The 72089-nt window shown below is 41.4% G+C and overlaps 1 long non-coding RNA gene across 1 annotated transcript; it reads right to left on the bottom strand.

Moving 5' to 3' along the window:
• Positions 1-14321: 14321 nt before the first annotated feature.
• LOC122459123 lies at positions 14322-30401 on the bottom strand. Its single transcript, XR_006279590.1, has 3 exons — positions 30391-30401; positions 20053-20059; positions 14322-14431 (listed from the first exon to the last, which is right to left on the bottom strand). It is a non-coding gene; the product is annotated as an uncharacterized LOC122459123 (long non-coding RNA).
• Positions 30402-72089: the final 41688 nt, after the last annotated feature.

Here is a 72089-nt window from a genome sequence, read left to right as displayed (position 1 = left end):
GATTGACCTCAGCTAACCTTTGACATAAGGCTCTTTCCTCCCCCTCTCCCTCCCGCCCCCCCCCTCCATTTTTCCTCTAGCTCCTCTTTATTCCAGCAGGGAATATTGAATACAAAATTTGCAACATCACAGTCATTCCCATGGCAACTGATTGTGAAATAATTAACAGAAGATTTTTGATCGCTATCCTCAGACTTCAGCTGGAAAAGAAACTAGGTTGTGACCTGAGGGAGAAGTATATGATTCAGAAATACATAACAGCAACAAGGGAATGCAGAACCATGATGTTGTATTAAATTGCGTTGGGGATAAACTGGACCAAAGCCATGCTATTTATACATAGCATTAGATCTGGAGCCCAGCTTCCCCAAGGTTACTAGTGTTTGAATTCAATGTTCCCATTCAGCCGATTATTAAGTGCCCAGCACTTTGACATTCAAACCCAGATGGGGAATGGATCTAAACTCCCCTAACTTTGGGTATGTGTTACATTCAAAGTTCTGGTTCTACCCAACACAGAGACAGGTCCAAGCCATGATGTTCTGATCCAGCCCTAGATCTGAATGCCCCCAAAGTTCAGAGAAGTTGGATCCAGTTAATTTGGCTCACCTCATCTGAGTAAATGTTCTTTCAGCTGAAGTTCCCTCCAGCTGAAAGTTCTTCTTTTGATGGAATGTGGGACTGTTTATTCTTATGCTTTCATTCTACTGAATGTTTTCATTTGCACCAATGATCACATCCGTTTACTGCCCAGAGTTTATCTCTCTGTGAGAGATAAAGCCGCATCACTGCTAGAATATGCCACTGCTGATGGGAATCTGCTTTTAACTAAACTTCTTTAAAACATTTTAAGAACAAAATATATTACTTGTCCCACTTGAAAATTTCTCCCCTTAATTGTGCAAAAGTTACCCAAATACATTTGTTTCAAAAATACGTCATAACCAAGCTGCGGGTGACAATGTCCATTGTTAATTTAAGGAAGTTACATGAGACAGAGGCAGCAAAGATGTACTCAGATAAGCTGAAAATTATTCAGATAGTGAACATGTGAACCAGTTAGTTTTATAATTATATCTCAAGTTCATGTTAAGAGTACAATCTGTGGGAAAACCCCCAAAGCAATCTTTGATCATAAAAAATTTGGTATACCATATCCTTGGAATAAGCATAATTCCTCTGATTTAGATCTTCTTGGACCTTGTGTATAGTAGCTAATCTTCTTTGGTTTGCTATATAAACACAATTGTGCATACCAGGTTAAGTGTATCTAGAAGGCATTCCTACATCCTGTTGCTATGGACATTTTGACTAACTCATTACTGCTGCCTGATTTGTGTACATGAACTCATTCAGTGCTTTATTACATTAGTTTTATTAGGAGAGAAGATGGGTTCCTTTATGAACAGGGTATCATGGAAGCAGAATAGGTTCTCATAGCTCTTTGTTCAAATAGAGGTGATAAACATTTGAGAATTGCTGCCTGCAGTACACAGTGCATAGTGCAGATGTGTAAAACTAGCAGTTTCAGTCCACAGGGATTCATGAAAATCATTCCTTAAGGCTTTATCCTTGTGCATCCATATGCATGGATTTCAGGTGTGAATGAATCCAAATTCAGTGAAAGTGAAACACAGCTAAAATCTCCAAATTTGGGGAATCCCACAAAATTGCGGTATCCCATATAGCACCCATTCAAAAGTATAAATTAGCCCAGATTTGCTTGCAAAGTTCACAAACCTTTCGAATGAGCTTGGCCCAAAGTTTCACCCAACACTGATACTGCTACAGTAGCTTAGCACAGCTAAAGGACCAGATTTTCAAGAGAGCTTAGCTCCCGTTTTGGGCACTTTAAGGAAGTGGCTACATTTCCAAAAGTGCTTGGTACCCGGTAGCTCCCACTGAGAGGGGCCATTGAGAGCAATATAAAATTGCTGAGAGCTGTTCATTTATGAAAATACAGTCACTTGTTTACATGCCAGAATGAGAGCTGCTTGTTTCTTGAGGTTTTTTGAAAATCTGGGCTATGGCGTATAAAATATGGCCTCCAAAAATTCCTCTAGAGCAGCGGACAATATAAAAAAGTTATATGACTACTGATGTGCAACACAGGCAATAGAAGTATGACTTTTCTAATATATTGAATGTGAAGAGAAAATGTTTCAGACAAAAACATTCTAATCTCATCAAGTTATTAAAATTAAGTGCAACCCCCTCTGCCCTTGTTACTGCATTGTTAATATTGAGATTTCACACAAGAAACTTAACATATTCTCCTCAGTGCACCTCTTTGATCACACACCAGGAACACAGTATTATAGGCCCAGAAGTCCACAGTCCCAATGCAGCAGTTGCCTTTGGTGGGTTTGAAGCTACAATCATCCATGATAAAATCTCAGAAGTAGGAGCCTTCTCCAAAGATGGTGGCATGTTTCTCAACCTTTTCATATTGGTGACCCCTTCTTCGAAGTCAAAACTTTTCATGACTTCCTTACATTTCTTGTAAATGTAACAGTAAAACATGTATCAATGATAACAATGTTAAGCCTATACAATTTATGTCTATGTATGTTTCGAGATGCTGACAGAGAATACTTGACCTTCAAGGGTATGGGTGTGCAGAAGCAAGAATTTCTTTGCTTCAGATTGCAATACAGTTTTCAACACATTGCAGTGCCCCTGATTACCTTTTCATGAACTCCCTGGGAGGATCACATCCTTCCAGTTGAGAAACATTGGTCTTGTCGTTAAGACACTGGACTGAAACTCAGAGATCTGGATTTCATTCCCGGCTCTGCCATAGACTTCTTGTGTGACCTTGGGTGACAATCCCTATGGGTGAAATCTTGGCTCCATGGAAGTCAATGGAAGTTTTGTCAGGATGTCATCACCTATGGGCCTCAGCTTCTCCTCTTCATAAAAGGGATTATAAATTGCTTCCCTAAATCACAGGCCTGTTGGGAGGATAAATCTATAAATAAATGGGAGCCACTCATATCCTACAGTGACGAGGTCAGATAAATAGCATTACCATATTCACCTCTACAAATTTTACTGAACCAAAGAAAAATCTGCTTTACTTGGGGTTTTTTGGATAGTTTGGGGTTTTTTGTTGTTGTTTGTTTTGTTTTGTTTACTATTCATCAATAACTTAATGTCCTGACATTTTTGGTCAGCCATCTTCCAGTCAAGAAAGAAACAGATATCAAGAAAGGCACTACCAGGTTAAAAATCATAGGTATATATGGACTTCTCTTTCTGGCTAAATCCTCTTACAAAGACAGCGAGTAACAAGCGGGATGGATAGCAGCTGGAACAGCAGTGTTGCATGCAATGTGTGGCTGTACATATTTGGTACATTTGTATTTCATTTTCTATTTGTTTAATGCTCAGCAGGAAGTAGAAATTCTCTGAGGGAGGGGGGTGGAATCATCGATGGCTGAAGACAAAGAGAGAGAACAACATTAAAAATCATCTTTTTTATGAGCCTGCCTCCCACTGACTTCAACTAGAGCTAAACTGGCCTTAATAGAGACTAGAGAACCTTAAAAGGCTCAGAGTTCAGGTTCAGTTCAGATAAACATCCAAAAGTTCATAGGCTTATCCGAACTATCTGACCTCTAGAGTCCCAAATTGGGCTGGAAATCTCCAGAACAGACTTTCTTGAAGGATTTCCTGCACTTCCACTTTTAGACAGAAATCAGAAGTGGGGGGAAAAAACAAGATGTATTAAAATATTTCAGAATCATAACTCAGGTTAATTTCAAATTATGCTCAAAACTAGGCCAATGCCTGACTGCTTTTTCTATCCAAACTATTTGGGTCATCTCTTCTTTATAACAGCTTCTGAGCTGGAATCAGAGCACATATATTTCATTGCCTGGGGTTCCCCACCCTCTCTCCCCGACTCTTTTCACTGTTGGATTCTTACCCTTTTTCACAAGCAGCATTTTGTGGTTAGAACCAAGAACATGTGGTACAATAAAGCTCTCTGCCTCCACACACACACACTACATACCTAGCTGGAATATTCAGGTCTTGGTAACATTGCAGTACAAGGAGGGAAAAGTGAGTATGGTGTAACAATTGACAACATGCTGACATTCATAACAGATACATTTCTCTTCAGTATGGTAGATGTTGGTTTGGCTCTTTGACACTGATACAGGAACTACATCAGCAGCAATGTTATCAGCAACAACATGACCCTCTACTAAGATATAATTGGCTTTCCCAAACCATATGATCACGAGAGTTTCATCTGCAACATTAACTGTGATCATTCTTTTTCTCTATTTTCAGTGATAAATAAAGGCACAGGTTGGCGTATGGTATGCTATTGGGCAGGCATCTTTCTTCATCCACAGAAGTATTTAGTCAGAAAGTCACGCGACCAGTTTCATCCTTGCTGTGGCTCCATGGAAGTTATACCTAGGGTGACCAGATGTCCCAATTTTATAGGGACAGTCCCGATTTTTGGGTCTTCTTCTTATATACCCCTATTACCCCTCACCCCTTGTCCCGATTTTCCACATTTGCTGTCTGGTCACCCTAGCTATACCTGAAGCCAGCTACCAGGCAACTTTCCAAAAACGAAAACCTCTCTTTCAGTTGTTTGGTACTGTGTATATACAATAGTAATACCATATTTGTGAGACTTAAGTGACTATTTTCAGTGTCTGATCAGGGATATATAGACTCCTTCTCTTCCCCTGCTATCAACTGGAAAAAACCACTTAGATGTTGATTGTGCCACTGCAACTTTCTAATTAAATCGGAGGCAGAAAGGACCAATTACTCTATGGCAAGACCTCACATACTGTCCACACCTTTCCTGAAAACTGGCTACACCCTTCTTGGTGTTCAAGCTCCTAAAGGCACTAGCACCTGTCAAATGGTGTTAATCATAAGTGAATAAAGCTTTCTGATCTCTTTGATGGTTCTCAGCTATAGTAACTACTGAAGAAAGAGCGTTATAAAAAGCTCTGTTTCCATGCTCCATCCTTGCTTTTCCCCTTCCCTCGCCAGTACAGTCTGGTCTCAGACTTGCCTCCCATCGCAAGTTGGCTCAAACCCTTGAAGCAGTTTGAATTTCCCAGTGACCCTATAAAATGCATTTTACAGCAGTTTTTATTGTTGCCCTTCCCCCTTCACTGGAAGCCCAAAGTGTATGATTTCAGACTCATAATGAAGTCTTACAGTCAAGTGGCAGCTGGTAAAAAGTCTCCGGTAAACAGTTTGCTGGGGTCTTGCAGAGAAGCTCACCCTGTGAGATCTACTCAGCCACTGATGGGAAGAGAGGTCTTACGCACGAAACCAGCAGGGGTTCCAATGGAAGCTCTATGCCTAAATCCTCTGTGCATTGGTAACCAGGGGCATACATTTGCATGTGCATATATCGCTCTCTGTATACAGTATATCTTCTTACCATATGGTGTATCAATCCCTTTGGAGGCTACGGCCAGGTTTTCTTTTTAATGAAACTAAGTACTATGGGCCACATTCAGGCACACCGGCAGTTTACCCAAAACAGATATATCCTTGACACTGCATTTATGTGAGCCTAAATCAAGACTGCCCATGGCTCCACACACAGTCCTCTATATAGACCCTTCCTGCCAGAACACAGACCCTATACATCCAGCGAGCTGAAAATTCCCTTCTGCAGCAGCCCCTGCCCCATGCGAACTCCATAAATCCTGGTGAAGCCAGAACCTGAGACATGGGTCCCTTCGTCCCGGTAAGCCTACCTCCAGTGTTCTTTAAATGCCTAATAGGACTTTATAGATACGAGGTCCACAAGGCTCCAAAGAAGCAATAACTCTTTAATTTATTTATATAAAACTTGGAGCAGCAGCCTACCTGTAATGTTATTTGTCAAGCCCTGGTAAAAGACTAACACTGATTTTATACCCTGGGCTTGGATTCTGTCAAATATCTAATAAAAAAAAGTAAGAAAAATAAAAAGTAGCCAATCCAAGAACTGCCAGTGCCTGTACTCAGGGATTCAATCATTCTCCTGCCCCCCTTCTCAGTCTGCCCTTCATCCCACTCCTCCTCTTCCTATGCCCCTTTCTCTCATTAACTTGGAAGATGTTATTGTTTAATATGGCACATTCCCAAGCTGCTAGACCAGGACACTAAAATTATTCACTGACTTCACTGTACTCTCTACCAATCAGTCATTTTTTAAACTTTCAGCCTCCCCCTGCACCATTCTCCAGCGAAATTCTCTCTTAGGTTTCTCCCCCTCCCCACCCTTCCCTGGCTGCCCCCGACATCCCCAGCCCCCCCTTTACTAGTCAGGATCTGGAAAAAAGAAATCAAGGCCAAGCTCAACAAACCCACTGCTGCGCAATAGCGGCCCTTTTCCACGCACAGATGGTCAGTCAGAAGAATGAGAGCTTTATAAGACAGACATCATGCTGATCCTTGGAATCCTGTTCTCCCGGACCTCGTCAGGAGTTTTTCATCACCAAAGTGGATAATAAGTCTGTCAGGCACCTCATACAGATCAAACAGGTATTAATAAAAACAGATTAAAAAGGAAAATACCATAGTGACTGAATTCACAAGAAACTGAGACTCTTAATGCAAGAGTTAAAAAATGTGTGTTACAGTTACACATCACCAATATTTATGTAAACAGAGATTTATGGCAGGTTGCTAATAATGGGAATGCACTGGTGTGTATGTACAGGATTTGCACTTTAAGGGCAACATGTTCACTAGCCAAAGTCTATGTACAGTTGTGTATTTACATGTATTAACAAATTGTGTTTCCATATGACCACTGAGGTGTTTAACTGTACATGGTCACACGCATTTGCACAATTTGCAGTGCAATGGCAGTATTCACATTTGCAAGTATATGATCGATAGATACAAAATAACACCATATAACTTTAATTTTTTTTTAATTCAAAACAGAGTTTTGATGACAGATTTTTCCCCAAAAGAGCAAAAAGCTGAAGCCCTCGTCTCCTGTATGGTAGCTATACAAAGCAGAGTTTGTAAGTGTCAATAAAAGCATGCAAAGATCATATAGGAAGACATGTATAACACTAGTTTTTGCCAGCCCAAGAATATAATCAAGCATTTATGGCATGGAATAATATTTTTGGACACTATAATTTTTCAACAGCCCTGACAAAAGAAGTGATGCAAAAGAGAACTGCCAAATGCAGTTTGAACTAGCAGTGCTCTTTGGCACATTCAACTCTCTGCTTCTGCCACAAATGGAAATCTTTTGTGATTTAATTATTTTAAAACCTAAATAGAAGGAAATAATAGGCATATTTTCACCTCCCACAGATAAGGAAGATTTTAAAAGGCAGCATTTTTTCTATTGTTAATGCTTCTGCTCATTAAAACATGTCCTAGGACAGTGTAATTGAGGACTTTTGAGATTTACTTAAAGAAAATTTAAAATGAATCAGGTGAGGTACAAAGTTGATCAGTGGATTAAAACATAGAAGTGAGTTTATCTCAGAAGAACTAGCTTTAAATAAGGTTCAGATCACAAGTGGAAATTAGTTTGTTCTTCTTCGAGTGTTGCTCATGTCCATTCCATTGTAGGTGTGTGTGCTCACCACATGCATTGGTGCCGGAAGTTTTTCCCTCAGTGGCATCTGTAGGAGACCAGCACTAGCCCCCTCTTCAATTCCTTCTTACCACCAGTGTGGGTGCTGGAACATCTCCTTGCCTCTACAAACCTACTCCTCTCAACTGTGCCTAGTTGTGAATTTTTGGTATATAGTTAAAAAATTGTTAAGTTTATAGTTCCCGTAGTGTAGATTTACTGTTAGTTTGTTAGCCTTAGTACTAACTTGGGGTTAGTTTGTTAGTCCCGGTTCCCGGACTTCAAACCTTATGACTGTTGCAAGAAACCCATGCCAGTCAGTACTCCCCATAGAAGCTGCTTGAAGTGCTTAGGGGAAACCCACATTAGCTACAGGTGTCACGTTTGAAACCGCAGACCGAAAAGGAGCTGGACATTCGTGCTCCTTATGGAATCGGCCCTGGCACCAGCCTCAGAGCCGACCAAATAGGACTCTGCTCCTAGCACCAAAGCCTCAGTGTGAAGTGCGCCACCAGCTGCAGACCGGCACTGATCCCCATCCCTAGTACCTGCTAAAAAGCAAAGAAAGGCCAGGAGGGGATGTTCTCGTACGTCCCGTAAAGGGAAGGAGAGAGCCAGAGGAGAGCAAAGACCTATGAAGCACAGCTCTTCCCCTCTGGATGGTGGCCAGGCTCTGACTCCAGCTGAGTGGTCAAACCCACTCCAAGACCCAGCTTCCACCCTGGGGAGCAGCAGAGGCACTGGGCACCTGGCAGTGCTATCCATGCCGGGGGTCTTTCAGGCTCCGAGAGACATTCTGTCCCTGCCAGTGCCGCCCGTGCTGGCTACGGAAGTGCCCTGTTTGTGGCGTAAACCAGCCTTGGGACCCTTAAACGGTCCCCATCAGTGCGGCATTGCTCCTCGCCATAGGGGGTGTCCCGTCAACGCTCACCTGAGCAGCGTCACCAGTCCCTGGACGCGGGTCGGATTGCCTGCCGGAGTCGCCGGCATCGGTCCACGGACTCCAGGCAGTGTTCCTTGGGCCTGAGGTGGCAATCGCCAGTGGGTTGGCGCATACCTGCAGAGGCACGGCCCCAGTCCTCGGAGCCCCAGTGCTGGGAGCACCCGAGCCGCTCCCCCAGTGCATGGCGCCACTCTAGAGGTTGAGAAGCCAGTCCCCAGAGCCCCATCACTGGTCGCCATACTGCCGGTTCAATTCACTACGAGCGTTGACGGTCTCTGACACGTCGGTCTTCTCGCTCCCATTCCCACTCCCAATCTATGGAGTGGCACTGCTCTCTACGCGTAAGGCGTCAATCGCTGGGGTACCATTGCAGATCTTCCGAACGCCGCCACCAGTCACCAGGATTGTGGCTCCGTCAGCCATTACCCTCCTACAGAGCCTCAGCAGAGGTTCAGGTCTAGAGCTGACAGGATTGGGGTAAACAGGCAGCCTCGGCACTGTCCTGGTCCCCCAGACATGTACCCCTCTCCTCGGGTTCTGACAGCGAGGAAGAGATTGTGCCCATGGACCAGGGCCACCCATTGGGGCACTGGCATTTCCTGCTGAGCCACCAGTGGCAGCATGGCCACAGGGCCAGTTGCCTGCCCCCTGGCAACTCTGAAACCCCTGGGGATTTCCTCAACCATCACTGGGGAATAAGTTAGCCTCGGGGACATCCAACAAACAGTCAGCGACAGTCTCCTGCCCGTCCCTGGACTCGCACATGGAGTCAGAGCGGGCTCACCAGGTTCAGCCAGTCTCGATTGAGGCTCCCACTGCATAAGTGGCAGAGCTGGCAGATACCGCTCATACCTGCCTCCTCCTCATCTCCAGCTGATGAGGTGATAGTGGGACCCTCTCATCCGGTTCCCCGGGACGATGCCAAAGCTCACCAGAAGCTCTTAAAGAGGTTGCCTCCAACTTGGGGCTGGAAGCCGAGGAGTTGGCAGAGCTCTCAAACTCCTTGTTTGACATACTCAGGGCAGCATCCCCAGCCAGGGTGGCATTGCCAGTGCACAAGGGGGTGGCAAAAATCACTAAGTCCCTGTGGCAGACACCTTCCTCACTGCCCCTCATCTCCAAGCGGGCAGAGCGGAAATACTACATCTCTGCCAAGGGGTACGAGTAGCTTTATACTCACCCCGCCCCAAGCTCACTGGTTGTGTTGGCAGCCACTGAGCACAACAGACAGGGCCAACTGGGATTGATGCCCAAGAACAAGGAGGCAAAGAGGGTCGATCTCTTTGGTAGAAAGATTTATTCTACATCCAGCCTCCAGCTGAGAATGGCCAACCAACAGGCCTTGCTTGGCCGCTATGATTTTAATATCTGGCAGTCCATGGCCAAGTTCTCGGATGCACTGCCTGAGAAACCCAGGAAGGAATTGCTGGTGATCCTGGATGAGGGCAGAGCAGTAGCCAGGGCAGTCCATCAAACCATGGCCTCAGCAATTTCAATGAGGCAGGCGTCCTGGTTGCAGTCATCGGGCCTTTTGATGGTGGTTCAACAGTCCATTCAGGACGCTCGATGGTCTGGCACAGTTTTCAGAACAGACAGGCAGCAAATTGCATGGCCTGAAAGATTCCAGGGCTATCTTGCGCACCCTGGGCCTGTACATGCCGGGGCCAGCAAGGGAGTGGTTTAAGCCACAACAGACCTATAGGTTCAGGGGTCAACCTCAGTCAGAGCCCTTCCATAGAAAGGGCAAGGGCTATAAGCGCTGGCAAGGCTATCAGCCGATATCCTCTGCTCACTCAAGCTCCACCTGTAACCAACCAGGTGGTAAGCAGGCATTTTGAGGGTGCACTCAAGGCCAACCTGCCAGCCTGTGTCCTGGATCCTGCTCCCCCATTATTTTCCAACTGCCTGTCCCCCTTCCTCCCTGCCTGGAGCTCTATAACATCGGACCGGTAGGTCTTTAGCTCAGTAGCAGGGGAGTATATCTTCCAGTTTATTTCAAACCCCATCCCCCCTCCCTGTCCCTCTTCAGGGACCCTTCTGACAAGCATCTGCTCATTCAGGAGGTGCAAGGCCTTCTTTGGGTGGGAGCCGTGGAAGAAGTCCCGCTGCATTTAAGGGGCAAAGGGTTTTACTCTCGCTATTTTTTGATCCCAAAGGCCAAAGAGGGTCTATGTCCCATCCTCAACCTGTGGAACCTCATCAAGTATCTCAAGAAGTTGAAGTTTCACATGGTTTCCCTGGCCTAAGTCATTCCTTCCCTGGATCTAGGTGATTGGTACGCTGCCCTTAATCTGAAAGACACTTACTTTCACATATCGATATTCCATGCTCACAAATGGTTTCTATGTTTCATAGTTGGGACTACCTACTACCAATTTGCAGTGCTCCCGTTTGGCCTGGCAACAGCGCCAAGAGTGTTTACAAAATGAATGTTGGTGGCTGGGGCCTACATTAGGTGTCGGAGTATCCAGATATTCCTGTACCTCAATGACTGGCTCATTAAGGGTCGCTCCAGGGCCCAAGTCCAATGAAGCATCGAGGTGCTGCAAGCCACCTGTTGAACTCTGGGCCTGCTGATAAACAAACAAAAGTAAACATTAGTCACGGTCCAATGGATAGAGTTTATCAGGGCGGTGCTCGACTCTACCCGAGCCCGAGCGTTCCTGCCAGAGCCCAGGTTCAGGGCAATGTCACACCTAATTGCCAGCGTCACCACACATCCACTCACCACAGCCTGGGTCTGTCTTAGACTATTAGGTCACAAGGCAGCATGCATGTATGTCATCTGCCATGCAAGGCTCAGACTGCACTCCCTTCAAATGTGGCTAGCGGCAGTCTACTCCCCGGCCAGACATCACCTGGACAAGGTCATCACGGTCCCTCCAAAGGTACTTACCTCTCTGCAGTGGTGGACCAATTGAGGTTGGTGCTGGAATGAGTGCCGTTTGAGAGTCCATGACCCACGATCACCTTGATATCAGATGTGTCCAACCTGGGTTGCGGACTCAAGGAACATGGTCTCGGAAGGATCTCACATTACATATAAACGTCAGGGAGCTCAGGGCCATCCAACTTGGTGTCTGCCTGCGGTGTCTTCCCCAGTCATCCGGTTGGGTGGTGCAGGTGCTGACAGACAACACATCCTCAATGTTCTATGTCAACAGACAGGAGGGGACATACTCATCAGCTCTCTGCCAGGAGGCCCTCCACCTGTGGCACTTTTAAATCAGCATGCAATCCACCTGGAAGCCTCACATCTCTCCGGCATCCAGAACACGCTGGTGGATCACCTCTGTGGGTCCTTTTTCTTCAACGCGACTGGTTACTCCACCCTGAGGTCGTCAAGGCACTCTTCCGGAAGTGGGGGGCTCCCCACGTGGACCTATTCGCCAGCAGACAGAACAGAAAGAGTTGTCAGTTCTGCTCTCTCCAAGGCCTTGGCAGAGGCTCCCTTTCCGATGCCTTTCTCCTGTCATGGTCAGGAGACCTTATGTATGCCTTCCTGCCAATTCCACTCATCAGCAAAGTCCTCTCAAAAATCAAGAGAGACAAGGCACGAGTCATTATGATCACCCCAGTGTGGCCTTGCCAGCACTGATTCAGCACACTAATGGACCTGGCTGTGGCTGCACCGTGGCCACTGCCCAACAGCCCAGACCTACTCTCACAGGATCACGGTCAGCTCCTGCACCCAAACCTTACCACTCTCCACTTCACGGCTTAGATGCTGCATAGCTGAAGCCGGAGGAACAGGCCTGCTCTAGTCAGGTACAGCAGGTTCTCTTGGAAAGCAGAAACCCCTCCACCAGAGTGACTTACCCGGCAAAGTTGAAGCACTTCTCTTGCTGGACATCGGAGTGTAACATCTCTCTGACCCAATCATCTCTGCAGTCCATCCTGGATTACCTGCTTCACTTAAAGCACTAGGGTCTTGCCTTCTCTTCTATCAAAGTGCAAGGCAGCCATATCAGTCTTCCACCCTTGCATCCAGGATAAATCAGTATTCTCACATTAAATGTCAATCTGGTTCCTTAAGGGCCTTGAGCAACTCTTCCTGCCAATCAAGGACCTGGTCCCCCAGTGGGACCCTTTGAGCTCATGGCTGTTTGCTCCCTTTCCCATTTGTCATGGAAGGTTGCTTTCCTTGTAGTGATTACCTCAGCAAGGCGTGTATTCTGAGATTAAAGCCCTCACTTTGGAGTCTCCACATACAGTATTCTACAGGACAAGGTCCAGCTGCAGCCCCATCTGGCTTTCCTGTCTAAGGTTGTGTCGCATTTCCATGTCAACCAGGATATCTTCCTCCCGATGTTCTGTCTGAAACCTCACTCAACCAATGAGGAGAGGTGGCTGCACACTCTGGATGTCTGGCGCACCCTGGTGTTCTACCTGGAGCGCACCAAGCCCTTCCACAGGTCGAGCTAGCTCTTTATCATGACAGCTGACAGGATGAAGGGCCTCCTGGTGTCCTCTCAGAGGATTTCAAATTGGGTCACCACCTGCATAGGTACTTGTTACAAGCTGGTGCAGTCTGTGCCTCCACTGATAGTGAAGGCCCACTCAACTAGGGCTCAGGTGTCTTTGGCTGCCTTCCTGGTGCACATCCCTATCCAGGACATCTGCATGGCCGTGACATGGTCTTTGGTACACACATTCATGACGCATTACACCATCACCCAGCAATACAGAGATGACACTGGATTTGGCAGAGCTGTGCTGCAATCGACACATCCATGAACTCCTACCCGCCACTGGTGGTACTGCTTGGGAGTCACCTACAATGGAATGGACGTGAGCAAGCACTCGAAGAAGAAAAAACAGTTACCTTTTCGTAACTGTTGTTCTTTGAGATGTGTTGCTCATGTCCATTCCATGACCCACCCTCCTTCCCCACTGTTGGAGTTTCCGGCAAGAAGGAACTGAGGAAGGGGGGAGACGTGGCGCCCCTTTATATTGGTGCATACACACACCACTCCAGAGGGCACCAAAGCCAGTCCCCTATGGATACCACTGAAGGAAAAACTTCTGGCACCAGTGCATGTGATGAGCACACAATGTCAGTTACAAAAAGGTAACTGACTTTTGGCTTCCACTTTACGACCAGTTGATATCTGACCATAATCCAAGTAAAATAGAGATGGCAAGAGTGGGAAGAGAAAAACACTGACATCCCCCATTTTAAGGGCATCTGCCTTTCAACTGTCAAGATCGTTCTATTACTCTCTTCATTGCTCCTGGACACAAAGATAACAACAGTGGCAAGAAACAGCTATCCAGATTTTCAGATGAAGACAAACCCATTTATCTGCACTATTGTGACCGGTTCAGCTGCGTCGCTGTAGCGCTTTAGTGAAGATGCTCCTACACCAACAGGAGACCCTATCCCGGCGGTGTAGTTAATCCACCTCCCCCGAGAGGCAGCAGCTATGTCAACATGAGAAGCTCGCCTGCCAACACAGTGCTGTCTACACAGGGAGTTAGGTCGGTATAATTACAGTAGATCCTCAGAGTTACAGACACCTCGGGAATGGAGGTTGTTCATAACTCTGAAATGTTCGTAACGCAGAACAAAATGTTATGGTTCTTTCAAAAATTTACAACTGAACATTGACTTAATACAGCTTTGAAACTTTACTATGCAAAAGAAAAATGCTGTTAATTTAAATGAAACAAGCACAGCAACAGTTTCCTTACCTTTCTGAATCTTTTTTTAAGCCTTCCCTTTATTTTTTTTAGTAATTTATGTTTAACACAGCATTGTACTGTATTCGGGGGGGAGGGCTTGTTGTTTTGTTGTTGTCTCTGCTTCTGCCTAATTGCTTACTTCCGGTTCCAAACGAGGTGTGTGATGGACCGGTCAGTTTGTAACTCTGGTGTTCGTAACTCTGAGGTTCTACTGCACATCACTCAGGGATGTGGTTTTTTTCAGACCCCTGAGCAACATAGTTATACTCATAGGTCTGTAGTGTAGACCTGGCCTGAGAAATGAAAAACACCAAGAGGATGTCACACTGGGGCTCAGTACACTGGCTTCTGAATCAAATCTGGGTACAATTTCAGGTCTCAGCTGAAGAACTGCCAATGAGGATCATGTTACAATTCATGAAAGAGATGCAAGGGCAGAGCTGTCAAAGTCTTCAGAGAATTTGGCTTCCCTATGCCTCCCTCAAGCTGGTGCTGTCAACTCTTCAACAGCATTAACTGGGCCCTTCTGGCATCTCTCTCATTCATAATAAATTTAATTTTAAGGGCATTTTTCCATTAATTCAACCATATTGACTTGGACTCTCCATGCTTCTCCTTTGTCCCAGTCTGTGCCGTAAAATTAACAATGACTGTGCAAAAGTAACAAGGAGAGACAGCTCTGTGAAGCACAGATCCAAATACACAGAATTTGGAGACAAAGAAAAATTATTTATTGAAAAAACAGATTGATATTTTTCAGTGCTTTGCTGCTTAAACTAAGAAACAGAAGCCATAGGCCCAGATCCTGTTATTCTGCTCTTAACTTCCACTGAAATCAATGGAAATTAGGAGTCTAAATACTTTTAAGGATCTGGGCCCTACTTACTTTAAAAAAAAAACAAAAAATCCCTTTAAATATGTAATATTAGATATAGTCCAAACTTAATACTCACATTCAAGTATTCTTTTATCAAAATCTTCTATATAACCTTTACACATCAATGATTGCTGTTAGTTGCAAACTCTCATGGTTCAGGGCATAAGCCAATCTCTAACTAATGGGGGTTCAGAAGAAATTTACCCTATGGTCAGGTTATCCCATAACTGCCTACTGCAGGGTCCTTGAATCTTCCCCTGAAGCATCGGGTATTGACCACTGTTAGAGAAAGGCTATCAGATTAAATGGACCTCAGGCCTGATCCTATATGGCAGGGGTCCCCAATGCAGTGCCCATGGGCGCCATAGCGCCCACTGGGGCATTTTTGTGCACCCGCAGGAAACCCCCCCGCCAAGAAGCGTTGCCGTTTCTCGGCGGCATTTCAGCGGTGACGCTTCTTGCCGTTGCTGCTTTTCGGCAGCAGCATTTCAGTGGCGGAGTGTCTGGTGCCTGCCACAGCCTTCTGGGAATAGCAATATTCCATAGAAATAGAAAGGTTGGGGACCACTGCTATATAGCAAATCCTGTGTTCCCCAATGTTGTGCAGCTGTAACCTTTTATCTAGTAGTCAAACTTCTTAAACAGGGATAGGTGGTGTTGGGGAAAAAAATGTTTAGATTAAAAAGATCCTGCAAACAAAAATACTTTGATTGTAGTTTTCAATGTATATCCACTCTTTGTTTCTCTCAAAAACTAAAGTATCTAATGTGCTGGTCTGACACTAGAAGTTGCCATTCCTAGGCATGTCAGCTGCAGCAGTAATCAGTATGTCTTATACGGCCATGTCATTCCAGGAACGAGCACCAGGCAATTAGTTGACAGTCGTCCCTCACCAACCAACCATACATGAGGGTGATCCTCTTTGTAGCCATATCAGCGCAATCAAGACCACCAGCTCTTCGTCTGCAACAAGTCCTCACACTTTGCTGTCTCAGAGTAGTTATTAATGTTTCAAGAATGATTGATTTTTGTTTCATCATGAAAAAATGTGACTGTTGGTCTTCTGGATTAAATGAGCCAACTCTGGTGAACTTTCACTACCCTGCACATAATGCAAAAAGTTTAAAAGTAACTTTCCCACTTTTACTCAGAGATTCCCTTCTGCCACGTTGGGTTTGAATAAACCTATATCTTAACATGAAATCCAGGGGGAGTGTGACACAACACTGGATCTCAGGAGTGACTGTGTGGAAATCTAAGTACATACGTAAACAAACCGAGCCCTGAGAGACTTGGGGTGAAATCCTAGCCCCATTAAAATCACTGACAAAACTCTGACAAAAACTATTGACTTTGATGGGGACAGGATTTCACACTCTTGTTCTCAGGGATGTATATTGACTCAAGTATGTGAGGCAGTCAGTAAACATCAGTTGGATTTTTAACCCAAGCAAACTCATAAAATTGAAATAGCTCTACCATCTTCTTACTCTTCTCCCTCCCTGATTAGTTCCCTCTGGTGTTCTCTGACTCCTGCCATAAGCTACCTCCACTGTCTTCAAGCACATATTGCATGTACTCACTTTCTCTAGCTGGGCCCCAGTCATGTGACTCACTCCACGTGGCATCCATGATCCCTTGTGGAGCCCCACTGAAATTCACAGGGATTGGAACAGGTGTCCTCTCATGCAGAAGAATTTACCATTAGAGACACCACACATGGTTGCCCTATAACTGGCAATTTTTTGCACAGTTCTCCTTCCAACAGTCAAAACATTTTCGGCTTTATACCTGATCTGACAGTTATTAATACTACAGCACGTACATACCACTGATTTTTATATGATTTAGAACAAAGTGAGAGTAAAGGTAACAGTTACATTAATAAATGTTAAGTGCCTGTGAATTTTTATGATATCAAACTATTCCCCACCTCCCAAGAGGGTCTGTACAAGCACAAAAAACGTGCCTATTTGGCAAGGACTACAGACAAAGATTTTTTTCTTTAACCTTCCTCCTCTACACCAAGGGCAAAAATATTTGAGAGAAGACTCTGGGCCCCGCTCCCTTTTTTTCCCCCTGCAGCAGTTAGAGGTACTCTGATGGTTTAATAGAATTCTCTAAAGACTTTGGTGCTAAAAAGAATTCTAGGGTTGGAGTAGAGTTAGGGTTTTTGTAGTAGAACAGTAGAGGGGACAATGACATAGCCTTACTGTCACTGAAGTGATTGTAATGAGTCCTTAATTTTGTTTGCATTCTAAGCATGATGTCCCTTCTACCTTTTTCAAAACACAAGACAAAACTCCTTTTGGCCTAAAATTTCCCCTATTTAGTCTAAGGTCTGAGAAAATTATTTGGATGGGCTAGTTTGGAGTGATTGGTGTGGGGCAACATGTTTTTTTGTTGTGGTGGTCGTTGGATTTTTTGTGTTTGGATTTTGGGGGGAGGGCCCAGTTTTGGAAAAAGGATCCAAACCTTTTTTTTTAGTCCGTTCAATTTAAACCGATCCTACGTGATAGTCCTCAGGGAGCAAAGTAATTAACCACTAGGAGTAATTAACCACTGGGAGCGAAGTAAAGCTACTCTCCCTCCTCTAGCCAGCACTGGCCACCTTTGGATCTCAAGGGGCCCACTGGTGGAGTGGGAAGATGTGCACCTACCTTATTACTACCCTCCTTCAGGTACCTTTCAGAATGCGCTGCCAGGGCCTACACTGGGCAGTAACACTGCAGCACGTTAGAGCATTCTACAAATCACATCCCTCTCATGCGCTTTGCCGTGCCATTTAGACAAGCCTTTAATCCTTCTACAAGTTATAGTGACCTAAGGCCATTTCATTCCTGAACAAGAACGTCCACACAAGGGTTGGCTGCCACCTCTGAGGTACAAAACAAACAGGGACATCCCTGAGCTGGCACAGGGGAGCACAGAAGGAGTGTGGGAATAGAAGAGTGAAGGGGAAGCAGGGCCCTGCTGAGCAGCTGCCACCATGGTGAGGGTGCTGTGGAGCTGCCATCTTGAGCTCTTTTTGCTGCTCTCAGAGGCTTGTTGGTCAGGCAAGAATCAGCAGCTGCTGCTGTATAACAGCTCCTGTTGGTGAGCCGTGGAGCAGCCAGGTGGGAAAAGGAGCAGCAGCACCGCAGAGCAGAAAGAGATGTACACCCCAGCAGCAGCCCGAGAGGTGACTCAGCTGACAGATTTCCTGGGACAACCAGCTCAAAAAAGGGAAAACCCTGGGAAAACCCGGACAGATGGCAACCCTAATAGAGTGAATGTGCTCTAACTTAGACCATGCCTATGCTACCACTTATGTTGGCAAAACTTACCTTGCTCAGGGGTGTGAATATTCAACCCCATGAGCAACATAAGTGATGCCGGCATAAGTGCTAGAACACAGAGCTTCTGCCGCCCGTGGGGGAGGTTTTTTTATGCTGACTGGAGAGCTCTCTCCGGTAAGCATAGAGCGTCTTCAGTACATACGCTGCAGCAGCCCAACTGTACAGGTACAGGTGTGCTGCTGTAGGGCTGTAAGTGTAGACCTGCCCTTATGCACATTGACTTCACGCCGTTAGTTACTTCCCTTTAACTGCCCTGAGTGTCCCATTGTAGACATGGCCTAAGATACACCCTTCTACCACAAACCTTTGAGTAGGGGTAGGAAGCAACCTAGGGGACCCATCCAAAACTTCTGTGGTGAAATCCTAGTCGATTGAAGGAAGAGGGTTTCTCCAATTATGTCAATGGGGCCAAGATGTCACCCTATTTTATACACATATCTACCCTTATAAGAAAAAGTTCCCATCTGTACTCAGTAGGGAGCTCATTAACTTTACAATATTACATCATAACACAGTATCTAAACTGACTGTGGCTGCATATATGTAACTAATGAATCCCAAACAGATATGTTTTCCCTTAAAGTTCAGCCCTTGCTCGGATTGTTTTTGTTATGCTGGAGCACATTATGTGACACTGTTCAGTGTTATGCAATACTCTAGGAAGGCATGTCAAAAATGCCCATTGAAGAGTAAAGTGATTTCATATCCAAAACAAATACTTTGGTAAATACTAGTATACAAAAGGCAGGTATTTTGAATTAAGGGATCTGCAGGGAATTGGCATATCACAAAGCTCCAATTAGCTTTCAAATTATCTCCCACACAATGTGTACAAATATTTCTAACCAGACTTCACTGGAAAATGGATTCTCAATGCTTCTATTTACCTAATAGTTAACACAAGGATAACAACACACATACAAATTTAAAATAAAAACACATGTGTTTTTCCCCCAAATAAGGATTTGCAACAGATGTGCTCTTTTAATAATATTTCTTCATCCAATGCTTTTCTCTTAAAGATCTGTAATTTTTAAAAAAATTATTTGTACTAAAAGTACAAATCGTTATCCTAATAAATGATAAACCCTTTTATCTGACAAATGTGGATTTAAAATAAAATATTCCATCCTTATTTCTTACTCAGAAATCCCACTCCCATCAATGGGAGTTTTGTATAAAGAGAATAGAATCTAGTCCAAATATAAACGTAGACATGATTTTCATATGGAGCGTATCTAAAGAACATCATAATTAGATTTTCCTATTCTTGCATTAATGAAATAAGCCTTAAAATATTCACTTTCTGTGATTGTCAGTAGTGTACTCTCACTTCTTCAACAAACAAATGCCTCAGAGAGGCCCCCAAGGTCCCCAAACTTCTCTTTGTATAATTCATAGCAATGATGTCTGATGTTTAGAGCAAGGGACTATGCATTACAACTACTTGGTTTAAGTCCCAGTCCCATCTGCCATCAACAGAGTAAACTCCAGCAAAACACTTGACTGTTCTCTGCCTCAGTTTCCACATCTGTCAAATAGTAACAGTACTTTCCTCTACTATGTTTCTTTTGCAGCTGTACATCAGAAAGAATTAGTGTAACAAAATTCCATAAACAAGCAGAACAACAGAGCTATTAGCAAATCAGCCCAACTCAACCAAATCCAAACGAATTCAGAGAGAGAGAGAGAGAGAGAGAGAGAGAGAGAGAGAGAGAGAGAGAGAGAGAGAGAGAGAGAGAGCTTACAACAAATAATGGGATGCCTATGTTAATCTATGCTATTCTGAGTAGAAAATGTCTGCAACCTGAATTCTTATAACATAGAGTGTTGGTTTTATTCTTGTCTACAGATTTTCAGGAACAGTAAATCAAGTCAAGCTGCATTATGCTTCATTATGCTTCATCCAGTTATGTGATGTTCTGCTCAATATGAGAATACAAAATTTGCTGCACAAAATAATAATTTGAATATAAACATTCTTTGCAAAATTCCCATTCCATGTATATATATATATATATATATATATATATATATATATATATGAAAACAGAGTCTTCTGAGGGGAAATGTCAGGCAACCTTAATAATAGGCAGTGCTACCATCTCTACCCATAATATGTAGACTGAGCATCCTGGCATCCTGAAAGAAGTCCGGTTTCACACCAGCCACACAGGGAGAGGAAGTCAGTGGGAAGATTTTGCAGTCCTAGCACATTTTACCAATAAATCGCATCAGAAAACAAAGTGTCATTGAGCTAGAATGCTTTTGCACTGCAGAAAAAATGCATGAACAGGGCTGCAAGAAATTGCTGTAAAAACTTAGAGACTCAACTGAGTGAATTAATGATGGCCTACAAGCAGCAAATCAACATAAACTGCAGCGAGAGCCAAGAGGTAACTGAATACTGACCGCTAGAAAATAACTGGTTGGCAGCCACAATTCACTGAGCTTTTTAATTTTCGGTTGAAACCAAAGTCAAGTCAAAGTTAGTAAAACTGAGTAATCCTAAAAACCTGATTTAATATATATAGACAATATACAGAGAATAACCTTTAAAAAGATAAAAATTCATTGCCATGGAGCAAGTTTTGTACTTGGTTCGCACTACCCCGATTTCACATTAAGGCAAAAAATCAGAAAAGCAGATGAAAGTTTATTTTTCTTTTGATAAAAGGAGATAAATTGGCTTTGGGCAGCTTGCCACCAATTTGACCCCCCAATACTGTAAATTAATCTTACACTTGATGGGAAAAAAAATCTGAATATCTTCCAGGATTCAAGTCCTTTGGCTGAACCTCTCAGGGGTGAATCCCTTGGTGATGCTCCTTGATCCTGACTCTTTCAGTAGGGCCTCTTCCCTGAAACCAACCACACTGGTTTCTCTCATAGATTCCACTTGGTCTCTCTCTCGACTTGACAACTTGACCATGACACTTCTCTCATTTAAATTGCTACCACCAATACCACCATTACTCACAGCTTGGGGATCAGATTTTGCTCTCATTTTACACTAACGTAATTCCAGAATAATTCCACTGAGCTGAGTGAAGTAATTTTGGATTTACAGTGTGATAATTTAAGAGGAAATTTGGCCTTTAAATAATTTGTGCCCCAATTGAGCAACAAAAGTCAGTAACTATGATAGGAAAAGAATTGTAGCTGATTTTGACGTCATCAATTTAAAAAGATTTTTCTAACTTGTTTATACACAGACAGTGCTCAGTAACTTACTGTAACAATACAGGGGATGACTTTCAGCTACATTTAGACTTACACATATTTCCATAAAGAAAAGGAGTACTTGTGGCACCTTAGAAACTAACAAATTTATTAGAGCATAAGCTTTCGTGAGCTACAGCTCACTTCATCGGATGCATTTGGTGGAAAAAACAGAGGGGAGATTGATATACACACACAGAGAACATGAAACAATGGGTTTATCATACACACTGTAAAGAGAGTGATCACTGCTGGTGATGGCTTATCTTAAGTGATCAGTCTCCTTACAGTGAGTATGATAAACCCATTGTTTCATGTTCTCTGTGTGTGTATATCAATCTCCCCTCTGTTTTTTCCACCAAATGCATCCGATGAAGTGAGCTGTAGCTCACGAAAGCTTATGCTCTAATAAATTTGTTAGTCTCTAAGATGCCACAAGTACTCCTTTTCTTTTTGCGAATACACACTAACACGGCTGCTACTCTGAAACATATTTCCATGTTATCTTTTGCGAGGCTTTCATGTAACCTTATGAAAATACTGACACTGAGATTTGCTTTAAAACACAGGCACTTTCCAATCCTGACATACCATTTTTTTATATGGTTTGCTCCTGCATAACACTAAATGCCAAATATCACACATGGATATCAGAAATACAGTATAACAGTGTCATAGTCTAGACATTTAGGATTTCACTGTTATCATATAAACCAACATGAGCATGTGGACTTCATGGTCAACCTAACGTAGAGAACTTAGGACGACCTGTATTATTATTTGACAGTGACAGAGCTGGGAATAGAATCCAGGTTTCCTGACACCTGGTTGTGAGAATGTGCCATCTCCTCAGAAACAATAAGGGGAAAATATAACAGCTGGAACAACAAGAGATGCAGCAAGCAGCAGACAATTGCAAAATGGCCACCTTAGGGCTGCAGCTGCTGCAGTCTGCCAAATTTAAAGGGCAAGTCCCAGAATATGCATGCTGGGAAAAAGTTCCTGTAAGGGACAATCTGATCTAGAGGAAGGTTGGCAGAAAGTAGGCTGTCATCACAGAAGAGGTTGTGGTGGGGTACCGTATACCACCACGGTGTTAAAGTAATATAGTGCCTTATTTCATGGGCCATGCTGCCAGCCAGTGTGATAACTTCAGCTTGCCAAGTACCTTTGAGTTCCACTGTTGCTCATTAAATATTAATTGCGGGGGTGAGAAAAAAGAGAGGAACTGTTAAATTGGGAAGACAGGTACAAACTGTTGCATAAGCAGGAGGCACATTAAGAGCCCAATCCTGCAGTTTGTTGCATGTGGGAAATTCCTTGTGTGAAGCCCCACTTAAGTCAGTGGTGTTCCATGTGGATGGAAGGGTCTGCCCACAGGCAACAGTATGGATAACACGATCCAATGGCTGGAAGTTGAAGCTAGACAAATTCAGACTGGAAATAAGGCACAAACTTTTAACAGTGAAAGTAATTAACCACTGGAACAATTTAGTACGGGACACAGTGGATCCTCCATCACTGACCACTTTTAAATCAACATTGAATATTTTTTCTAAAAGATCTGTCCTGTGAATTATTTGGGGGAAGTTCTATGGCCTGCGTCATACAGGAGGTCAGACTAAATGATCAGAGTGGTCCCTTCTGGCCTTGGAATCTATAAAGAAGTTGGAGGACATGGAGTTTAACTGATTAATCTGATATCACTGACATCACTGGAAGCTTGAAAGAGTTTTCAGGTCAGAGACTGGTTTCAGGGAGGAGAGTTTCAGGTTTTTAATCAATCTGAATTTTGTGAAACAAAAAGCTGGCTGTTACGTCACCATGTAAAATTATATTTATGTTGGCTACCTCTCTAAGGCAACGTTTCTCGGTTCCTTCAAATGGCAGGAAATATCTGGAATCCAATCAAGAGGGAGTCAGAAAGTCTTGTTAAATGTTAAGAAAACAAGAAGATGCAACTCAGGAAATGAGCTTTGTAACTGTCCGCTGTGCTGCAGCCAGGTATCAGCTAAATGTTAGGTTATCATTATAACCTCCAAGCTGGAAAGAAAAGAATACATCTTGCATTTAGTTTAATGGTAAATTTCAAAAGCGCCTAAGTTCCATTTTCAAATATGCCTTAGGAGCCTAAATGCAGTGTAGTTGAGCTGCATCAGTCTCAGCATATTAGAGAGACAAGGTGGGTGAGGTAATCTCTTTTATTGGATCAAGTTCTGATGGTGAGAGAGAGAAGCTTTCCAGATTGTTGTAATCAGTTTATTACAAGCTGTAACAATCTGCAACTCATGAACTCCTCCCCCCCTTCCCCTTTTTTGTCCTATGACTTCAGGAGTGCTAACTAGCCACTTCACTTCGGATGGTCTCTTACAATATGTGCTAACTACTTATGCTAAACTATTTGTTCCACCTTGTATTTAGCTGCTACACTCGGAGTAACTTTCCCAGACCTGAAGAGCTCTGTGTGGCTCAAAAGCTTGTCTCTCTCACCTACAGACGTTGGTCCAATAAAAGATATTACCTCACCTCCTCTTCTCTCTCTCTCTAATATCCAGGGACTGACATGCAGGGCTGGCTCTACGTCTTTTGCCGCCCCAAGCTCCGAGAGCACAACTGCCCAAGCAAAACGAAAAGGATGGCTGGAATGCCGCCCCTGGAATTGTGCTGCCCCAAGCACATGCTTGCTTTGCTGGTGCTTAGAGCTGGTCCTGCTGACACGGCTACAACCACACTTCATATAAGAAAACTATTTCTATTCCTCACTAAGCAGGATCAAGTTTGACTACTACTGAACTACTGAATCCCTTAATACAACAAGCTAGCTATTGCAACCCTCCAGAAATTTCTAGTCCAACCTTGTCCTCTATTTCTTACACCTTGTAATCTCTTAGACATTTGCTAGTGTGTAATATACACAAGCAGGTAAAACTTTTCTCCTTTCCTCTATCTGGTTATCTATCCAGGTCCTTGCACTAGTAGTGTAGTATCTGAGCACATCTCAAAGTAAAAGACAAGAACTGGGATCTCTCTCTCTCTTCCATCCCTACCAATGAAAGGCAGGTTTAAGATAATTAAAACAATTATGCAAACTATTTTGAATATATAAAAATGGGATTTTTATAGATGAGGTGGGGGGGAAGCTAGGGCTAAGTGGTGAATCTATGGGAGAATGTAGTGAAGTTAATGACCGTTCTGATTTTGTCTTTCTGTGAACTTCAGAGTCTGGATCTGGCTTCTCTGAGGGTTTTGTACCCCGTGACCACACAACTTCCTGTATTGACCAACAGTTTAATTGTTCCATGTTATAGCGATCGTGGTCACAGAGAGAAAGAGATCTCTCAGGCAGCCAGAGCTTTGCAATTCAGGCCATCAGCCTTGAACAGTCTTCTGTGTTCAGCTGCCCTCTATATTCTACTAGAATAAGAAAATAATCAAACTTCCTGAGAATAATGAACTATGACCAATAAGGAGCATGTGCTTATAAATTACAAATCAGGCAGATAAACTTTCTTTGTGTCATGTAATTCTAGTGACAACACCAAAAAAAATAAACTTTAAATAACAGCAGACACTTGAATGTGGTAAAATGATTCCTTCCAATTTAAGTAACAGGTCATTTTACCCGGTCACTAAAATCCTACTGTTCTTTTGTTCTTAGCAGTGAAAAAGGAAAAAGAAAACTATTGAGTGTAGCTTGGACAGTCAGTGAAAACAAATACTCGGTTTACTCTTACTTTCCGCTCTTCCTGACTGAATTAATGAAAATGGTGATCTTTGGCCTCTTCTTTAGGCTAGAGAGGCAATGAGACTGGCAGAGCTAATATCCCCCACAGCCCACAGCAATGCTGACAAAACATTTTAACGTGAGAACACAGTGTGCTAGTCAGGCACTGCATTCCCTCAAGAGAATACAGTAGACATTGTATGCATTACATTTAACTAGACTCGGACATTAAGAACTTCAGTCCTCTTGTTTGATGGTAAAGGTCAAGAGAGGTCATTCTAAACTCAATTTTCTTTCTAGGTGTATTATGTCTTTCTAGGTCCCTCTTTCTATCAGTTACTTGTTAAATAGCAGGCAATCTTTTATTATTTATTGTTATTATTTTAGTAATTCCAGTAACATTATACAGTAAGTTTCACCAGGAAAAATAATCAGAATGCCTCAGAGCATCCCCACAGTCCTTTTAGTAAACATTTCTGGAGTACAAGGATCTGGTGGAAATTTGTCAGACCCTCACCTCAGAAAATAACCTTGGCCAATCTTCAAATTCAGAGGAAGCAAAATTCCTCCATGAAAAAGACCAAACTTCAGCTTTGAGCAGAGGGCAGTTTTTGTTCTGTTTTTTATCCTGTTAAACACAACTACCCACAGGAATCATCAGCACTGTGCAGCAGTTAAACACAATAGATGGATAGCAACTCCTGTGGCTGCTTTCTGAGCAGTAACAAGGATTTTTCTAAAATGTGGTGCCAACAACAGTGGCAAAAATTATTTCCCATCTGGCTTCTCTTGTCCAATATACCTTTCTGCATTCTGCCCTTTTCAACAGTACAGAGGAGGAAAAAAATAAAAACAAAGTTCAACCATTTAGGTGTTCCTGTCTATCAAGTTTTTCTAAGGTTGCCCATCCCCATGGTATCTGAGTTCCTCTTTGTGTTTCAAAGTTTTCCAAAGTGGTTGCATTACATGACAAAGCCACATTTTGGTAGTTATGCTTAAAAATAGGGCAGTTGCTTGAAAGAAGAACCCAGTCCTGGTCTCCAGAACAAAACCTGAAAACTTGGATCATGCAGGAAAGGGATGGAAAGAGGGCAGGAGTGGATGAGCTTCTGCTCCTGGGCCCCAAAAGCTAGTCATGTTGGCAGGGCATCGGAGGGGAGTAATGTTCACCTGGAGTCCTTCCCAGGGCTCCTCTTGGGATGGTGCAGCTTTGTGCTGCCCAATACTCAATGAGTTGCACAGTGGCTCAGTCTAGCCCTTTGCAAGTACAATATCTTTAGAAGAACAAAGATGAGCTTCCCACCTTGACATGAGCTTGAAGAACAGCATGGAAAATGCAGTGCAAGAGCCATTTGGCTTGCTTCATTTGGGGAACATTGCCAATGTGTGATACAAAAACAATGTGTGATTTGTAAAGACTTTGTAAATTTGTAAAGCACATCATAGCATCACTTCATAAATTCAAAGGCCAAAACATGACAGCATATTATAACATTGTAACATAATAAGTCAAACATTCAGGGACAGTTTTAACCCTGGTATAAGTCAACACAACTGTTGACTTCAATGGAAATTGCACCTGTTTACTTTGAGGAGTCCTTTAAAAGGATCATTTACATGGGAGCAAACATGGGGAAAATATTTATACAAAGAGAAAACCTAACTGCGCTCCTTTGTTTATTATTTCACATATTAGTGTTTGAATGAGATTTTCCTCACCACTTCAGCAACTAATGGAATGCACCTGATGTCAGAATTTCAGCCTTATGGGTGAAATCCTGCTGAAGTCAATGGCAACGCCCCCCCACACACACACACACCGGATGGTGGTTCTCTTGGCTAGACTTTGGCAGCTCAGCCCTCCGGCCAACCGGCACATGCTGTCCCCATTTCCAGGGTATACAGTCCCAAATTCTTATCACAGCCCTGGTATGAGACCATATCTCTTAGGCTTCTTCCCAGAGGCACTGCCTTCTTCAGACACCTAACTGGGGCCCATCTTGGTACCTTCCAAAGGTTCCTCTTCAGCAGCCCTCCCTAGGCTCAGTCTGCTACCAGACCAGCAGTGTCCATCTCGGTACCCTGGTCTGGTCTGGCCAAGTTTTATGTTCGGTCCCCCAGGTTCAGCCTGCCCACACTGACTTTTCGATGGTTCTGCTGCTATTCTATCCATCCAGCCAAGCACCTGGTCTTTGGCAGCATCCGCTGGGCTCAGTTCTGTCTGGTGAGCTCTCTGCCGTGAGCTATCCACAGTCCTGCTGTTCGTCTAGCTAGCCAGGCACCTGCTCCTCCCTTATCAAGCTCCACACAGCAATTGAACTTCTCTGCTGATTGTCTTATATAGGATCCTTCTGGCCACAGATTGGTTGCTCCATCAGGCCCTCTGATTGACCACTCCTCTGCAGCTACTGTAGGATTTCCCTCTGCTCTATTCTGGGACAGGGTGATGCAGGGCCATGAGACCTCCAGCAGGGGGCCTCCAGATCTAGTCCACCCTGCCACATTTCTTCTGAAGCCACCAGCTCTGCCTCTGTCTGAGACAGGATTCTTGACCAGAAGGACCATGGGTCTAGTCCAGAATGGCCAGTCCTATGTAGCTATGAGATATACGAGATACTTTATAATAGAAATGGGCCCAGGCTAGAAACCTGGATCCAAGTTGTTTCCCAACTGTGGGGCTGTTCCTGACATTTTCATTTCTACATCTGTGAAGAGTGAAAGTTTTCCCCAATGTCAATGTCCCTCTGTAAGAGGCAAATGCATGAGAAGTAAGTGCGCTGGCCCATTTGCATAAGTGGTGCGTTGGAGTGCTACACGAAGGTCTGAGTTTGTTTCTTGGTCTCAGGTTGAAGATGTGGAGGGGCAGCTTGTTAAACCCTCAGAGAAGAGAGTGCTTCCTATCACTCAGCTGCATCCCCACAGGGCAATTCTAGGAGAAGCATTGACAGGCTCTGGAGGGAATCCTGTCCACTCTTCTTCAAGTGGAAAGATGTTGACTTTGACACGAAGCATTCTACTTGGGTAGGCTTAAAGTCGGTGGGCTCCAATAAGCATTTGGCAGACCCTTCCTCTGCTTCCTGGGGGGGGGGATGAATGCAGTTTTGCACGTTTCTCATTCCCAAATTTAAAAAATGAAAACCATTTAACCTGGCAGTGTTCCACTGAAAGAGCAAATGGAAATAATACTGTCCATCCTCACTTTCCTATAGGGGAAAGAAGATTTAAAGAGCTTTTGTAGAAGAAGATAATAAGGGAGTAAACCATTTGGGGGGAAATGTTCCACAATTTTTATACATTTTTAAAACACACTAGAGGCTTCTAATTACAACCCCCACCCCCATAAGGAAGCAGCCCTAACAGGAAAGAAAACAATGGTTACTTGTCATCTAAGTATAAATAAGATGGGTCTTACTATGTTAAGCCTTTAATTTTTAATCCATTTCTTGAAACAACTCTTTGCATTTCATGATTATAGTCAAGAGGCCTGAGCTTTTGTGGTCAAAATAACTTGATTGTGAATGGTTGTTCCAGCTGATGGAGTTGGTTTTGAAGCTAGAGAGCCAGAGTGGTGAAATCGGAATGCCACAGGACATTAGTTTACAGAGTTTATGCATCACTGAAAATCTATTTTATGATTTAAAACTGAAATTAAAAGTACAGCAAAGATAGAAATTCCTATTAATCTGAAACTTTCTCTTTCTCACCTTGTCATAAAAGGCCTTTGTTCCAGCAACCATTGTCTCTTATCTATCCACAGGAGTTTGCCAAAGGAAGTTGACACTTCATTTGTAGATAGCTGGGAAGAGTGGTACTACTTGAATCCTGTTTATCTTCAGAAGTGATACTTTCCTCTTCCACTGATGGCAAAAGATTTATGTAGAGAGATAAAATAATTGGAAAATGTAACTGAACAACCCATACACAATACATCTTTATTGCAAGCAGTAGTTGGGTATTTGTTTCATTTGTGTTCTTACTTTTAAAAATTCAGCTATAACAGGGAATTGGCTACTATCTGAGAAATTAACATCCAACCAATCCAACCTGTACCACTGAATTCGAACTGGTTGAACTAATTGTTGCAAATAAATGATCTGCTGTGGTTAGGGTTTGTCTTCATTGCCCAAAATGTGTATTTGTAGCACAGGATAACATAGCATTAGCTGTCTTGCTGTAAAGATCTGGTGGAGATAAAGCACTATTGTTTTACCATGAAGTAAACTAGGAGAGGGCAGCCATATGTATGGGATATAGTGCTGACCTCACCTAGCTACCTTGCAGTAAAACCTAGAAGTGCCTTGTCTCCACTAGGGGTTTACAGTGAGATGGCTAATGCATGTTAGTTATCCTATCAAAAAAAAACCCAAAAAAACATGTTTTGGTACTGAAGCCACAGCCTTAGTATTTTTTCCTGTTTCAGAACTATTCACTAACTGATTCTGGTTTCTTTGAATATATTCCTCTTTAATAAGTATTCACATAATAGTTTATGCAAACAAATGTCAAGCTATTAGGAAGTTTACACATTTATTCACTTCTCCCTACCCAGTACTTTTGAGGCACGATTGTTTACTAAAGTCCCTCTGCTCCAAGAAAAACATTTAAACAGGAGAATAATGAATGAAAAATAACAAAAACCTAATAGCAAACAATGAATACTTTTGTTCACTCAAGAACACCTTTTATTATTCATTCCATAATATGTGTGGAACAGCCTTTTCCGAAATATTCATGATAACCAAGGCCCTGATCTAGCAAAACACTTAAGCACACACTTAACTTTAAGCTTGGGAAGAGTCTTATTTATTTTAAAAGGACTGCTAGCATGTTTAAGAGCTTTCCTGGATCACAGCCAATACCCCATTTGCAGTACAGTTTGTTAGTAGCTAGTGATAAGTGTTATTAACATGGTCAAACTGAACAATCATTCAGAATATTCAGAATATTGTGCCAATATTGGCTCTTCTCCAAATGCACTGATTTGAACGTATGGTCTCAGTGGTCAGGACAGAAAACCACAGACTATACACTTGACTTGCGATGGTCACTTTAGGAGGAAGAGACTCTAGTTTTACAGACCTTTTAATTCCTGATACACCATCCCTTTCCCTTTTACAAATATCCTGCTGTGAAACTCCAATGTGCTTTCTAGACACTGGTGATCATGGAGCTGTCTACTTTATAAAGTGTCCATCAGCCAGGAAAGGAGGCAGCTCATAAGAATCAAGAAGCTGAGCTATTGCAATGCTCTCATTTTTTTGTTATGGGTTTGTACAGTGTCAAGAACAACAGGGCCATGATCCATGATTGGGTGCTATTGCATACAAGTGATAATAATAATAATTAATAATAAATATTCTATTACCCCCCTCCTGACAGCAAAGCATAAAGTACATAATCTCCACCATCTTTATTTGCCATGAAAATGGGAATGTCTGAGTTTGTTTTCAAACCTGAATTTCCCATATGCCAACACAAAGCACTGCAGCACTAAAAAACCAAACCAACCACAGCATTTAAAATAAAATAAAATAAGGCACATAACAATGTACTGGTTTGAATACAGCTAGAGTCAATGTGTGGGCTGAAGGGCTCCCTTTGAGCTATGTGAAAAAATTGGACAATTTTGTTAGAGATCAAAAAAGAAATTTGGGGTCCTATTCCTGAATCTGGCCAACGTGTACTCAGGACAAGTGTTGGAGGGAGGAATGGCTACAGCCCATGTTTCTGTTTCCCTGTTCCTGGGAACAATCTGGCCTCCCAGAGCAAGTTAGAGCAGCCCTTAAGATGATCTAAGTTTGGCCCGCTAAAATGGTCACCCTTTTTAAAATCCTGCAGTTCTAAAAGTGAAGCCTTATCAATTTCATTTCTTATTTCAAATTAACTTAATTGGAAGTAATTTCTGTAGTGCACAAAGCTCTTTCAGAAAAGCCGGAACTGATTAGTATTGTGGAAAAATGGAGCTAATTCCTGTCTTAATATAATAACAATTAATGTTGGAAAGTAAAGCCGTCCATTCTTGTACAATCCATATTTTTGAAACATACACATAATGGATGTACAGCCATTAACATGTGTAAATCAGATAACTGTATGTCTGTCTGCTTAATTTGTATTTGCAAAACTGCCCGTTTTCTAAGTGCACAGAGATGCATGCACAAAACGTGCATCTGTAGCTTTGGAGGCTATTTGAAAACTTGTCAAAAGAGTTTGTCTATCCAGTTACAGTGAAATTCACCAGCAGAAGGCCTAAGCACTGATCATGTCTCACTTCAGCCTAATATATAGGCCATTTGCAGGCCCTCTGAGCAGTGGCAAACTTCACTTTTAGAAAATATATCTAGGACTAGTGCTTGATTGAACAACATGGGCTCCTCTTAAAGAAGCACTGTCAAAACTACTGAGCCACCCGATTAACCAACCCCCAAGGGTCTCATCTGGATGGTTTTACCTGTAGGAATTCAATTATGTATTTATTTTTTCAACCACTGTTTGCTGCAACCAGAAATTGTTTAAGAAGCAGACTTATGACTTATTGTTAGCCTATGCGCAGGTCAGCATGTAGCTTTGTTTGCTGGTACTCAGCCTCCTAACATATTGTTTTTTAAATTACCAGAGGGGATCTGAACAAACTGAAAAGAATGTAGATGGTTGAATTCCTAAAGGTAATATCTTATGGATGGGTCCACTGTCAAGGCAAGTCACATTTTGATTTAATAACTTTGTTGAATAATGTGCCATCATAATTGCTAAATTTTGTCTTCAAAATCATGAAGTAAAGATTTCTAGATCTTGTATCGACTGATTTCTATATTTTAGCAATTCCTATTTAAGGCTATATGTAAATAACTCTCTGGGGACTCAGCTGTGCCACTGAAGTACACCTCATGAGGATTCCTGATAGAATTGAACAGAACAGGGGAAATGTGCCCACTATTATATAGCTTCAGCATGTGCAGTATATTCCCCATGGACCATTTTGAGCAAAATATACCTCTGAGTGCCACCAGAAGGAGCCAGCCCTCAGCACAAGGATGTGGTTGGGCAGGCCCTTACATAGAATGTCGGAGGGGGGAGAGGGAATCTGCTTGTATACCCTTACCTAGGGCACTCACTTATAAGCTGTCACCATTTAGCATAGGGAAATACACACCGCAAGCCAGACACTACCTCCTTATAAATTATTCCTATCAGAGTAAAAAAATATGGAATCACTAATAAAATTGATTACCCATTTGCTTGCTTTCATCTCATGCACAGCCCTAAAAGGTCTGAAAAGAGATAAACGTCTGTTATATATGGTGTTACACATTTTTGTGCAGACCGTTTACTTGAATTTCAATCATGGGGCCAGAACTGATCGTTTATCAGCTTAATCTTCATGATGTATTTACTGTCTAATCATAATACCTTCAGCTCCTTCACAGCCTGCAGATCCCCGGGGGGAGGGCTGGTGGGGGGAGGGAAACACTACACGACGACCTGTTATGAATCTGTCCACTAGAAAGGAGGTTTGTATCAGTTTGAGGTTGCAAGTTATAAATCCTGCTAAAATAAATACAGGTACTTATGTATGGAAATAGTCCCACTGACTTCATTATGACAATGTATGTTCATAAGCATTTGAATGATCCAGCCCATTATCTATCTGTTTTAAGCACAGACCTTTCTATTTCACTGAAGAACACAAAAAGGAATGAAATGTTTGGTGCAGTAGAACACTTTTACTCTAATGGAACCAGGAACCAAATTAAGGTAACTTGATTATAGCATTAATTTAAGTTGCAAGGACAACAAGTGGCCTCATTTCAACATTGTGACCTGAATGTTTAATCAGCACAATGAAATTTTGGACCTGAATGTCACTTACACTAACACATTCCACGTTGCCAGAAAGGTATAAAAGGATCATAGTGCAAAGGAGAGCCAGCCCCTCACTGTAATTTACAGTATCACCAACTTCAATCATGCAAAAATCACAAAGCAGGTCCCATCCTCCTCCCCTGCACCTGATTTATGATATTGGCTTTAAAATCATGAGATTTGAAAAATAATAAAGCCGGGGGGTATTATTTGCCTTCTGAAGTTAGATACTTTAGAGTTAATGTTTTCAAGCTTTTCTCTTAAGCCATCAGGCCGACACATTTTCTTTTTTAAAAAAAATGAATGCAGAGATTTTCAGGTAACATCATGATTCCAGCAGCTCAAAGAAAACCCCCAAATTGTGAAACTTGTGATAAAATCACGAGCGTTGGCAACATTGACAATAACAATTGAATTTAACTGTGTAGGCCAAGTTATCTGTTTCCTGGTCTAAATTCTGCATACCACATTTCCAAACTAAGCATTTTACATGCACAATAATGTAGCATGCACATGGGGGAAATTTTCAAATCTACCTATAGTATTTAGGAGCAAAAATTATATTGACTTTCATTGGAACTCATGCTCCTATAACTCTCTGGTGCTTTTGAAAATAAAGACAGGAATATTATTGTGAGATTTTAGGAAACCTTTTTTAGCTGTTATTTATTAATCTTTCCTAGGTATTTTAGTTGATTTCTTTTAAAATTAGGTCAATTCCGATTTCAATAAAGGTGTTGGACTGATAGCTCTTAAAATGAAGGGTGTGCCTCCATCACTCGCTCAGGTAGAAAAGAGAGCTAGGACACAGACACCCAGCTACTTTCTTACAGTATCCCAGAAATTCAAGATACCAGACAGGAAAGAGGCATTCCATAGTTTAAAGCCCCTGTCCTAGAAACTCCTTGAGATGGCCTGTCTGATTGTAATAATAGGCCAGACCCTCATAGATCTTCCACAGACATCTATAGATGTCACCAGATCTATGCTGATTTACTCCGGCTGAGGGTCTTGCCCTGCACTGGAAAGATGTGATCCTTCGAATCCTAAAGGCTTGTTCTCTGATTCAGCTGCCTTTCTTCTTTATTCTCTGGCTCTACTATTTGATTTGATGCTAGCTGGAAGATCACTTGGGGCAGACAGGAGGGAAACAAGGAAAAAACATTGCTCAATCACTACAGAGCATCAAACACAAAAGTGGAAGAGGGCAGTGGCATTGTTTTTCCACCCAAGACCGGAAAAATTATTTTGCTTTTGTTCTATATTTATACAGCCCCCAGCATAAGGGGTTCCTGGTCCAAGATTGGGGCTTCTAAGTGCTGCTGTGAACCAATAATAAAATAAATAAATATACCTGGAGGCTTTTAAAGTGAAACTTTCTCTCAACAATTCACTCTCATCATTGTACACGGGAAACAAAGTGGTGAGGTGGTTTCAGACTCATGTCATTATCACCACTGTAGAGCTCAAGAATAACATGGTATATTAAACAATAATAGTATTTCTGAAAATTACCATCCAGGAGAGTCTGAGGCTACCCACAAAAAGGCACATGCTCAGACTCATAATCACTGCTACTTGGATTATTTGAAGCTTGCTTGGAATGTTCATCTTTTTCAGTGCAATATCATTGTGTACAAATCACTAAAATGTATGAGTAGGGCACTCCCACATTCGTGGCCATGAAAAACACATCAGGGACCGTGAAATCTGGTCTCCCCACTCCCCCATACCCCCTCGTGAAATCTGGTCTCTTACCCTATACTATACAGATTTCAAGGGGGAGACTAGTGTTTCTCAAATTGAGGGCGCTGACCCAAAAGGGAGTTGCAGGGGGAGTTACAAGATTATTTTAGGGGTGTTGTGGTATTGCCCACCCTTACTTCTGCACTGCTGCCTTCAGAGCTGGGCGGCCGGAGAGTGGCGGCTGCTGACTGAGGCCCCAGCTCTGCAGGCAGCAGTGCAGCACAGAAGTAGGGCTGGCAATACCATCCCACACCATCTTTACTTCTGTGCAGCTCCTGGTGGCAGTTCTGCTTTCAGTGCTGGGCTCCCGGACAGCAGCTGCTGCTCTCCAGCTGCCCAGCTCTGAAGGCAGCATCCCCACCAGCAGTAGTACCCCCCCCCACACACAATAACCTTGCAACCCCCCGTCCCACAAGTCCTTTTTGGGTCATGACCCCTATAATTAAAACACTGTGAAATTTCAGATTTAAATAGCTGAAATCATGAAATTTACTATTTTTAAAATCCTATGGCTGTGAAATAGACCAAAATGGACCATGAATTTGATAGAGCTCTATGAGAGACAGGTTTCAGAGTAGCAGCCGTGTTAGTCTGTATTCGCAAAAAGAAAAGGAGTACTTGTGGCACCGTAGAGACTAACAAATTTATTAGAGCATAAGCTTTCATGAGCTACAGCTCACTTCATCGGATGCATTTGGTGGGGAAAAAAATGCATCCGATGAAGTGAGCTGTAGCTCACGAAAGCTTATGCTCTAATAAATTTGTTAGTCTCTAAGGTGCCACAAGTACTCCTTTTCTTTCTATGAGACACAGAAATTGCAGATGGGCCCAAACTGCACAGTTAGGATCTGGATCTGTATATTTGCAAAGTTTGTAGGGGTTGGTTCTAGATTAACCTTGATAAACAGAAACTGATGTTAGAAACTGATGAACTCACGCAACTCATAGTAGGAAAACCGAACATCATTCTGTAGCTTGATACATAGCTGGAAGTTGGGTTTTGAATCAAAATAAGAAAGCCATAAAAGATTATTTATTATTATGAAAGGCAAATAATTTTAGCTAAGGCAATTACAGTGAATGAAAATGCCATTAGCCTTGCCCCTGCTTTCGTTTTTGAACGACTATATCAGTAAGTGTGGCAAGCAGCAGAGTTTAGAGGTCAAGCTAAAAGGATAAGCATCAATGGGAAGCCCTGCGGTGTGACACAAGTGCATAGTGGAATATTGCCCACAGCCCATGAAGAACTTGTCAGCAGCTCAGTGCGACTCCCTAGAAGAAGGGTCTACTGTTTCATTGCATTCCTCTCCCTGGGGACTGCAGCATACACATAGGGAAGGAACAACAAGCTGGCTCTGTGTTATTTTAAATATCTTCATTTTTTGTTGTTTGTCAACAAACAGGTTATCAGTGGAAAAGGTTCCCAAGCTACTGGAAAGTTAAATGCAAGCTAGAAATAGTAGAAATGCTGACAGTGGTATGGTTTACAGTGATAGATGACAGGAATAAATACTGAGAGTCATTTATTATGTTGGCTCAACTATAGCTACCCTCTGCAAAACCTTCCTGCTACATCCCATTGATCAACGTTTCATTCTCCTATGAAACCTGAACCTATCTAAGCACCAAATCAGGCTTTGATGAACCAGAATTCACTCTTGGAGAAATATTTGTGATACAGGGTCATTTTCATGAAAAATAAATTATCAAATTACCAGCTAAAATGTATCACATTCACTGGTTGGGCTCTTATTTATTTGACTGTAATCACAACAGTATTTATGGACAGCCCAGAGGGCATCTCTTGGCAAGTCACATTGCTTCAAAAAGTATGTATATTAAAAGAGTCAGGAACATACACTGTCAAAGAGCTAAATTCACCCCTGGTGTACCAAAAATGGAGTTCTATCACGGAAGAATTTGGGATAACCTTTGATTTGACTGGTCTTTCTAGCATAACCAATGCAAACACAAACAAGATACTCAGGGACCATTTTCTTGTTCTGTGTTTGTACAGCACCTAGCACAATGGGGTCCCATTGTGTGATGGGGGCTCCTAGGCACTGTTATAATACATAAAGGCTGGCACAACTGATAAAGAGAGCTTTAAACTAGGAATTTGGGGGAGATGGATGGGAGATGTCCAGAAAATCTCCACGCCAGATTTTAGCATTGAGAGGGAAGAAGATGAAGTAAGAATGGATACAGCCGTGGGTAGGAGAATGTATATAAGGAGTGAGGGCAGTGTGGATACTAGTCTAATAGGTTATACTGGATGTAGAATGACTGTGCCTAATAGGGTACAAAATGTGAGCGAGGCCAAACAGCAAAAATTAAGATGTTTGTACACCAATGCGAGGAGTCTAGGTAACAAAATGGAGGAACTAGAGCTACTGGTGCAGGAAGTGAAACCAGATATCATAGGGATAACAGAAACATGGTGGAATAGTAGTCATGACTGGACTACAGGTATTGAAGGGTATGTGCTCTTTAGGAAAGACAGAAACAAAGGTAAAGGGGGTGGAGTAGCATTGTATATCAATGATGAGGTAGAATGTAAAGAAATAAGAAGCGATGCAATGGATAAGACAGAGTCTGTCTGGGCAAAAATTACGTTGGGGAAGAAAACTAGTAAAGCCTCTCCTACGATAGTGCTTGGGGTGTGCTATAGACCTCCGGGATCTAATTTGGATATGGATAGAGCCCTTTTTAATGTCTTTAATAAAGTAAATACTAATGGAAACTGCGTGATCATGGGAGACTTTAACTTCCCAGATATAGACTGGAGGACCAGTGCTAGTAATAATAATAGGGCTCAGATTTTCCTAGATGCGATAGCTGATGGATTCCTTCATCAAGTAGTTGCTGAACCGACTAGAGGGGATGCCATTTTAGATTTAATTTTGGTGAGTAGCGAGGACCTCATAGAAGAAATGGTTGTAGGGGACAATCTTGGCTCAAGTGATCATGAGCTAATTCAATTCAAACTAAATGGAAGGATTAACAAAAATAAATCTGCAACTAGGGATTTTGATTTCAAAAGGGCTGACTTTCAAAAATTAAAGAAATTAGTTAGAGAAGTGGATTGGACTGAAGAACTTATGGATCTAAAGGTAGAGGAGGCCTGGGATTACTTTAAATCAAAACTGCAGAAGCTATCGGAAGCCTGTATCCCAAGAAAGGGGAAAAAATTCATAGGAAGGAGTTGTAGACCAAGCTGGATGAGCAAGCATCTTAGAGAGGTGATTAAGAAGAAGCAGAAAGCATACAGGGAGTGGAAGATGGGAGGGATCAGCAAGGAAAGCTACCTAATTGAGGTCAGAACATGTAGGGATCAAGTGAGACAGGCTAAAAGTCGAGTAGAGTTGGACTTTGCAAAGGGAATTAAAACCAATAGTAAAAGGTTCTATAGCCATATAAATAAGAAGAAAACTAAGAAGGAAGAAGTGGGGCCGCTTAACACTGAGGATGGAGTGGAGGTTAAAGATAATCTAGGCATGGCCCAATATCTAAACAAATAATTTGCCTCAGTCTTTAATAAGGCTAAAGAGGATCTTGGGGATAATGGTAGCATGAAAAATGGGAAGGAGGATATAGAGGTAGATATTACCATATCAGAGGTAGAAGCGAAACTGAAACAGCTTAATGGGACTAAATCGGGGGGCCCAGATAATCTTCATCCAAGAATATTAAAGGAATTGGCACCTGAAATTGCAAGCCCATTAGCAAGAATTTTTAATGAATCTGTAAACTCAGGAATAGTACCGAATGATTGGAGAATTGCTAATATAGTTCCTATTTTTAAGAAAGGAAAAAAAAGTGATCCGGGTAACTACAGGCCAGTTAGTTTGACATCTGTAGTATGCAAGGTCCTGGAAAAAAGTTTTGAAGGAGAAATTAGTTAAGGACATTGAAGTCAATGGTAAATGGGACAAAATACAACATGGTTTTACAAAAGGTAGATCGTGCCAAACCAACCTAATCTCCTTTTTTGAAAAAGTAACAGATTTTTTAGATAAAGGAAATGCAGTGGATCTAATTTACCTAGATTTCAGTAAGGCATTTGATACCATGCCACATGGGGAATTATTAGTTAAATTGGATAAGATGGGGATCAATATGAACATCAAAAGGTGGATAAGGAATTGGTTAAAGGGGAGACTGCAACGGGTCCTACTGAAAGGTGAACTGTCAGGTTGGAGGGAGGTTACCAGTGGAGTTCCTCAGGGATCGGTTTTGGGACCAATCTTATTTAATCTTTTTATAACTGACCTTGGCACAAAAAGTGGGAGTGTGCTAATAAAGTTTGCAGATGATACAAAGCTGGGAGGAATTGCCAATTCGGAGAAGGTTCGGGATATTATACAGGAGGATCTGGATTACCTTGTAAACTGGAGTAATAGTAATAGGATGAAATTTAATAGTGAGAAGTGTAAGGTTATGCATTTAGGGATTAATAACAAGAATTTTAGCTATAAGTTGGGGACGCATCAATTAGAAGTAACGGAAGAGGAGAAGGACCTTGGAGTATTGGTTGATCATAGGATGACTATGAGCTGCCAATGTGATATGGCTGTGAAAAAAGCTAATGCGGTTTTGGGATGCATCAGGAGAGGCATTTCCAGTAGGGATAAGGAGGTTTTAGTACCGTTATACAAGGCACTGGTGAGACCTCACCTAGAATACTGTGTGCAGTTCTGGTCTCCCATGTTTAAAAAGGATGAATTCAAACTGGAGCAGGTACAGAGAAGGGCTACTAGGATGATCCGAGGAATGGAAAACTTGTCTTATGAAAGGAGACTTAAGGAGCTTGGCTTGTTTAGCCTAACTAAAAGAAGGTTGAGGGGAGATATGATTGCTCTCTATAAATATATCAGAGGGATAAATACAGGAGAGGGAGAGGAATTATTTCAGCTCAGCACCAATGTGGACACAAGAACAAATGGGTATAAACTGGCCACCAGGAAGTTTAGACTTGAAATCAGACGAAGGTTTTTAACCATCAGAGGAGTGAAGTTTTGGAATAGCCTTCCAAGGGAAGCAGTGGGGGCAAAAGATCTATCTGGCTTTAAGATTCTACTCGATAAGTTTATGGAGGAGATGGTATGATGGGATAATGGGATTTTGGTAAGTAATTGATCTTTAAATATTCAGGGTAAATAGGCCAAATCCCCTGAGATGGGATATTAGATGGATGGGATCTGAGTTACTATAGAAAATTCTTTCCTGGGTATCTGGCTGGTGAATCTTGCCCATATGCTCAGGGTTTAGCTGATTGCCATATTTGGGGTCGGGAAGGAATTTTCCTCCAGGGCAGATTGGAGAGGCCCTGGAGGTTTTTCGCCTTCCTCTGTAGCATGGGGCATGGTTGACTTGAGGGAGGCTTCTCTGCTCCTTGAAGTCTTTGAACCATGATTTAAGGACTTCAATAGCTCAGACATGGGTGAGGTTTTTCATAGGAGTGGGTGGGTGAGATTCTGTGGCCTGCGCTGAGCAGGAGGTCGGACTAGATGATCAGAATGGTCCCTTCTGACCTTAGTATCTATGAATTTATGAATCAATGAATAAAATAAATCATCATCATCATCTATTTTGAATTATGATTGAGGAACAGAAAAGAAATGAGAACACAAAACAAGGATTCCTGAAATTTCTATAGAAGAATATAGATAATGACAGGGTTCATTTGAAAAGAAGCAACATCATGGTCTCTGAATATGATCAGTTAACGGAAAAAAATGTTTGCCTTGATATAGGGTCCAATTGTGTCACCCTTACTCAAACTCAAATCCTTGGGACTAATCACAGAGAAAGTATAAATAAAAGTGGCAGAATGGGAACATTATTTTTTCTATTTTGATATACTGTTGGGAAGCTTCAGAGGAAGTGGTGTTTCTTGGACCCAGAGAGAAACTGAATTATTTCTTTCCTATATATGTCGGTTCAAATCTCATTTAAATTAATGTTTTCCAATTTTTAATCAACTCAGTTGTTGTATGACTTCTAAATTGCTTCCGGACTCTTCTCCTTCTTCCCCTTCTCCCATCAATCTGGGGGTAGGTGGTCATGCAAGCATCCACCATCTGGATCAGTCTGAGGCAGCAATAAGGTCCACCTGCTTACAGTCTTCTTTGATGCAATCCATCTATTACTTCCTCAGGATCTCTTTTCTACCCCCTTTCCTACCATATTGTATTCATCCTCTTGGTACATTCTCTGCATGTGCCCAAACCAGCCGATACATGCTTCCTGGATTTTGTCAGCAACATCACAGACTGACTTCCATCCTAATGCTTTCATTTCACAATCTGTCCCCTCCTTTTATTGTGCAAAGACATCTCATCTCACACATCTGTAAGCATTGATTCTGCTTTCCCTTCAGTGCCCATTCTTGTCCACCATACAGCATTGGAGTTATACCATTGCGCTACACAGTCAGGCTTTCAGTCTCAATGTCATATGCTTGTCATACACAACATGGGAAATTTTATTCCACACTCTTCCAGCACTCCCCAATCTGGACTGTATCTCCAATTCAGGCTCACCATTATCCATGACCCAGCCACCCACCTACTTGAACTGGCCAGTTTGATTTAGTCATATTCCATTAATCTCCATATCCAGTTTCCCTGTGGCACCTCTACTGACCCACCATGACCTCAGCCTCAGTCATGTTCATTTTCATCCCATGTCTGCTTAGCTGGTCATACTACTGGTTAACTTCCAGATTCTTCCTTCACTGTAATCGAAACACAGCAAAATGTGCAAATATTTAATGCAGTCGTATGAATTTCAAGCTTTTTCACACATGGGACCTGATTCATCATTGTGTTACTCCAGTTTTGAGCCAATGTAACTGTGTTGACATAAATGGAGTTACACCAGCATAAACTGAACACAGAAATGAACCAAGACCATGCATTTTAAAGTCATTTATGGAAGATGTGTCACACTTTGAGCGCTATGAGCCTTGTGTTGGAGCAAGCGTTGTTCACTTGCTCACTGAGCAGAGTTAAACCACAGTACCATGCTTTCACTACAGGGATTGTCAGAGGACCAGTCCATTAGCGAAGCGTGGATGGGCTCAGCTGCTCCGAACAATGTACTGCCCCAAAAGACAATAATAACGATTAATAATAATAAATAATATGCACTTGTACAACCTCTTGAAAGATCTCAAAATCCTTTACGGACATCAATCAATTAAGCCTCACAATGCTGTATAGGACGGAGCAGGAAAACAGAAGCACAAAAAGATTAAGCCAACAGTTTTCAGGGATGTCTTCTAGTTTTGGGTGTCCAATTTGAGATGACAAGAGCCTGATATTCAGAGGTGCTTGATCTGTGGGTGATCAAAATCTCTGAAGCTTAGGTTCTCATTTTGAGTACCAAAAAATGAAGGCACACTAAATTTGTGATCAATTTTGGCCTAAGTGGCTTGTCTAAGGTCCCATGGTGAATGAGTGGTACAGCTGGCAAAAGCACACACAAGTCCTAACTCCTACTCTGATATGCTACTCACCAGACCAGCAGTTCTCAGATTTCAAGACCTAATATATCCACATTTTCAACTCTCAGAAATACCTGGTGAATCACCTCTGTACTTTACTCAGTGTAGTAATGGACTCTCTTTCTGAGGTTATACTTTCAACAAACCTGGATAACGCCTGATTGCCACCAGTTTGAGAACCACTGCATCAGGGAGTGAGCATGGTCTAGCGCACCTTCTGCGGTGAGTCTGGCACTGTGCAAGGGAAGCTTGACTCTCCATGTGGCTAGATGGAAGCATGGTTTTTGCTGTACATGAACTATGGCTGCATCATTAGCACAAAGCTATCCTTCAATCAATTTCCTTTCGAAACCTGGGCTGTAGGGTGTCGCTTTTGAATATCTGATTTTTAAAACTCTGGTAGTGGGAAGCCTTTTTTCTGTTTGTCTGGATTTGACCAGGCTCCAGCAAGCCTGACTACATGGTATTATAAAATCCCAGGCCCCAGGGAATTGCACCCACATCTGAACTCTCATACCTAGGCCTGGTCTTGATCTGCGCACACAACTCCCACTGACTTCAGCAGTTCTGCATGGAAACTGCGGGCGACTATGTGGCAGTGAATATTTTAAAAGTACAACTTCTAAACTGCAGGAGAACATACTTCTGTAATCCCCAGATGCATGCTCCTGTGACCTCCTATTGAGGAGAGCACCAAGCAAGCTCTTACTGACCTTGGGCCCGGGCCTGCTCCCACAGAAGTCAATGGGAGTTTTCCCATTGACTTCAGTGGGACTAGAATCAGGCTTTTTCTCTCTAGTTCCCTCTACCCACACAAAAGGTGTAGGGGGCAGTGTCACTTCATCTAAAAAGCAACATTTTTAAAGTGTCTTATTCTCATTATACAGTACATCATTCAGTCTGATAGCTACCTTGTAAGATATAGACTCACTGTAAATGTTCCAGTTGAGAGGTTATGTTTCCTTTTATATTTTATTTTCCTTCGAGGGATTAGCCTTTCAGAGGAGAGCTCTTACATTATAAAGCCAAGTCTTCCTGTTTCACCTTTATGGCACTTGATAGTGGATCTGCAATTATATATTGTTCCAAACGCCTGCGGAGCCCTTCCACTGCATAATGTTATCAGACTTCAGTTTTGCAGGGTTGTTTCATATATCACATACATGTGGGACAATTTCCTGTGGTTACTCTTCACCTGTATAAGTTGCAAGTCAATGTTCTATTGTTCATTTATGACTTTGAACATATAAAAACTAATTTCCTGGAAAGTTAAGTGTTTTAATTGCTCCATAAATAAAAACAGAAAAAGAAAAATATAATTTATAAAAATCCCACAAAATATTCCACAGCATTTTTGCAAGAGATATATCTCCCTGTTTCCAAATCTCAGGAGCTGTCTAGGGACTAGTGTACAGATATAATAAAGGTTTCAGAGTAGCAGCCGTGTTAGTCTGCAAAAAGAAAAGGAGTACTTGTGGCACCTTAGAGACTAACAAATTTATTTGAGCATAAGCTTTCATGAGCTACAGCTCACTTCATCAATAATAAACTCTCCAGAGTCTGGGTGGAAAACTGGGATGGGGTTTTGAACAAAAACGGAAAGATCATTGTGTTCCCTGAACACAGAGGGTTGGATGGGTTGCAGGGAAACATAAACGACTTACAGTTTCATCTGCTAACGCTGTTTGACCCTATATATTACTAGCCTTCCTTTTCCCACAAACCCCGGACAGTGAGCTCAGTCCCTGCACCACTAACATCACTTTTGCCACTGACTTCCGTTTCCAGCTCTGCTACTGGGTGATGTTGGGGCAAGACACTTTACCTTTCTGTGCTGCATTTTGCCCAGCTGTAAAATGGGGATAATGATGCTTGCCTCTCTTTGTAAAGTCCTTTGAGATCTAATGATGACAAGCACTCTATAAGAGCTAGATAGTGTTATAAAACCAGCCTTTTTTAGGGGATAAAACTACATCTTGCCTTGCCTTCAATGGCACTACTTATGTGAGTAAGAAGAAATTGTGTGATAAAGGCTTTGTAGGTTCAGTCCTTAACTTTTCATCCTTAAATAAGAAAACATACAAAATTAGTGATCTGGGACAGAAAATTAAATCCCTAGAACTGGATCATATTTAGAGTAAAAATAAAGAAGTTCTTTAAAAACTAATCTCTCTGAAGTCTCAATACAACATGATACTCTCTCAAGGTGCAGGTTTCTCTAGCTTGCTTCTTCAGAGTGCTTTGCTTTGCAGAATTTAATAATGCAGGCTATATTTTAAACTCAGTTAAAAGGTAACAAATTACCTGAAATCATAAAAGAATAGAAACAAGATACTGGCACTCAACTTTAGAAGTAATTGGAATCAGATTCTTAGGTTAACGCAAAGATATTGTCACTTTGTTTACCGGTTATTCATATATTTGATTCAAACTCAACAAAACAGCCTTTTGCAATTTATTTTTCCAAGTATGACTGGAAAATATACACAAACACTCAGAGCAATCCATTTCATTAAAAGAAATAAACGTAGCCATTAAACTGGAGTGTAAAGAAGGCCCAAGTGCAAATGGTGTCCCATAAAGCCGCTCTCTAATGAAGCTGGATCTAGCTGTAATCTTCCTGCGGCATTTTCTGAAGCCATGACATGATGTGTTGATCCAGTACCTTACATCCAAGAATCTCACAACAACTTTACAGACACTAATAAATTAAGCCTCATAACACCCATGTGTTATCATACTCACTTTACAGATGGGCAAACTGAATATCCTCCCCACAAGATCTGCATGCAGAGGGGACCCCCAATGTCCAGATCTCCAATACAGAAAGGGGAAGTGCCACCTTTAAGGCACTGTCCCCCACCCTGAGCATTGTAGAAGGCCCTCCAGGGAGTTGGAGATCTGCATGTGAGAGTGAACTAGGAGCAAGACAGAGAGATGAGTGAGCATCATCCCCAACCAAGCCCTCAGATAATCTATTTAAAAGTTACTATAACTGTGATTAAGAGCCCTTCCATGTTATGGGCAGTGAGTGTGGGCGTCCATGACAGCACCAGGGGAGGGAGCTCTAGAGCCAGTGTAGATTGCCTTGGCCGCCAGTGGATCCGTAGACATCCACACAGATCTCAAGGAATGTGAGGCTTCTAGGGACCGAACCCCCTGCTCATTCCAGCAGAGAGAAGGGGAAAATCCTACCCCACAATGGAATTACTTGGTGGAATCTTTGCAAGGTCAGCCTCAGGGAGTATTCCTTCCTCCTCATGAGCTTTCACATGTGGGAGAGAGCAAACTGCCACTTGCTCAGAGTCCCACAGTCAGTGGCAGAGTCAGGTACATAGAATCATAGAATCATAGAATATCAGGGTTGGAAGGGACCTCAGGAGATCATCTAGTCCAACCCCCTGCTCAAAGCAGGACCAATCCCCAATTTTTGCCCCAAATGGCCCCCTCAGGGATTGAACTCACAACCCTGGGTTTAGCAAGCTAATGTGTCCTGTCTCTCTGTACCCTGTTGTGTTCATCTCACTGGGAAATCTGGGTAGGGTGAGTATTGCAATCACCATCCCATAGGAAAGATTAACTGACTTTCAACTATTTGCTACAACTGCAGTCCAACATTTTGAAAAGACTCGTACCCCTTTTTTGTACAGAACCTGGCACGATGGGACCTAGACCCTGATTGGAGCCTGTGGGCACAACTGACATATAAATTAATAAAATAAAATAATATAGTAATAATAATTAATAATAAATAGACAAGCTGGTTGTATCAAGACTGAGTACGGTACTGGCAATGGCAGAAATGTATATAACATCAGTATGGCAAATAAAGCTTCTGACTCCATCATTCCTGTCCTCTGAGTGTACTTTACTCCCTCAGATTATTAACAAAAATCCCTACAAATAGCTAAAATAATCTCAACAACTCAAAAAAAATGGGGAAGAAGGGGAGAAATAACTGAATATACTTAAATAATAGCTAATCTTTTGGTGCTGCAGCCCTTGCTCCTCCCACTATCCTTTGTCTGTCATCACTTGCTGCTCTAAGTCTTATTTAGGGCCCAATCCTACAACATGCTGAGTTTATTAAATCTTTTAACCACAAACCAGGCATTCATTGGTTACAAGAGCTGTCACAGAAACCTTCTGATTCGGGATCTACATATTAAAACCAAGCTGCTCTTGACTCCTTATGTGCCTTCCCTCCAGTGTCTCTTCCTCCAGACTTAAACAATCATCTCCCTGACTGACAGTCATGATAGAGGCTTTCAGAAAATCTTGTTGATATAGTTGATTCCCAGATGAGCTGCTCTTTACAAGCTTCTTTATGGAACTATCTCAATTTCTGGATGGGTAAAGAAGACTCACTTACACAAGGTCTTGCTCTCCAGAGCCATCGAGTCATGTATATGAGTGATATCATACCAGATGGTCACTTACATTCAGTTAGGGAAATGCAATCGACATTTAATTTAGCAAATCAACAGTTTAAATATTTACGAATTAGAAACATACATCTAAAACATCCTCAAGTTTTCCTTCAACTGAATCTTCAGACAACTTGAGGGCATATAAAATAATTGAATGTTAATATTCCAGCATCTCAAGTGGTTTGCACAATTTCCAAAACAGATATTTCTAGACAGGACTAACCATTAACCATTGCAAGGGTCACAATAGTTCTAGGAATTGGATACTTGGATTTTTCTCCCGCAAAAGTGATTTGCTGTAGTCAGCCACCAATGTAAGTATTAGGTTGCAAGGAGGAAGCTGTTAGGGTGCTGAGAGTATGATAACTTTGCCATTGATGTTTCTTAGACAGACCTCCAGTGCTGCTAGTGCATGGGTCTTCATTACATTTGCCAAATCATGATGTACTAAGGCTCAATCCTCAACCTACCAAAGTCCATAGAAGTTTTGCCATTGACTTGTTCAACTGATGCATTTATTATTAATAAACGTGCATCATCCAAAGTCATTTCTAAAATACCTATTCAGCAAACCATCTAAAACAGCAAATATTTTTTCACTTTTTATAGAAATAAAGGTGCATATACACTGTGGAAAAACAAGTAAGTAATCTAATTTTATCGGAGCAATTATCTTTCAAGTCTATTCCAAAATCCTGAATGTGTCAGGCTGCTAGTCCACTTCCTGTGCTTTTTCGATCTGCAAGATCTGCAAGTAATTTAGTCTTCTTTTCACAGAGCGCATAGACATTCAATTTGTTTACACTGGAGACACATTTTATTCAATTGATGCAATTCTATTGATTAAATAATGGCTTCTTCCTCATTTATAGGCAATTTCAGCCTTATATCATAAAAGCAGTAAGTGATTGTCATCTGTATGCATATTATGTGACAGGTAGATTATCAGGTATGAGTCTTAGTGCCTAATGACAGGAGTGAGTTTTTAGTGAGTGATTCATGTCTGCATACCTATAACCTGTTCTTGAAATAGAGTAGATGATTAAATAAGTCAACAAAAGGTCAACTATAGGCCAACTACTTATTGTATAAATGGTCAGACCTTGACTGGGTGAAATGAAAGAGACACTTTGTCCTATTTATGCATTAGAACAGTGTGAGACAGCTTCTGTTTCTCAATAACTTTCAATATTGATATACTTTGCTTTAACAATATTATTTAATATAAAGTATCTTTTTATAGTTATTTTCAAAGGAAAATAATATCTTACAAAAGTTTATGCATTTCCTTTTTTGTATGAAATTTCATCTCACAAAGAAATGAAACCAAAAAATGAAGAATGAATTGTCTCATTTAAAAGGTTTGGAAATCAGAGTTTCAAAGTCTTTGTGCTGTAAGAACTTGGCCCTAAGCTAAGTGAAGTTCATGAAAAAACTGACCCTTAAAGAAACAATCCCATTTTTATTAGTGGGTTTGGCTCAGGCACTATGGGTCAGGTTTTCAAAGATATTTAGGCACCAGAAGCCGCAGATCAGTGCCTAGTCTGATTTTCAAAAGCACCTAATAAGGCTTAGGCACCTCACTCCCATTTACTTCAATGGGTATTAGGTATCAAGTGGAATTTACAAAAGTGTCTGTGTAGGTTGGGTGCCTATCTGCCCCTTTAGGCACCTAAATGCCTTTGAAATTCTGGCCCTAAGTCATATAATATTTTAATTGTATTTAATTTAACAGTTGTCTTACCCATTGTTAGATCATCCTAAAAATGTGTAAACTTTTCTGGTTTAACAGTGGTTAAATCAACTGCTAAGTTAAATAAAGTTTAAATCGTTATATAACTGCACAACCTACCTTTCCATACCGCTGAAATTCTCTGATTTCAAATGCGAGGTATATTCTTTCAATCCAATACTGCAGCATCAAACCAGGACTCATGGGAAAGGAAGCTTCATTGAGTCCCATTTGCTGCATGCAGATAATGAAATGACAGGTATTTCTAAAGACTTCTCTGAAAATCCATTTTAAATGTATTTGCATCAACTAAATATTACTTGAAATATTGCAGGTAATCACTGCAGCTCTCCCACTCAATGCTGTGATTCCACAAGATGTCACAAGCTAAGCAAAGCTTAGCTGAGGTGGCTCAGCAATTAGACGGGGCATTGGAGAAGTACAGGAGGTGTGTCAGACCCTCTTGTTGGTGACTCAGTAGATACGGACAGCTCTTCTCAGCCAGAGCCCCCTGAAGTCAATGGGAGTCTTTACATTCATTTCAATGGACTTTGGTTCAGGCCATTAATCAATACCCAACCAATGTGCCAGCACTCTGCCATATGGTACTGTGTTGTGGGACCTATTGGCTTACAAATAAGACTGAAAACAGAAATCCTCACCCTTTGTGGTAAATACATAGAAACCATGGCACTTTTTGTAAGAATAGCAATATTAGCCCTAATGTACCTTACAAAGTTCCAATTCAAGTATCTACATTCTCCCTACCCTTAGTTTTAATATTTCATATAAGATAGTAGTATTCATTACCTGTCCTAAACCTCTGTGTAGCGTTAGTATGCTGGTAGATAGTTGCTGCGCTTAAGAGAAAAGGTGGCTGCATTTCAGTGGTAGATAAAATGATCTCTGTGGATTATATGTAAAGTACTATAGCCTTAAAATGGAAGATAGAAAGTAAATAGAAGAGAAGCTGACATGGATGCAAACATAGATGTACCAGTGACCAGTAAGTGTACTTTCCCAATTTCTCCCTGTAGGGAGAAATTTTCACTGAAAAGGCTGTTTGCAATCATATTTCTGTAAAGCAATAGTGACATCTAGTGATCAATTAATCTAAGGTATGCTTTTAATCTTGTGGCTAAAACTTATGTTCCTGTGGCACTTTCAGGCTTTCCTGGAGGGAAACTGCAGCGTGAGGCATGCACAAGGCCAGTCTTGAACTAACTGTAACAGCAACGAACAAGAACAATTTATAAATTGATTTATAGGTATAGATGATGCAGGTAGATTAGTTAGCTGCCAAACTCTAACAAGTTTCTACTGAGCATGTGCAAAGTGAGATTTTCAGAAACTCAGAACTTGGCCAAGGTTAGGTGGATTTTCCTGAGGATGGCAAAAGGCACATCCCACACACCAGGACAACCTCTCTGCCGAAATGTAAGTCCTTGCTAAAATCCAGGGAGGCACCCGAGCTTCTCAACTAAACAGTTGTACGAATTTTTAACATGATTGAAACAACGTATGTTTCCCTTAATCTCATTCTTGAAATGGCTACACCATTTTGGCTGAAATATTTCAAAAAATTCAGCCTGAAGCAGATATCCAGCACAGAAAAATTTCAGCCCCAATGATTAAAGTTTGGTAAAGATATTAGCAACTCAAACAAGATCTTATAATGGGAAATGTCAGTCAACCTTATCTATAGGCATCACTACCTGCACGCCTAGAATTACTTTAATAGCAGTCAAAGTTTTCCTGAAAGACACTTTTTGAATGAAATGGTATTTCACAAATGAAAGTATATATCAATTACGCTTCAGCAATGCAAATATTAAAAAGATCTAAAAGTTTTTAAACAATACTGATCTATTTTCAACATAAGATCCTACTTTAAGTATTTTATAGAAGATTAAGAATTTTGCCTAAAAAACACAACATTTTTCAAAAACAGTGTGCAGACTATAGTGGTTTATGTTGCTGCGTGTGCTTCATGCCACACAGCAACATCTGCTAGCAGTCAATTTGCAAAATGAGAGACTGTCAACCACAAAATGTAGACCTTTTAAAATAAACACAAAAAAAATATTACTCAAGCAAATATAAAGCTGCACAATAAATATAAGTGGGTGGTAGCACTACACTAGCATAATGAATTTTATAACGAATCAAATGACTCACCACACTGAAGCTGACCACCGAAGTGCCACTTCTAAGTGACTGCAGTTGTCAGGTTGATAAAAATCAGGCTTCCCCCCTCCCCTTTTACTTTTTTTCCCCCGTAAAAATATCCTAATTATCTATTTATTTTCCTGGGTGGTAATATTTTAAAAAAACAAACCCAAAATCCAATCTTTCAAAGAGATTTGTCATCAGAAAAAATTGGGGCTTTCCTCTTTTAGGGCTATAGCTAGATGTGATGGTCAGAGAAACATGGTCCTTACATTACAGTAAATACAGTATGAAAGCAAAACCAGAACACATTCACTATTCTATGGTGGCTGTGTTGTTTACTGACTGACAAGACTGTTAGCATTAGACAGCCAGAAAGAGAGGAAAAATAAGTTATCTACAGTATGTAATATTGATGCTCCTTAATGTGAGCCAAAAAAGAATCACACTGAGATTTAGGGAAAACAGCCAACAAAACAAATTAAAAAATAATCAAATTCTTAGGGTTAAAAATATGGCACAAACAAACCTAACAATAATTTGGTGGAAATGGAACTAAGAATAAAAACTGTTTCCAGTTTTTCTATTATCTTAACTTCCTTTACTATTGTTCAATTCCAGTTCTTGTGGTCTTAGATTTTAACAAAACAGCAAAGGTCACTTTATTAATCCTTGCTAAAGGGTTTATTATCAGTGCAGTAATTTTATTGCCATAGTCATTTTTGAAAGCAATAGCTTATCTTTGTACATAACGTCATATATCACAATGAGAAATGCTTTAGTACTGAATGAAGAGTAGCAAAAAGGGGTCCAAATTCTCCAATTGGAACACAGCAGTTCTATAATCTATCAAGCCCATACTGGGGAATAAGCTAGGTTCCAGTAGGAAAAGAATAACAGACTACTCACCCTTATGGTTAACCTCAAATCCTAACACTTTCACATTTGAGAGGAAAAGGGGCTACAAATTTGCTGTCATCATAAAATCCACCCAAATTTAGAGTACACTACCCTCAGAATCTGGACTAGAACCCAGAATTTCTGGGTTCCGCCATTCCTCTGCTGTCAGAAAACAACTGTGACAGCCACTGGTCCACACAGAGAATGAAAACCTACTACTGCTATCATTTACTATATTAGCTCAAATGGCAGAGATCTATGCTGTGGAAAGGTTTAATCCTGCTCATTACCCATGTGGTAGCCAATATGTACAATTCAGTTTCTGTTTTTTCCAGTGGTGCTGGAACTAGGGAGACGGGGTGTTGCTGCACCCCCTGGCTTGAAGTAGTAATAACAAACACCAAATACATGGTTTCCATGATTTCCTTCCTCAGGACCCACACTATAAAAATTGTTACAGCATCCCTGTTTTTTTCAGTCTGCTTTTTTAAAAACCTAGGCAAGTACACACAAAAAGTTATGCTAAAAGAACAATAAGGTTGCAAAGTCAAGCACTCAAAAGTTCTTTCAGTGCACAGAATAGACAGAGCTCACAGAATGAACCAGGGTGGTGTGGTAAGAGTCTGATTCATTGAAGTCAATCACAAAACTCCGGTTGACTTCAGTGGGTCAGGATCAAGCCCTTAGTGAGGCTGTTAGAGGAGGTTTTCAAAGGTAGCAATGGAAGTTAGGTGCCTAACTGCCATTTGTACCTTTGAAAATCTTCCCCAATGCCTGTTTGCCCCCTGCCTCACTGGCTGCAGAAGTTGGAAAGTGAGTAGTGACTGAAGCAGGAGACTGCAAGAACGGAAAGAATTATATCATGGTTTAGGCAATTGAATGAGGCCCTCAAGAGCTGGATTCTATCCCTGCCTTTGCCACACAGTTCTTATGTGATGCCGGGCAAGTCACTTAAACCAGACTTTTCACTGGCGGTCACTAATTGTGTGGTCCTCCTTTTTCTGGGTGCCTGATTTGGTACACCTTGAAGTCTCCTATGTGGAACTGCTGAGCCCTCACAAATGCCACTGACACCAATGAGACCTGTGCTCTGAACATACAGAGTGCTATGTAATGCTAAGTACTCTGAAGAATCAGGCCATAGGCATCTCAAATTGGACATGCAAAAGTAGTGGTTACTTTTGACATCAATGTCTCTGCGTCTCAGCTCCCTGTTGGTGAAATGGAGGTGATACCTGCCTCACCTCACAGGGGTACTGTGAAGATAAATTCATTATTGTTTGTGAAGTTCTCAGTTACTGTAGTGCTGAGTGCCACAGAAAAAGCACTTGAGAAATGTTAATAATTCTGTCTTCTGAGCAGGGTTTGAACAGTGTGCTGTAAATACGGCCTAGACCCAAACATTGCATGATGAGGACAAAATGAAATGAAATCAAATGATATGTTGAATAGCTGCTCATTAGTTGAGCACCACCCTTCCTGTGTGCCAAATGAGGCTGAACAGCTGGCAGAGAGAAGGGTGAAGGCAGAGGGAGGAACCCTGACACTGATGTTTTCCAGCAGCTCTGAGAATTATTGCAGATCCATAGACTTAGAACTACTGGCCTGATTGTGGGAGTGCAGGACACCACATTCCACGACAAATGTATCTGCGAGCAGACAGTGTAAGGGGCTTCCCCTCCCCGGCTCGCTGGGTTGCAGGTGGGTGTGGTATGACAGAGAGCCTGGGAAATGAGAATTGATACAAAGTGTTCTTTGGAGGATTGGGGGGTGGAGTCACCTATCCTCAGCTCTAGGGGAGGCAGGTGCTGCTCTGCGACGGTGCTGGCCATGTTAAAGGTTATGGAATTTTTAGACAATGTGGTCCCTTCTCATTCATTTGGATGACCCTGATGCTATAGTGTAACATCCCTCTTCCATTCTATGTACTGAATGAGGCAGGGGTCTCTGCGGTAAAATACAGTATGTGATCATGTAATTAAAAACTATCCTGCAACGCAATCAAACAAGTGGACTGAATTAAGGTGCACAAGCAACCTTGCTTCTGGCATTTCCCAACTACTGAGTGTTTGACTTTGCAACCTTAATGTTCTTTTAATATAGTTTTTTTGTATGCAATATGTAAAGTAGACTGTAATGCTGTTCTATTATTGAAGATTATTTTAATTTTACTGAGATTCCCAGCACTGAATTAGCTTTGCTTTTTTAAAAATGTTTCAGTTTACATAAATGCCTATTAAATTAATAAGACAGCATTTGTACATCATCCTCCATCTGAAGATATCAAAGTAGCACACAAACATTAAACAGCTAAATTCTGCTTTCACTTACTCTAGATTCACATGAATGTAACTCCACTGACTTTAGAGTATGTTTACCACCAATATGGCCCTACTTAATTAACTTTACAGCACCCTGTGAAGTACTGTAGGTTTTGTTAGTATTATTATCCTCATTTTACAGGTGGGAAAACTGAGGCAAATGGTTCTTTTTTAAAGGGCCTAACCTAACCCTTCCATGGGTGCTGAAGGGATGGGAATGATTTTGAAGGGGTATAATAGGCTCCTATATTATATATATGCAGACTAACCCTCTGCTATGGTACTCAGCTGAATTAGACTTTGTTTAACTGAGATACTTATGATTATATATATTTTAAGCTAAAGCAGGCAGCCCTTACCTGTGTTTAACACAGATTTAATTGTGCCATAAAGTAAATTCTGTAACTGGATCATTAATCCAAGCAAATGATTGGTTGATAACAGCCCATAGTTTGACTTTTAATCAAACTTCTCACTACTCCTTTGCAGTAATCTCAAGTGGAATTGATTAGTCTTATAAAATAAAGCTACTGATTTAATTGATCAACTAACTCATTGTTTTAAATTATCTAAGTAACATCCCTTTTTAGCTGACAATGGAAAAGGCTGGAAGCAGGCTTCTGAAATGTTTGAGAAATGGTGTTGTTGGAGTTAATAAGGATCCCTAGTAGTTGAACTGACTTACTTGCATTCAGAAAGCAAGATCAACACAAGTGGTGTTGCATCTTTTCTCAACAGATTGCTCAGTTAAATAGTCAAAGTAACTAAATAACTTTTGCATTTCTCTGCAGCTAGCCAAGCAGCTGATTCTCCAAGGAAGTATTTAAGTTGCACATACCACTGAGGCCGTTTGGAAAATAGTGATTTATTGGGGGAGGGGAAAATAAGTCTTTACAAAATCTTTGAAGCTTTTGATTGTGGTTTGCTTTACTGTTGAGATTGTGGAACTATAATAAGGTTGCTCTCAGGCTGTCAATCACCATTTTCTTTAAACAGAGCACCACAAACAATATCCTCCCCTAAAGGAAAAGGATTTTTTTCTTCCCAGGGATCTGGTGGCAAAGTCTCAAACAAACAGAAACATTATATGTTAGAGTTCAAGCTAAAGAAAACTACCTCTCCTCCTAGGCATCTTTGCCGGGAGTCCAAATTCTCGCTGAGATCTGGTAGACAAAGTTTTGAACAGCACACTGAAGAGTCTAAGGTTAAAATCCAAACACACAAAAAATATGCCCTCAAATCAAATCAAAGTTTCCCTTCTCTCCAGAGAAACTCTCAGTAAATCCCCTGCCAAGAGAGAGGAGAGCCTTGCCTCTTCAAAGTTCTGGTCCCAAGCCCTACACAGCATTAGTATCCTGAGTTTTTCTACACCGATAAGCTGCTATCTCAGGAACACTTCCTCTCCCTTGGCAGTTGTTGTCGGGGGTTGCATTTTCAGGAGGGAAAAAAAAACCTAGAATAGGTTATCATGGTCCTCGATATTCCCCTCTCAGCTTTAATCGGCCTCTGTACCATGTTAAAATAGTCTCACTCTTTGGCATAGATGTGGGAGAGAAATATATAGATAGATAACAATTTCCATCCCACCATCAACCTCAGCCTGGACCAGTCCACACAAGAGATCCACCTCCTGGACACTACGGTGCTAATAAGCGATGGTCACATAAACACCACCCTATATCGGAAACCTACTGACCGCTCTTCCTACCTACATGCCTCTAGCTTTCATCCAGATCATACCACTCGATCCATTGTCTACAGCCAAGCTCTGCGATATAACTGCATTTGCTCCAACCCCTCAGACAGAGACAAACACCTACAAGATCTCTATCATGCATTCCTACAACTACAATACCCACCTGCTGAAGTGAAGAAACAGATTGACAGAGCCAGAAGAGTACCCAGAAGTCACCTACTACAGGACAGGCCCAACAAAGAAAATAACAGAACGCCACTAGCCATCACCTTCAGCCCCCAACTAAAACCTCTCCAACGCATCATCAAGGATCTACAACCTATCCCGAAGGACGACCCATCACTCTCACAGATCTGGGGAGACAGGCCAGTCCTTGCTTACAGACAGCCCCCCAATCTGAAGCAAATACTCACCAGCAACCACAAACCACACAACAGAACCACTAACCCAGGAACCTATCCTTGCAACAAAGCCCATTGCCAACTCTGTCCACATATCTATTCAGGGGATACCATCATAGGGCCTAATCACATCAGCCACACTATCAGAGGCTCGTTCACCTGCGCATCTACCAATGTGATATATGCCATCATGTGCCAGCAATGCCCCTCTGCCATATACATTGGCCAAACTGGACAGTCTCTACGTAAAAGAATGAATGGACACAAATCAGACGTCAAGAATTATAACATTCAAAAACCAGTTGGAGAACACTTCAATCTCTCTGGTCACTCGATTACAGACCCAAGAGTGGCGATCCTTCAACAAAAAAGCTTCAAAAACAGACTCCAACGAGAGACTGCTGAATTGGAATTAATTTGCAAACTGGATACAATTAACTTAGGCTTGAATAGAGACTGGGAATGGATACGAGTCATTACACAAAGTAAAACTATTTCCCCATGTTATTTCTCCCCCCCACCCCACCCCCCACTGTTCCTCAGATATTCTTGTTAACTGCTGGAATTAGCCTACCTTGCTTGTCACCGTGAAAGGTTTTCCTCCTTTCTCCCCCCTGCTGCTGGTGATGGCTTATCTTAAGTGATCACTCTCCTTACAGTGTGTATGATAAACCCATTGTTTCATGTTCTCTGTGTGTGTATATCAATCTCCCCTCTGTTTTTTCCACCAAATGCATCCGATGAAGTGAGCTGTAGCTCACGAAAGCTTATGCTCTAATAAATTTGTTAGTCTCTAAGGTGCCACAAGTACTCCTTTTCTTTTTGCGAATACAGACTAACACGGCTGCTACTCTGAAACCTGTCATATAGATAGCTGTCAGCCGACTCTCAACTTCCCCTAACCTTGGGCCTGACTGCTGACCCATTCCAGGCCTGCAACAGTATATAACATACAACAGTAGTGTACTCAGGGTACATCTATATCGACATAAAAAACCCACTGCACCAAGTTTCAGAGCCTGTGTGAACTGAGGTGGGCTTGCGGGGCTAAAGCTGTAGGGCTGAAAATTGCAGTGTAGAAGTTCAAACTCAGGCTGGAATCTGGGCTCCAAGATCTACCCCTCCCACACCCCTTGCAGGATTTCAAAGCCCGGGCTCCAACCTGAGCCTGAACTTTGACACCACAATTTCTAGCCCAAGCCTTGCCAGGCCCAGGCCAGCTGCAGCCTTGCTGTGGCTCTTCTATTGCAGTGTAAATGTACCAGGTAGAATATGTCTACAGTTCCTTGACCCCACTCCTTAGCATGGCTAAGTATTTCTCCCATCGTGTCTGAGGAGGAGCTGATAAAATGTGTGTTAATGGGAGAAAAAACAAAGGCCCAAATTCTGCTTTCACTCTGCCTCATTGACTTCACTGAAATTGCAGGGCTGTAACTTAGGGTGTAACTAAAGAATTCAGCCCTAAATATTGTGAAATGTGTATAATTATATGATCTATTAATCTAATACTTTCACTTCTAAAATGACTTTCATGTAGGGATTCCAAGTCTCCCTGGGAGCACAGACCCAGCAGCTCTGCACCAGGCAAAGAGCTGTGCTAATGATATTCATCGGGGCAGGCCTTAAGTCTGCTCTGTGGCCCCTCTGTGCCGGTGAAGCTTTTGCAAAGAGGCTACAGGGCAGTAATTAATCAGGCCCAACAACTAATAAAAACTTATAATTGTTATTTCGGAATTAATTGCTGACCTCTAGTCTGATGCATGACTTAAAGATCCAGTGAGTTCTGGTTTTGATTTTGTTTTGTCAGTACATTAACCCTGAATTGCCTCATCCGCCAGCAAAGGTGAAAACGAATTACTCAGACTGTCTTCCTCCAACAGATGTGCCTGATCCCCCTCCCTTTCCTCCAACTCAATGCCATTCATCTCACTTAGTTTTTAATAAGAGAGACACTGGACAGTACTATCCAGTAAGACTGTATGGCAGTAGGTGGTTGGTTTCGATTTTTTTCTCAAATCAAAGAAATTAAGGGCCTCTGTTTTGTGTCCATCCTTCCCTGCCCAGGACCTGAAGAAAGAAGCTCAGAATCCAGGCATGGAGAAGAGAAGGGATGGGAAGTGCTGGAGCCAGGGTGATGTGGATCATCCTCTAATCTCCAGCAGTAAATTAATGCAGCTTCAGGGTGCATTTAAAAGGGGATTTGTGGGACAGCAATGGGCAGGGTAATAGTTGGCTGCAGCATTTCTTCAATGTGTGGATGGAGAGGGGAGTCAGGGCACCCCAAAAGTGGGATGAAGACACAAAGCCTTCACATCGATCCATGGGATTTGGAGGCAGAACCTCCTGTTCATTCCATATTGGGAGTGATGTGAGGAGAACTTGGGTGAGTTTTCCCACACAAAGGGGGCAATCTGGGCCCATATTTCCACAAATAAATGTTTTCCCATGTGTAAATAATTGGCACATAAATTTTACATGCACACAATAGCGCCCACTGAAGATTTGACCATGTGAGCTAAATATTCAGTTCAGGGTGCTGGGATTAGAGCTGCAACATCCATTTTTTGTTAATGACACCTACACATCTAATCCTGTGCAACACAGTAGTTCCCAGACCTGATGAGGCCTAAGACTCAATGATTTAAAAATAAAATCTTGATCTGAGTGTGCAAATACATATTTAGAAGATGAGAATAAAAATGTAGAGACAGGACTGTCTTTTTTGAAAGTCACAAAGTTTGCTTTAATACCTTATGTTCCTGAATCAGATCCATTTCTCTGCAGTAAACTGATGCTAGCCTAGCAAAGCCTTCCTTCCCAAGGTTACAGAGGAAATCATATTTGTTTATGGTTTCATAATCACCTCAAGCTGAAGTCCATTTTCTGGAGTTTTTCAAGTTATTTGCAAATTATAATTTTCTTAAACCTTGCAGAGCAGTAGCTGTAGATTATCTTATTTCAGCCTTGCCATACAATGACTTTGTTGTTTCATCTCATCAGCGGTTTTAGGATCATATTATTATGGATAATACTGGGAATTATGGAATTAGCTCAGACTCCTAGAATCTTGCACTGACCAGCTTATTCTGTCTCCACTTTGTGAATGCCTGATGTAATATACAAGACAAAGAAATTTATACCATTCCAAAATATTAAGCTTTCACCTAATCATTATTGTTTGAAATCTTATTGAAACTCAACCTGATCTGCAGCTGGATATTACTAATATTTGACCTCAGACATGTGATGGTACATTAAATGTGGCTGGTAAAGTATCTGGTTAGCAGATTCATGATGGGAAACTTAATGAACTAGCACTATACATACACTGCTGTGCACATAAGTTATATCTGGCTGCCATGTGTGCCCAGAAGCAGTTCTTTCTCTGGATATGTTGAAATGCTCTGTCACCACAAGTCAGGCTCGCCCTTGATATTTTTCATAAGCCTCCAGAGGAAATTAATGTTGGTTCTTAGAGGTTATATCTTTTGTATAGTAAAAAAAACAGATAACTATATCATACTGAAAATAGAAATATATCAGAATTGAAGAAGGTAACATAACCCACGTGAAACTGATAACTCCACTATGGGGCTCATGTTCCATGCGTGAAAGAATCATAACAGTTTGGTTCTTGAAAGAATTACAGGCCATGAAAATGGCTGGCTGGTGTTTTCTCTCATCAGAACAGTCAGCGTTACTGCCAGACTGTCTGGAATGAGGGTGGAGGGGAATAAAACAAAAACATGAGGCACAAAGGGTATGGGAGGAGAGCTGAGAAAAGGAGGCAAATGTTTTTTAACATCTTGTAGCTTTCAGTGATCAGAATTGTGCCACAGTATGTAGCACGTGTTTAAATACAGTTGTTGGTAATGGGGTGCCAGCATGTTTCCCTTGACGAGTGCAGACACAGATTTGTTTTCCCTGGAAACCTTATTAGCCAAATCATGTCACAGATTGCACCTAACACCATTCCCAGCTATGTATGGGTAGCTTTGATAACACGGGAAGTGCTCAAAGTTTACATAGATCAGACAGACAAAGGAAGTATTATCATCGCCGTTTTACAGATGGGGAACTGAGACACGGAGAGCTGAAGTGACTTGCCCAACATCTCTCAGGAGTCTATAGCAGAATCAGGAACTGAACCAAGATTTCCGAAGTACCAGACAGTGCTTTATCTACAAGACCCCATCCTCGTTTTGTGCTTCTATCTGACTCATATTTTACTGACAATTATGTCCTGACCACATAAGAAGCTGAACTTACACTACATACTGTGTGCTGAGCAAAGGCATTTTACTTTGCAAAACAACATGCCCTTTGAGAAGTTCAGTCTCCCAGGTTGCCTGAGAGGCTCCCAGTTTTGGCTGTTTTCCACACTCTTCCCAACTGGGAGCATCAATCTCCCAATCTGGAGAGCTGGGGCGGGGGGGGGTGAAGAGAAGAGGGGAGAGAGAGAGAGAAAAAGGAAAAAAAAGAAATTCCTGTTTGGAACATAGATTCTGTAAGCATAACCACATGGCCATTTCTTTGTTATAGTGGGGGGGAAGGAAAGAGGGAGGGAGGGATGGAAACTGAAGTCCAATTATTTTTTAAAGGGTGCGAACAAAGATACACACACACACACCTTTCTGTATAACTGAGCTGTACATGCAGAATGCCCAAGGCAAAACCCCTGTTCTACAAAGCACTTAAACACATGCTTAACTTTAAGCACATGCTTAAGTCCTATTGATTTCAAGGGTACTTAAATATGAGCTTAAAGTTAAATACCGTTTTAAATGCTTTACTGAATCAGGGCCTGATCCAAAGCCCACTGAGGTCAATGGAAAGACTTCCATTGACTTCAGCGGACTTTGGCTCAGGCCCTAGGTGAACATGTCAGGGACTTGCGTACCCCAAGAATTTTAGATTGTCAACGTGGGTGCACTTATAGTTCTAAAAATTCAGGCCTGGATGCCTGGGGTGTTGAGAATACCAAAGGACGTTCCATTCTCATCAGGGTTGTTAGGGCACTCAACTAAGAGGATGACTTGATGATTTATAAGTACATAGATTAGATAGGTAGACAGAAAGATAAGGGACCATTTCTATAGAGTTACATCAGTATAATTCTGGAATAATGCTGTGGTAAAATAAAATTAATCTACAAGCATAACAGTTTGATTCTTGATACATTGGAATGAAATTGGAAAAAATCAAAAGGAAGTCTCAGAATGTTATTCTAGGTGTATCATCCCGTTATGTTTGAATAATTTGTCCTGAGTTCCACACGTCCCGTGTGCAGATCCTTTGCTTGTGGGTTAAGAGTAGTTGGTTGAGGAGAATAAAACTGTAAGAGCATTTAGAGAAATTAAGAATACATGGGGGGGGCAGAAGGGGTTACTTCAGAGAATTCTATAGGTCAAATATTAAAAAATGTCCATAATCAAATATGCATGAACTTCATTTCACTTCACAGGCCACAGAGCTGCTCCACAATCAGTACTGCAGCCTCAGGCAGGAAAACATCTCTCTCCTGCTGAAGTAGCACATGGTTTCTTTTCCTACTCCTCCATTCTCTCCCCTATTGTGGGGATTCCCTGCAAAATATAAGCCATGTGCAGATGGTTTCCTCTGTGCACAGATCAGGATGGGGTGGCATTTCTGATTCAGCATTTGTTTTAGGCAACATTCCTTACTTTTTGTCCAGGCACCTTTACAAGGCAAAAATTGAAATTATTGAAAAGCCTTTCTCTAAATGATACAACCTTCTAGGGACTGTATATGAGCAAACTCTTCACAAATTGTAGTTTAGATTATACATTATAGCTAGATTATAGTTCTGGGCCTTTTACTAAAAGGATTTATGCACATCCTCTACTGTAATGTAACATAAGGCAAGGAATGTAAAAGTGAAGGTGGAGACAACCTCCTTTCTTCACAGTGAGGAATCAGCTTGGGTATAATGTCATAATGTGCAATTTGGTGGCATGTGCAGACTATGTCCATGGGTATCCATGTTAATTCATTTCAGATCAGGCTGAGATAACAGTAGATAACAGTAAAAAAAATCAGTTACAATTAGTTGTAAAGAGTTATAACAAGTTGTGCAGGAGCTGGAATTTCTGTTTCACAGGAAATTCCACAATTTTGTATTTGTTTTGTTCCGAATTGGAATAAAAACAAAATGTTTTGAAATTTTTAAAATATAATTTCTGAAAAAGTTTCATTTCAGGGCAATCAAAACCTTTCATTTAGATAACATCAAAATGTTTCATTTCAATGTAGACTTTGTCCTTAATTTTAAAAAATTATAATAGAAAATAAAAGAAATTTCAAAATGAAAAGTCTCTCACGCACTGACCTTCCTTGTGTCTCTTCTCATGGAGGAGGAGGAAAAAAAGAAACCGTGTATAGTGAAGCCATGGCAGCATGGGCTTCATCACAGTCTGTACAAGCTCACCAGGGACCCAGGGTAATTACTTGGGCAGCTAACTTGCACTGTAGTCAGTGCTGCCACAGCTTCACTACCTCCATAGCTGTACCTTCCCCAAGCTCCCCAGTAGACTCTTTGCAGCTCTAGGGATCCATGCTGCTAGTAATATTTAGAATCCAGTTACCATTGTGAATATTCCTGATCACATATTTAAAATTCACTTTCTGTGGCTGTATGCCAATATTTGCTTAATGTTTACTATTTCTGCAAACATTTCCAGTAAATTTGCTTACTAGAATTTCCTAGAAAGCAAAAAAAGGGGTGCAAACAGAATCCGAGAATTCATTTTAAAATCCAAACAAATATCAGTAGAAAAATCTTTGCTGCATTCGTCCAGCTCTAGCATTTATAACAGTAAACTTCTGTGGCCAGGAACCTCATCTGGTATAAAACTGACAGCTCTGTTGAAATCAGTAGAGCTATGCTATCTTTTTTTAAAATGTATGATTGAATTGTTTAAACTGATTAAACAAAATACAACAAAAATATACAAGTTCAAATGATTTAAACAACCTACAGAACTTTACAAATACAAGAGAAGCAAATATTCAGTTAAATAAGGTATTAAAAAATCATTAGAAAATAAATTATATGAAAGACAGAATGCCCACTGAGAAAAAAATGTATCTAATTTCTAATCCCTGCAGAATCAAATAATAAAACATTAACATGAGTCCATAAAATAAATTATGTATGTTCATCTGTGATCTATTCAGTGAATTAATCACCATAACAATCCCATATTCAAAACAAACAAAGCAGTGAATTTCTCTCTCAAATTGCTGTATACTCTTTAAACTTGCAAATCTGATGCCCTCTCTACAAATGACAGCTGATGTGGGCAAATACCAACATTGTAGCATGATATATATCAAGAAAAGAATATAATGGAAGAAGAACAAGTATCGGGGTAGCCGTGTTAGTCTGTATCCATAAAAACAACAGGGAGTCCGGTGGCACCTTAAAAACTAACGGATTTATTTGGGCATAAGCTTTGTGGGTAAAACACCACTTCTTCCCACGAAAGCTTATGCCCAAATAAATCTGTTAGTCTTTAAGGTGCCACCGGACTCCTTGTTGTTTTTGTGGAAGAACAGTCACTTTTTGCTGGAACGGCTATTTCTATTTTCTCTCTTAGTGAATTAAATGCATATGAAAGTTGGTCAGCTGACAACCATTGAGACGGGGAATGCCTGTATTATTCCACAGAGAAGATACGGTACAGGAAGCAACTGAAGAACTCTCTCTTGTTGTGCTGCCCCCCTGTGTTCCAACCCTCAGCTAAAGTGGCAAGCGTTAACTCTGGCCCCGGAGAACTGAGAGTGGAATTCAACCTCCTTGTTAATTCACTGTTGGCCCCACTATTGAGACTGCCAAGAAGGGGTGAAAATTGTAATGTTGCTTGTGTGTGTATGACACATCCATGTGAAATTGACCTGAGGCCACCAACCACAGCATAAAGATGTCTCAAAGAAGTGCCAAGTCTCTTGCTGCTGAACAATGCAAGTTTCATAAACTCGTAACAACATGTTAGGGCTGGGACAGTGTTCTCAAGTTATATTACTCACTTGGGAGGGCTCAAGAGAGTGCATTTAAAATTGGATAGATTTAGAGTAGATATTGATGGCAAATTACTGAACTTGTTAGTCAGCATGTGCTGTGTATTTGCAACTGTCCACCCAGAAAGAAGTATGGGATGGGCCCAGAGAGTTCAAAAGTTAGAAGTCAAACCAAAATCAACCCACAAGATTTATGCAATTATCTGCAATGTTCACAAAACTCATTTCCAATGGATGTGTTCCTGTGTCTCTGACACCAGAATAAAAGAATGGCCATACTGGGTCAGATCAAAGGTCCATCTACCCCAGTATCCTTTCTTCCGACAGTGGCCAATGCCAGGTGCTTCAAAGGGAGTGATCAGAACAGGGCAATTATCAAGTGATCCAACCCCTGTCGTGTTGTCCAGTCCCAGCATCTGGCAGACAGAGGCTTATATGTATTATGTAGACATCTTTGACTATAGCACTGGGTCCTGAGAGGAGGAGAGAACATATAAGAACATACTCTGGATTGGAATGGTCAATGATTTGCTCCCAGTTTGCAAATCAGAAAATGCTGCTTCAGATTTGGCTGTCATTTCTCCCATCGCTAGAGACCAATGCTACCCACTGGATCTCTCTATTTTGGCTGGGTCTGTCACCCCAGGTAACCTGGCCCTCCTTAAATCTCATTTGATTAGAATACCAAACAGCTGGTGTAATTTTTGGTAATAACTGCATTAGGCCAGATTTGACCTACAAATGAAAGTCCTTATATCCCATTACTAATCCCTGCAGTTCCCTCCAGGTAGTAAAGCCTGTAAGCAAATACCACACATACTGTAAAAAAAGAGGTAAACAAGCTTGGTATCCCAGAATCCTGAGGTCCTTCATACTCCAAGAAAGGGGATCACGTAACACTATATTTCCCATAAATACCTGAAGGCATGTTGTAAATTTCTCGACAGAACCAACTGCCCACATTTTTGCAAACCATTCTGTGGCTGAGAATAGTGTTGATCTTTTTGCAATATTTAGCCATCACCCTAGTACCAGCATGGAGCAGCTACATAATTAGGCTATACTGATTTTATGAAAATGGTACATCCTGCATGGTACTAAATAAAAAATTGCATTTCTAGCTTTAGATGTTTTGCTGTAATCGCCAACATTTTCCATGTAACATTTTCTCCCAAAAGTCAGGATTCTCAGTCACAGCCACTTCATAGGTATAAAAATAGCTGATTTTCTCACAACCTCTCCAATGATTAGGCAACAAACCTGCCCCAAGATGATTCAATTTCATTGGAGTCAGCACCTATTGTATACAATGTGGTTTGCGTTTCTTTAAGCATTCAGGAGTGTTTTCAGTAAGAACTCCAGATGGCCTTGCAATCAAAACCTTTGCATTCAGCTGATACCTCAAGTTCTCTGTTGATATTGTTATGAAGAACTTTAGCCACATATGAATATTCAATACGGAAGGTGTTTCAAGTGAAGCAAAATATATTGGCTTCTGCAGCAACATGTGTTTAACTATTCTTCATCTTTACAATATCTTTAAAAATATGTGACATTTAAAATAGTAAAATTAGGAAAGAAAGGAAAAGGGAAAGAAAGGAAGCATGAATGAAGTGATGTTCCTTTTTCTTTTCCCAAGTGAAATTGTTACTTAATTACAAACAGGGCACCACTAAGTGAGGAACTGAAGAGAAGGGGAATATATATGACCTTTCCATAGCACTGTGCTTTGAAATACATGCTAGGCAGAACCAATCAATGTGGACAGATTTAGCAAGATAAACACTCAAGGCGATATTTTATATTTGACAAGACTAGGTCTTCTCTTGGATAGAGAACAGCAATGAGAAAGCTTGTTATGTACATTTACAGATGTACATTTAAAAGGAAAATATTTGCTTATCAGTTGTGGCAGTATAATGTCAAACATACTGTAGCTACTTGATGTTTTAACCTTATCCCCAAGCTATAAGGAAATTGGGTAGATAGTTCGTTTTCTTGTGTCTTTAGAATAACTGAACATGAAAGGCTGGATTTAGGGGGAACAGCAGATAAGCTGCCCAACAAGGCCAACAGATCTGGGGAAACATGTTCATGTGCAATGGATATTCTAATGTTTGCTTGGAAAACTGTAACATTTAGTGCTGATTTAAAGAATCCCATGTGACTAGGTAGTGGAATTTACACAGGAAAAAGAAGAGGATATGGAAGATTGATACAAGTTGAGAATAAATTAATGGTTGTGTTAACATACTTAGGACCCATTTTAATTAATGCTATGGTAATATAGCATAGTTAACGTAAACATGTATTTTTTTTAAAAAAAAAGGCAAATAATGACCTGCACTGAAAAATCCAATCTCAGACAAATACCTTGTAGATAGTTTAGCATCAGAGGTACATTTTCCCAGCAATACAAAACTGATGCTACAGGAAAAACAGGCCTATTTTAGCATGGATTGCTAGGGTCTGATCCCAATTTCAATTGAAGTCAATGGAATGACTTACAGTGATGTCAGAGGGCTTTGAATTGGGGCCCTAGGCAGGAATTAAGAACAGCTTAAAATACTTGCTACTCGATATTAATGTTAAGGAAAAATCCTGTAAAATTTAAGAGAGAATGATAACTTTGCTATGCAATTTTTTAAACAGCGTATGGAGTTTGATAGCAGGATTATAATTTTCTACGAAATTCTATAGGGTGTTTTTCAAATGTAGAAATTACATTATTCTCTGCTAAATTCAGAGTGATTTTTGTAGCACCTTCTTGGTTTAACAATGAAAAGCCCCATATATTAATATTAGTTTTCACAAGGGACCCCAAAATCCCAGTAGTGTTGTCATCCAAGGTTTTGATTCAGGCACAATCCTAGTCCTTAGTTATCTTTTCCACAACTAACTCTCCTGTTTGACAATAGACATTGCTATAATGTGCCCTCTGAATGCTTACAGGGTGATTGTGAGAACTAGAACAAGCATCTATACCAAATATAGTTTACCACCAAATACCACATCTTTAATGGGCCTTTGTTAAAGCAGTAATTCATTGCATAGGGTTTGTATTTTGATTAGTTTATATCTTAACTCTCGCCTTTTGATATGCTGTACAACTGCTTTTTTTCCACTGAAAAATATCCCCCCCCCTGAAATATTTCAGTTGAAGAGGAAAATGTGCAAAAATATGTTTTCTGCAACAACTCAAATTTAGGAACCAGGTCACCTAAGCAAGTTTTATCCTGGTTGTTTATTTAATGTTAGTTCTTCCCTGGAATACTACTGGTAACCAAGTATTTGGCTACATTATTCTTGGATCACCATAAGGAATAGTCTGCTAGCTGTTCCTGGGTTAAATTTTTTTTGAAGGGAACAAGACAATCTGGTATTGGGCCTTCTCTCTCCCATCCAAACTCAAAGTTGCCATTTTATTCAATCAGGCTATTTTCAGCTATTGCCATTTCCTTTACACGTGCCTGAAATTAGGGTTGCCAACCCTCCAGGTGTCCAGGAGAGTGTCCTGGAGTCTCCAGGAATTAAAGATTAGGTCATGTGATGAAACCTCCAGGAATATGTCCAATCAAAATTGGCAATCCTAGTCCTGACATAGTTGGGGAAAAGAAGTGCCTATCACAGAAGTACATGAAATTACCAAGCATGTAAAGCAGGCCTGCTAGAACCATGTGCCTATTAGCTGGATCCTCCTGCAGCTACTCAGTAGTGGCAAGGAAGGGACCCAGAGCTGTGTTACATCCTGCACAGATTTCCACGCTGAAACTCAGCTGGCCTCCAGGGAATAAGAACATAAGACTAGCCATACTGTGTCAGACCTATGGTCATCTAGCCCAGTATCCTATCTTCCGACAGTGACCAGTGCCAGATGATTTGGAGAACAGAACAGAGCAATTTATCAAGTGATCCACCTCCTGTTGCCCAGTCCCAGCTCTGGCAGTCAGAAGTTTGGAACACCCAGAGCATGGGGTGCCATACACATTAGACAGTCCTTTGCTCCACCCTATCTTGCCCCAGCCCTGCTCCAAAAATGCATGGACCCCCTGTGGAAGGACATTCACAGAGGACTAGGAAGTTTACTTGTGTAAAGATATCTCACTGGTTGGTTTACTTACATATAGAATATAGTGCCTGTCAATGTTGAGTTAATTAACTCACATCCGGTTTTCCACAAGAAGAAATAATAGTTCTGCAGCCAAGTCCTACTACTAGCTAAAATTTCTTATGCTATCACTTGTCTAGGGATGAAACTAGTGTATCTTTGATTATTAAACCTATATTATCTAAGTCTGATGCCTTGTCAGAAGGCCAGGGGTTATTAATTTCAAAAACAGAAGGTAGAGTTTAATGAATAATGAATAGCAGCTGTTGGAAACAAATCTTCATAGCCCTGGGACTGTCTTTCCCTATGTTACAATTACACTTAGAGTGACCCCCACAATAACTAACAAGCATGCCCAGCTGGATCATAAACTAAGTGTATACCACGTCCAGATTTGGTGTAAAATTTCACATCAATGAAACACTCACTGTCCATCTAACTTTGTCCAATTGTACATCAATCAGACTTACGAATTAATTCTGCAGAAGTCTGGGACATGCATATTCCTGGTGAAAAGTTCTTTACTGGCAATGAACACACACAGATCTGGGAAGTCATTAATGCACAGGGACAGTAGACATGGAAGAACACCACTCTGTCACCTAGAATTTGGGGACTGTTTATTGTGTGATTGGCTATGGGCTCTGAGGGGGGCAGATGTTTTCCCATTTGCTTAAAACAGCAACATCCTTGTAGCCAGGACTGATAGCAGAAAAGGATTAAATAAGAGAAGCTGATTGATTGAGGACCTGAGCAGTTTGGATGTTTCTTTATGAAAAATCTTACTAAGTTACAGCTCAGTTCTCTAGCTAGTTGGCATTTGGAATAGCCGCTGACTCCAATGGGAGTTCAGTCCATCTATTTTTTGAAGTAAAATGTAGCGCATCACCTAAATTTGTCAATTGTCTGAGAAGAACTGCTCCATTGCTTCTACCTTGATAGCAAAACCAGAAAAGCCTGGTATGTGTGCACTAACAACAGTTCTCTGTGAATGGCTGACACAATGTCACTACCTCCTTTCCTCTCAAACAGGAAAGCTAGTCCATAGGCAAAACATTACAGGGATGAGACAGTGGTGCATAAAATACCATCTTTTAGATTTCCGGAGTGGTCCCCCTGTTCTTTCCCAATAGCCCCAGCTGAATCAAATAAGAGAAGAGCAGATCCTCATCTCATCAAACTCCCTGGTATTTTCCTCATTAAGACAATTCCCAATCTAAAACAACTACTGTAGCTAAATGTGATTTTCATAGGTTTTGTAGGGGAGACAAATTCCTCTGCCAACATTCCCTCTGCTCCACAAAATACACTGCAATGGACCACAGATTATTTTTACAAGGCCTTTCCCTACAGGGAAGGCTGGAGTGCATCCTAACCTATAGCCAGAATGTCACAGGCATAAGATTCAGCCATGACACCATGCCTCTCCTGTTCAGTCTTCCAGATGCCTCCAAAGACAGCACGCAACAGGACCTTATGTATCCATTGAGCTGTGACTGGCTCAGCATCTGGGCTGTATGCAGCATGCAGCAGAACAGTAGCTGTGTTCCTTACCTGTTTTCTCCGTATGTGCAGAAGAAACACACATCCCTTCCTTCTGCAGCTCTCCCTTCTGCTGGATGTCAGACAAATAAAGGGCTGTGGATCTATCACAAAGACAAAAACTGATCCTTCTTTCTTTCCCCTGCCCATAACTCTTCTCTCTCCAAGTGCCTTCATTTGTGGTCCTCACTTTATGCTTTTACAATGGTTGTAATCAGCTGTACCTTGTGTTGCTGAATTTAGAACTCCACAAAGGTTGCAATTTCTTGTCCGATTTTCCTAAGCTCATTATTTTCTATATGGAATTTCTTTGAATTCTTGTCTGAATCTCAGAGGACCATATCCTGGGCCATCATGATGGAAATCTTTCTGAATATATATGAAGGGATGTTAAAGATAAACTGTAGGATCAAATTTTCAGCCACAGTCTATGATCTTAGGACCACAAAAGTACATGCAAAATGTTGCTGCCCTCAAAACCTTGTGGGTACTCAGCATTTGTATTTGGCCTCTCAGAAATCCAATTCATCTGCATATACATGAGAACAGGTTTGAAGGTGCAATAAATGTGTGAGTATTTTGGAGGGTATTCTGAGGTCAGCTGAAAATTTGGTCCAAAGTGATTTTTCAATCTAAGTGAAGCAGATACTTACCTACATGCCTCCAGCTTTCATCCAGACCACATCACGCGATCCATTGTCTACAGCCAAGCTCTACGATACAACCGCATTTGCTCCTATCCCTCAGACAGAGACAAACACCTACAGGATCTCTATCAAGCGTTCTTAAAACTACAATACCCACCTGATGAAGTGAAGAAACAGACTGACAGAGCCAGAAGTCACCTACTACAAGACAGGCCCAACAAAGAAAGTAACAGAACACCACTAGCTGTCACCTACAGCCCCCAACTAAAACCTCTCCAGCACATCATCAAGGATCTACAACCTATCCTCACTCTCACAGACCTTGGGGGACAGGCCAGTCCTCGCTTACAAACCGCCCCCCAATCTGAAGCAAATACTCACCAGCAACTACACACCACACAACAAAAACACCAACCCTTGAACCAAACCCTGCAACAAAGCCCGGTGCCAACTGTGTCCATATATCTATTCAAGGGACACCATCATAGGACCTAACCACATCAGCCACACCATCAGGGGCTCGTTCACCTGTACATGTACCAATGTGATATATGCCATCGTGTGCCAGCAATGCCCCTCTGCCATGTACATTGGCCAAACCGGACAGTCTCTACCTAAAAGAATAAATGGACACAAATCTGACATCAGGAATCATAACATTCAAAAACCAGTAGGAGAACACTTCAATCTCCCTGGTCACTCAATAACAGACCTAAAAGTGACAATTCTTCAACAAAAAAACTTCAAAAACAGACTCCAATGTGAAACTGCAGAACTGGAATTAATTTGCAAACTGGACACCATTAGATTAGGCCTGAATAAAGACTGGGAGTGGTTGGGTCATTACAAAACCTAAACCTAATTTCCCCAATACTAATTTCCCCCTACTGTTACTCACACCTTCTTGTCAGCTGTCTGAAATGGGCCACCCTCATTACTACTTCAAAAGTTATTTTTCCTCCCTTGGAATCCTGCTGTTAATTGATTCGTCTCGTTAGACTGACCTCTTTTCATGGCAACTCACATCTTTTCATGTATTTATACCTGCTCCTGTATTTTCCACTCCATGCATCTGACGAAGTGGGTTCTAGCCCATGAAAGCTTATACCCAAATGAATTTGTTAGCCTCTAAGGTGCCACAAAGAGTCCTCGTTGTTTTTGCTGATACAGACTAACACGGCTACCACTCTGAAACCAGTTATTTTATAATTACAGAGACTGTATATCCATAGCCCATTTGTTACCAATTTTAAATGGCGAGTCTAAAAATGGAGTTCTTTTCACTGCCCATTATATAGCACAGGTACAATAATATTTTATTCTTGGATGAAAAGTGAAGACAAATTACATGCATGCCATAAACCTTCATGAGTCACGACAAAAATCACACTCTCTAAAAAAGAAACTGAAAGACCATTTAATTTACTTATACTATACTAGTATATTCCACCCTATCCACACCAGAAGAGCTGATGGGCCTGATTCTGACCTCATATTGATTTTATCCCAGTGTAACTTCATTGACTTCAATAGAGTGCGGACAGAAACTACTCATATGAATCTAATACACATAAACCCTACAAGCAGGACCGACTCTAGGCACCAGCAAAGCA

The sequence above is a fragment of the Dermochelys coriacea genome, chromosome 3 (assembly GCF_009764565.3).
Source record: "Dermochelys coriacea isolate rDerCor1 chromosome 3, rDerCor1.pri.v4, whole genome shotgun sequence".
Taxonomy (NCBI): Eukaryota; Metazoa; Chordata; order Testudines; family Dermochelyidae; genus Dermochelys; species Dermochelys coriacea.
This window is presented reverse-complemented; position numbering and strand designations above follow the sequence as displayed.